The 56,138-nt window shown below is 36.6% G+C and overlaps 3 protein-coding genes across 12 annotated transcripts in view; 2 read left to right on the top strand and 1 right to left on the bottom strand.

Moving 5' to 3' along the window:
• Nucleotides 1-4,427, top strand: part of tchp (trichoplein, keratin filament binding) — a 15,231-nt gene extending 10,804 nt beyond the window's left edge. The window contains exons 6-12 of the mRNA XM_081365956.1: nucleotides 484-596; nucleotides 1,984-2,050; nucleotides 2,151-2,323; nucleotides 2,416-2,497; nucleotides 3,533-3,718; nucleotides 3,833-3,976; nucleotides 4,065-4,427. Of these exons, the coding sequence (XP_081222082.1) occupies nucleotides 484-596; nucleotides 1,984-2,050; nucleotides 2,151-2,323; nucleotides 2,416-2,497; nucleotides 3,533-3,718; nucleotides 3,833-3,976; nucleotides 4,065-4,097 (798 nt within the window). The 3' untranslated portion in view covers nucleotides 4,098-4,427. The remainder of the gene's footprint in view (nucleotides 1-483; nucleotides 597-1,983; nucleotides 2,051-2,150; nucleotides 2,324-2,415; nucleotides 2,498-3,532; nucleotides 3,719-3,832; nucleotides 3,977-4,064) is intronic.
• Nucleotides 4,428-5,640: 1,213 nt separating this feature from the next.
• On the bottom strand, nucleotides 5,641-32,129 carry git2a (G protein-coupled receptor kinase interacting ArfGAP 2a). Of its 7 annotated transcripts, XM_081365950.1 has the most exons (22): nucleotides 31,978-32,072; nucleotides 31,788-31,890; nucleotides 28,359-28,492; nucleotides 26,579-26,691; nucleotides 25,888-25,993; nucleotides 25,491-25,577; nucleotides 25,275-25,405; nucleotides 23,587-23,681; nucleotides 23,321-23,369; nucleotides 22,895-22,946; nucleotides 22,025-22,097; nucleotides 21,825-21,922; nucleotides 20,273-20,384; nucleotides 20,036-20,178; nucleotides 19,436-19,585; nucleotides 17,038-17,310; nucleotides 15,076-15,375; nucleotides 11,167-11,249; nucleotides 10,751-10,942; nucleotides 8,427-8,582; nucleotides 7,611-7,674; nucleotides 5,786-6,147 (listed from the first exon to the last, which is right to left on the bottom strand). In XM_081365950.1, the coding sequence occupies exons 2-22, from the start codon at nucleotides 31,867-31,869 to the stop codon at nucleotides 5,935-5,937; spliced, it is 2,706 nt and encodes a 901-aa protein (XP_081222076.1). In that variant the 5' UTR covers nucleotides 31,870-31,890; nucleotides 31,978-32,072; the 3' UTR covers nucleotides 5,786-5,934. The 7 variants fall into 7 exon arrangements, with proteins under 7 accessions (XP_081222080.1, XP_081222076.1, XP_081222075.1 ...); XM_081365949.1 differs by having other exon boundaries at nucleotides 31,788-32,129; XM_081365952.1 differs by having other exon boundaries at nucleotides 6,008-6,147; nucleotides 8,398-8,582; nucleotides 31,788-32,129.
• A 406-nt stretch (nucleotides 32,130-32,535) lies between these two features.
• On the top strand, nucleotides 32,536-46,120 carry ankrd13a (ankyrin repeat domain 13A). 4 transcript variants are annotated; one of them, XM_081364645.1, is made up of 16 exons: nucleotides 32,589-33,284; nucleotides 34,223-34,358; nucleotides 34,710-34,834; nucleotides 36,635-36,680; nucleotides 36,786-36,929; nucleotides 37,138-37,327; nucleotides 38,721-38,787; nucleotides 38,978-39,059; nucleotides 39,717-39,778; nucleotides 40,642-40,772; nucleotides 41,633-41,790; nucleotides 42,167-42,307; nucleotides 42,765-42,952; nucleotides 43,038-43,099; nucleotides 44,220-44,419; nucleotides 44,502-46,120. In XM_081364645.1, exons 1-15 carry the CDS (start codon nucleotides 33,177-33,179, stop codon nucleotides 44,413-44,415), a joined length of 1,836 nt encoding a protein of 611 aa, XP_081220771.1. In that variant the 5' UTR covers nucleotides 32,589-33,176; the 3' UTR covers nucleotides 44,416-44,419; nucleotides 44,502-46,120. The 4 variants fall into 4 exon arrangements, with proteins under 4 accessions (XP_081220770.1, XP_081220772.1, XP_081220771.1 ...); XM_081364647.1 differs by having other exon boundaries at nucleotides 42,777-42,952; XM_081364644.1 differs by having other exon boundaries at nucleotides 32,536-33,284; nucleotides 44,220-46,120.
• The last annotated feature ends 10,018 nt before the right edge of the window (nucleotides 46,121-56,138 follow it).

The raw sequence follows: 56,138 nt of genomic DNA on the forward strand, positions 1-56,138 counted from the left end.
AGAGCTTGAGCACTTAAAGCGGCAGACTAAACGCTTAGAATAAACTGAACAATATTGTCTGCTGGTGTGAACGCTAATATAGTTATCGTGGTTGCACTTTATTTTACAGTATGTGTACTTATAGTGTTCTTACAGTGTACTTATGCAAGAAACTACTGGTAATATAAGGTAACTACATGGGTTAAAGTTACATTTAGGGGTAGGTTCAGGGTTAATAGTTATAACCCAGTTATTATTGTACATAGTATGTAGATGTGAAAAGGACTGTAAAATAAAGTGTTACCATTATCGTTATACTTATCTGTTAGTTCATGTTAACAAATGTAGTTAATTAATGTTAAGAAATTTGACTTTTTTCATTTTCAATTAAAAAACATTTCCTAAATGAATAAAAGCCGATAGATGCCATGTATTTAAGGTTTAGTTAGTGGCGCTAAAGTGTATTTGAGTTTTTATACATTCCATTTCTTTTATTTGTTCCAGGCTGAGCGTCTTAAGCAGGAACAGGAAGCTCTGATGTCTCAACGCTGGGAGCTTGAGAAGCTAGACGATGAGAGGAAGAGGATGGAGGAAAGCAGGAAGAAAACTGAATTTGGGTAAAATATTGATGTTGAGGGATTTCTTCTGCAACTGCTGTTATTGTAAACTAAATATAAAACTATTAAAACCATTTTTTGTTAAATGAAATATATATGAAATTAAAAAAAATGAATAAATAATGAAATATTAGATGAAAAAGATTAACCAGACAAAAATGAGTAATGTTGCTTTAACAACTAACTGAATAAATTGAAGCTCTAAAATTACTAACTGAAATAAAACCAAAACCAAATTTTATATATATATATATATATATATATATATATATATATATATATATATATATATATATATATATATATATAAATGCAAAGGTAGCTTTTATCTCAAAACTAAAATTAAAATGAAAAATGAATATATAAAAGCTAATTCAAAATATTAATAAAAACTGTAATAGAATGCAACAGTGCCAACTCCCTTTTTAAGCGGCGTTGGTTCTGGAAGTATTTTTTCCAATAATTTTTCCCACTGGGATTTTAAAGTCCTCCTGTAGTCATTAATCGTATTCCTGAAAACTCATCTTTTCCTTGGAAAAAAAAACCTTCATGCTTTAATATAGCTTGAATGTAACTTCACACCCTTGCTTCATTTAATATACGTGGATCAATGAATATGCAAATTAGCCCCGCCTCCACTCACTCACACCAGCTCAGAGATTCACTCGTTGACGTGATGGGTTACAAGGTAGTTTGTGACGTCAGAAACACCAGCGATTTCACACCTTGTTTTTGAGAAAATACTCAGCAATGGTGTTGACTTATGAATTTATACATGGTTTGTCTTAAAGCATATTAAAAACACCACATAGACATATATACAACATTAAAAGCTTGATTTACACCACAGGGGGACTTTAAAAAAGTATATTTTAAAGAATTACTGTATAAGCCATAAACCAAGCCAATCAGCTAAGAGGTAAATCACATTACATAATTTAAAGTTAATTAAAAAACATGCATGTACATACAAACATTTAAGTATTTTGAGAGCGTAGAGGGATCGACTTGATTACGTCATATGCTGTGCTTCATAGGAGTGGGCGGAGCTAAAGAGCTATTATGGCATGTGTTGCTTTTTTCGACTCTCTCATTGGTGTAAATGTCTGTACAGCATCATGGGAAATGTATTCCAGGAATTCCGCTATTAAACACGATTATTTTTAAAAATAAGCTGAAATAATGCAGGCTGATGGCTTCTGCAGAAGCAAGTAGCATTCATTAACAACTTTGTAGCTCACAGTAAGTCTGCCTTTAAAGCTATATAAGTTGTTCCCTATGAATAAAAGGATTTTTTTTTTTTTTTTTGAGTTTTTACTTCTGGAACCCGATTGTTGACTCTAGAGTATATAGATAATACTAAATTAGTAGTTCTCTGCTTCCACAGGCATTTCCTGACTCGTCAGTATCGTGCTCAGCTGAAAAGGAGAGCACAGCAGGTGCAGGAGGAACTGGTATGTTACAGCAGAAACTGATGTTTTTACCACTTTTTGCCTCAGAACTCAACATAGTTTGTCCTGACTGGGTAACTCCAATAACTTTCCTGTCCACCAGGAGGCAGATCGCAAGATCCTGGCAGCACTGCTGGAGGGAGAGGTGGAGGACCAGAGACTGGAGAAAGCCAGGAAAGAGAGAGCTGTCGCTGACGCCGCCTGGATGAAGAGAGTCATAGAGGAGCAGCTCCAGCTGGAGAGGGAGAGGGAGGCAGAGTTTGATATTTTATATCGGTAAGCACAGGCAGGATGCTTTTTTAAGAACTTAAAGATGCGTTTGTACCTGCAAGTCAGACTCATGCTCTGTTTTTGTTTGCTGCCTGCAGGGAGGAAGCTCAGCGTGTTTGGGAGAAGAGAGAGGCAGAGTGGGAGAAAGAGAGGAGAGCCAGAGAGAGACTGATGCGGGAGGTGAGACGAGGCTGACAGCCAATAGATTAGCAGTCACATGCTCGAACGTTGGTTTTCTTTTATGAAACCCCCTAAAATAGTGCTCTTTGCTCACATACTTCATGTGAATATTTTTGTGAATTTTTTTTTCCTTTTTTTTCTAAATGGGTCATATAATGAGGAATTAAACAGTCCTCAATCTTTTTAGATGTAAAAGAAGTATAGAAATAGTAACTTTGAGAAACATCTTCTCCAGACTCATTCTGAATTTGCCAACATCATATAGATTAATGCATTAATATATGACTTTTTAAACCCTAAGTTAGTAAGTAAGTGTTGGATCTCATTTCATATGCAAAGAGGATGTTTATATAGATATCTTAAAGGAACAGCAGCAAAAAAACAGCCTATTTAATTTTAAAAGTTGGAGAGGGTGGAACATAGTCATGGAACATCAAATTTGGTGAAAAACTATAATAATAAACATGTTTTATGATTTTAATGTCTCATGCTCACCAAGGCTGCATTAATGTGATCCAAAATATAGTAAAAACTGTAATATTGTGAAATATTATTATAACTGTTTTCTATTTTAATATTTTTAAAATGCAATTTTTTTTCCTGTGATGACCATTATTCCGGTACTCAGTGTCACATGTTCCTTCAGAAATCATTCTAACATACTAATAAGCTGTATACTACAGTTACAAAGTTAGTATTACTAATTATTACTATTATAAGTGTACCTTAGGGGGAAAAATAAAATCATGTTTGATATTCTAATACATTTAAATGTTATGAAATGTATGATTGCCACTTTTAAGGTGAATGGTCTGTTTATTTATTTATTTTCTTGAAATCACAACTTACTTTATGGGCCACTGTCTGTTCAAATGAATACAATAATTATTTTTGCAGTGGCACTAAAATGACTCACTTGACCTTTAAATTGTATTGTTTTATAATGATAATGTAGTTCATTTTTAAGAACTGTAGTTAAATAGCTGACAGTTAGTGTGTGTTGGATGTTATATATTTTTAAACTATGTTTGGTAGGTCCTGATAGGACGTCAGCAGCAGTTGGATGAACGAATGCAGGAGAACAGGCTGGCCAGGGAGGAGTCTCTGAAGAGGAGAGAGGAGCTCATCCAACAGCTGGAGCAAGAGAGATTCACTCTACGCCAGGAGAGGGAGCAGAAGGAGGGATCCCGCACATCTCGCATGCAGGAGATCGATGCACAGGTGTGTGTATAGTACACTGATCTGTCATTCTATATAGATCAGTGGTATAGTAGCACTGCACTTACTCTAGTATATGAGTTATAGATGTCTTCAATAGATGTGTTCGTCCAACAGGTGGCGCAGAGGCGCAAGGAACAGTGGGAGGAACAGCAAAGACAAGAACAGGAAGAAGTACAAGAGAGGGAGGAGCTTAGGCTGCAGGAGGAGGAGCTTCGTCTTGAGACGGAGAGAATGAATAGACAGGGCTACCAGCAGAGAGTGAGTGAAGATTCAAGTATTTCACCCAGTGTTTATATGACAAGTGCTTTGAAATGTACTAACTGATTCAATTTTTTCATCATGGCAGATTCACGGCAGACCCCGGTCAGCATGGACATGAGAGCGATTTTACTGGAAGAGTTTTTGTGCCACATCCCCTATGCTAGGATGCGTTTTCGGGGATATCTATGTCCATGCTGATCTCGGCCACTTTGTGCATTAATGAGAGCCAGTTTTCCCCTCAGAGATTATTTTAATATATGGCCCATACATTTTTCATAATTTAGATTATGGCTTCCATCAATAGTTATTTAGGTAAGTTCTCAATTAAAAATTTCAATTGCACTAGTCCTGAGGTTTGCATGTAGGGCTGTTTTTATATGTAGATTGTTTTGTATAGATGAATTTCAATGCTGACAAGGTTTTCAATAAAGAAAATGTTATCCATTGTATACCGCATTCATATATTTTGAGGACTTTTAACTGGATAGCAATGTGTGTAGATTGCTTCTATTATAATCAGTGTTGGGGATCAGTGTTTAAACTAATTGCATTACTTTTTATGAAAAGTAATCGACTTTTCTATTCTATATTGGGGGGGCTCCAACCAGATGTAATGAGACCGGTTTTCCTGTTTGTTCATGTGAGGTTCGGCATATAGCCTATAGGTGAGGATTGCCCCCTTGATTCATATGGCTCACTTTCAGATATGAACAAATACTCTGGAGCAACAATTAAAGCTCAAAATTATAAATTAAGTTTATTTAAAAAATAAAGAACTCATTTTTCTTTTTAACCACAGGCATAACAATAATATTAATTAATGAGTGGAAGACCAGTTCATCCAAATAACTACAAACACTCAAACAAGGAGACTTTAACACTGAGCTGTAAGTCACTGACTCTTAGCTCTAATAACACTGAGCATCCAGTCCACTGTACAACGGTTTGCTAAGTCTAACCTGATCAGGTTAGATCAAAATACTTAGTAGAGAGGAAATAAAAAAGATCTGCAAAGATAAGAGCTGCCTAAACACTGAAGTGAATGTATGATATGGATAACCATCTAAAAACGGAAACACATCTAAAGTATCACAAAAACGGCATCAATCTGCTGGAGATTATTTTATCCTGATATACTCATCTGCTGTGAATGTATTGAAAACAATAAGTTGTAATTAAACACTGTACCGTAACATCCAAATCGTTGATGAAATCTATATAAACCAAGGTTAAATAACTTTTTATAATATATTTTTCTTCAATACACCCTATAAATCTGAGTTATAGCTACCTGGCGTATATCAAAGTTTGGAGGGGGAAAAATAAAGCTAACCACAGGGCAATAGGTGGATAGAGCTTTAAAGCTGGACATTTATACGGTCATGGAAAATATGTTTTAATTAAAGCCACCTGGCATATCCAAAAAGATTGATTGTATCTGTACCTAAACTTGGCCTACCTGACCACACTACCTGAATGTTCTGTACAGATAGATTACTACAATATATTTTTTTTTATATATATATTATAGATTTCACTGAGATTATCATTGAAAAAAAAAAAAGCTTAATTTGAACACAATTCAAAAACACCAAAGACATCCACAAATTATGGACCAAATGTTTGATTATGAAAAGGTAAAAGAAACGTAAGTTTTCGGTATAGTGCAAAGAGTCAGGCGTTTACTGAATATTTAGTGACTGGCTTCTCATTTCTGCTCACAACATCTAGTCAAATACAATTTCACGGTTTAACACTTGGATTTATACACAACCCTTGAGAGCATTTCAGGCTTTATCTTATGGCTTCAAGCCAAACAGACACTTTAAATTAGAAAATAAAAACATGCAAATACAGTTTAGATTACAAAACAAATCTCAACTGACATACCTAAAAATGACTAATAAAATAGCACTGAGAAAACCATCAGGGTTGCATTACAGGCGGACGCAGGATCAGTTGTTGTTCTCTTTGGTGGTTATGGTAACAAGTTGCTTAGCGGCCTTGGCGATGTCATAAGCGCACTGGATGACCTGCTGGGTGACCAACTGCATGTCCACTGCGGCGCTGCTGTCCAGAGGAGACGCTTTCTTACACTCGTTCTGCAGGCGGTTTGCGCTGGACGTTAATAAGCGCAAAGAGCTCCTTGCTGTCTCAGAGCGTGGTCTCTGTGGACAAAGGCCAAAATACAGAAATAAATACGCATAAAATACATACAGACTATTTTAATGGTTCAAGACTTGGCTAACTACTAAATATATGTCCAGATGTCCTCAAGAAAGCATTTGGACACTTAAAACATTTAAATGTACACAAATATTTTAATGAATAATATATAACTGGGGGAAAAAACTGCAAAATATAAAATAAAAAAGTAATTAGTTATCAAGCAAGTCTGAGCGGTGTGTGAACTGAACGTCTATCCGACGCACACACATTAAGATTTGGGTGTGCGAGGCATTATATTTTATAGTGAATAATATGTCAAATTAAAACAGACATATTATTTATATAATATTAATAATACTGGAAAAACTTTACAATTAGTTTCCATTTGTTAACATTATTTTACTGCAATAGTTAACATGAAATAACAATGAAAAATTGTGGCATTTATTAATCGTAATGTTAATTTCAACATTTTCTAATATATTATTAAAATCAGATCTGTTAATATTATTTTATGAACTTGAGCTCACTGTTAATGTTAGTTAATGCATTAAATAACAATAACGAATGGGACCTTCCTGTAAAGTGTTACCATAATATCCATTTTTAAATAAATAAATAAATAACATTATCAAAAATGTGACCTACAGTAAGTGTCCAAATACTTTTTGTGGCCACTGTACATCCAAATACAAATCTAACAAACATCCTAAATGTACACTATATTAAAAGCTAGATATAAAGCACATCCTACTTTACCTGCATACATACGTACAGCATATTCACGTAAATTAATATGTACTATAGCAAATCTCGGCTGCATGATTTTTATTTTGTCACAAAATGTAACTACAGTATATTATTGCCCAGCTCTTTATATAAAAGTTCAACATATGTATGTATACATATATTCATAAGTATGTAAAAGTATGTGCAACTTTATTCACATACATACAGTATACTAACATATATATGGGCGATATATACTATAGAGCAAATCTCAACTTCTTGATTGCTTGTATTGTCACAAAATTATATTAACTACAGTATATTATCACCCAGCTCTAATTTGCTGAATGCAACTACAAAGCATGAAGATACTTAAATATATACAAATATTTTAGTGAATAATATATAAATATATATATATATATAAATATATATATATATATATATATATATATATATATATATATATATATATATATATATATATATATATATATATATATATATATATATATATATATATATATATATATATATAAAATAAACATTATTTAAATAATTATTTATATATAAATATTATAAACAATGAATACTATAAACATTAGCATCATGATTTTCTGTAAAGCTCCTTTGAAGCAATATGTATTGTGAAAAGCACTGTACATATACATTTTACTTGACGGTCTATAGCTTTTTTTATTGCATTTATGAAGTGTGGGGAGAAACTGCACACCTTGGGGAAGAGGGCGGCCATCTCATTCACAGCCACATGTATTCTTTCTGCGCAGGGTATAAAGCTATTGGAGGAGAAAATGATACTGTATTAAAATCTCAAAATAAAAACCATCAGAGGATGGAGAGTGAAAAAAAATAAAAATAAAGCTAACCACACAGCAATCGGTGGATAAAGCTTGACATTTATACTGACATGAAAAATACAAAATATTGTGTGGTTTACAGAATTATTATTATTTTTTTGTCTTTTAATACCTTTTGTTGAATAATATAACTGACATATTACAGTTATTCAGAGTTATATTTAGAAAATATATGGAATATATTTGGCTTTAATTTATTTATAAGTGCATTTATAAGTCAACATTTGTGTGCATTAATCCACCAAAAAGAAAAACATGCATTTTTTTTAGTTGTGCAGCAGACAAGATGCAGATATTTTCAATGTAATGTAGTTACATTACAACATTCTTTTTTTTTAACTACTCTTTCAAAATAACTGGGTTTGGCTTTCTTCAGCAACTTGAGAAAAATCACACAGCTTATTTTACAATAAAATTCAAACCAGTGCAAAACAGAAAGATCAAAAGTTAGATGGATGTCAGTACAAAGAGAACCAAGTGCACTGACATGAGTTCCTGCAAATAAAGGGGAAGTTTAGAAGACAATGCAAACTTATACAGGTCTTTGGCATTACCGTAGACATACTAGTAATCATGCGTATTGCATTCATGTTCAGATTAGTGGGTGAGTTCTGAAGAGAGAGATAGAGGTAGACACTGTGCCTGTGAGGCAGGGACAGAGGCCAGAGTACCAGGAGGCAGGGTTGTTGGGGTTGGCTGGGTGGGGAGCTCTGAGGCCGAGGGACTGCATGGGAGACGGGGGCTTGTCTGCCCACGGCACCAGTGTGCTGAAACAACCCAGACTGTGTCTAAGTCTGCGGACACTCTCCCTCTGCTCACATGGTCCACTGGTTGGGAAAGAGACAGATCGGGACCCAAACAGAGCGTGGCCCCCGATGGGACAGACCCCGAATGATGAACACAGACAATTGAGAACAGATGGAAAATGGAAAAGGTATGAATGGAGAAAATGATTCATTGGTTGGGAAACAAGTGAATTACGAAAACAGGCACTTTCCATGAATGGGGTACAATATGCATTCTTTTAACCCTTTCACACGTAAGTTTAAAATATTCTGGCTGACCCCCCAGCGTGAGTTTTTCAAGGCAACCGTTATTTAGAACGTGTCACTTTATGGTTTCCATGGTGACGCGTCATTGCTTGTCACGTGACACACCGCAGCAACAACAGAGCTGAATGAATGATGATCTGCTTTTATGTCATTTTTCCTTTTTTATTCAAAATATTCACAAATTTGTTAGATATGTCATGAATTATCTGATATTCCGATTGTCAAATATATGCAAGTGGAAGTGTTTTGTTGTTTAAAACACCTTTATAACGATCGCGTTAGTTGAGCTGTATGCGCGATGGGCGCCGCCATCTTAGTTTGTGCCGCAGACGCAGTTCAGAGAATCAGATCTGTTGGATTTACAACACGTGAATTCATCCACTTCTCCCGAAGTACATGAAAGTAAGTGGCCGGTGAACTGGGAGAAGAATAGAGTAAACTTTAAAGTTACTTACACAATGTGTATCTTATATGAATAAAACGTGTCTAATTATAATGGAAAGGATTATTATTGCCTCTTCCTTTTACATCAGTGTGTATTTTACAAACTCTAAATGTATTGTTTTTTTAGTACTTATATGTCTGAAACCTAAAATAAACATTATGTGGTTGAAAACACTGAAAAGTTGTGATATATGACAGCTCTGAGCGCGCCTGTCTCTGGCTCAGTGCCAGCCAACGCGCGAAAGCATATTTGAATTTAGCAGTTGATCACGTGATGCACTGACCGTTCTAATCACACCGGTGTGATCGTACGCTCCAGGGACCAGCCTAGACTGATCACACCGGTGTGATCGTACGTGCGAAAGGGTTTTAAAAGGTCTATATAAAAAAGGGTAGCGCTTAACCTTCAGAAAGTGTTCAATGTCAACCTCTAAATTCATTTTCTATTAGTTTTATATGCGTTATATGTAGTTACTTTACTTTTTTTATTTTGCAGAAATAAATATTTAATATACAAATTTATTTTATTGAATAAAGAAATATTAAATATATACACTATCATTCAAAAGTTTGGGTACAGTAAGGTTTTTTTTTCTTGTGTTCATTCTTGACACATTAAATTGATCAAAATTGATAATAAAGATGTGTAATGTAGCAAAATATTTCTTTTTATTCATCAAGGAATTCATAAATAATAAATGATTATAAATCTGTAAATAACTAATGATGGCAAGTTTAGACTAATTTAAACTATCACTCAGTACAGAATACCAAGTTTGAGACAATGCTGGATATAGTGGCTTACATTTCCCAAAAATGTATATATTTGTTTGATCATTTGCTCTTGCATCTCTTTCAACTTAAGGCAAATTTGTGTAAAAAAACAAACAAACTGATAATGCTATAATTTATTTATCCCTCCTTCCATGATGTAGAAAATGTGTAAATATTTAAAAAAAATATTTTTTTTTTTTTTTTTTTTTTTTTACTAAAATGAATAAGATATTAATTCAACACATTGTCAAAATTATGTAATTGTGGTTTGATGTTAATTGCTGGTTATTGCTGGCCAAAACATTTAAATAATTCACTTTTCATGCTTGTGTATTCATTAAGGTGATATTTCATCTGAAATATCTAAAAGTTCTCACAACTAAAAACATTGATTTGTGTCTCTAATGCTTTAAAAAGAAAACTTTTTGGTCACTAATAATCTTCAAAATATATTTTTTTATGTTCCGCATGAAGAAAGTCACACAGTTTGGTAACGACGTGAGGGTGAGTAAATAATGACACGCTTTTCATTACTTGGTTGAACTACCCCTTAAACTAAGTCATGGGGAAACAATTTGTACCCGAGCCCTGAAAATTTTCATGTGAAATTCTTTAATATGTGGCAGAAGTTACCAAAAGGAAGTGACCTCAGATTTTTTTTGCTGCCATATATGATGAAGGAAGAAATCGGAGAAGAGAGCTGTTGACATTGGATGTCCTCTCACCTCTCATGCTTGTTCTCCTGTGCAGCCCTCAGCAGCTCCTGGATGTTCTTGGTGATCTGCTCAGTTTTACGGATGACGTCTTCTGTGCTGGGCAGACTGGGGTCAGGCTCAGATTCGTGATCATCCAGCTCGGGTATCGACCCGCTCTCTCCCATCCAGCCACTGCTGCGCAGACGACATCTACGGCCGAAGCTGCAGGGACGGAGGAAGTCATGTACAGTAAATGGAACCAAGGAGTCAGGAATGAGTAATGCTTGGTGCATGGTTACAGAATCAATCGTTTGTTTTCTCGCTTTGCTTGGCTAAAAGTCGAGGACAGGCCGTTCTTATTTTCAGAGAAAAAGGGCTGGTTTTGTTTGCCAATAGGAGTGAGACCTGAGTTATTTCAGGTCATATGAAAGAAAGCGGACACATACCCAGAGTCGTCCAGATCAGACTCGTTGACCGTGTTATCATAGTCACCGTCAGACACACTGCTCTGCTTGTCAAATTTGGAGGCCTAAAGAGAAAGGAAAGGACACGGCAAGAAAAACATGTGACGTCACTAAATGCCAAAGGTGGCAAGCAATGAAACTGCAGTGATGGAATTGGCCATTTCAGCAGGTTTGCTAGTTCATATGAAATAAAAATAATTAAATTCAACTATCTGCATTAATGGAATGGTCAATAGGGGTAGAAGCAAGTGTTTAGCATTAGATTCATCAGATCTTTCAAGCACTAAACTCTGACAAGTACGGAGCCCCTAAAGGGACATGGTGAAGAAAAAAAAGGAGATGGAAGGAACAATTATTTGGCAATGCTTTTGCGTTCCTTCTAGTATTATTATTTTTTTTCCTTCACTCATTTTTTTTTTCACCAGCATGTTTCTTTAGGGGCTCCGTAGAAAAGCATTACAAGGTGTGAGGTGAGCAAATGGGTTAGTAGAGTCCTTTAAGGTCCCATATTGTCAAAACTGAAATTTCCTGGCTTTTTTCATGATAACTGAGGTCTAGGGGCTATGTAACTTCCATATAATTTTCAAAACAGTCAATCCACAGACAAACGCACACAGCCTGGATAAAGTAGCTGTGCCTTTTCACGGGCCGTTGTGACTTCCGTATAAACGTGATGTCAGAACTACCGTCACCGCCTTCAGTCACCACCTCCACCAATGGTGGGTCACTCAGAAGACAACAGGCCAATCAGAAGAAAGGCTCATGAATATTAAGTAGACAGGCCAAAATCGACCTGTTCTTGGCAGAGCTCTTGTAAAAATATTTGTTTTTTTGTACTTATACCGCAAATGTATATTCTTAAGGACATCAAAACCTAAAATAAAACTTCAGAAAGGCGTACAATATGGGACCTTTAAATGTGGTTACGAGAGCAGGTTAAGATCAATAATGTTAATCAATAATGCACTTCTAGCCAAGCTCAAATCTACCACATTTAACTGGGTGCCAGTCTCCATACCTTGTTTAGCAAGAATGCATTAAATTGATCTTACGTGACAGACAGCAAAGACTATTACATTGTTAAAAAACATTTCCATTTCAAATAAATGCTGTTCTTTTGAAGTTTCCCTTCGTCAAAGAATTGTGTATCACGGTTTCCACAAAAATATTGAGCTATTATTCAACATTGATAATAATAAGAAATGTTTCTTGAGCACTAAATCAGTATATTAGAATGATTTCTGGAGGATCATGTGACTCTGAAGACTGGAGTAATGATGCTGAAAATTCAGCCTTGCTATCACAGGAAAAACATTTTACTGTTAATATTACTGAGACTTCTTTTAATTTTTTTTTTTAAACATTTTTTAATCTTACCGACCCCCAAACATTTAAATGGTAAAGTATCTTGTATGCACTTATAAGTCCAAGTGCAGACCAGCGGATGCGAAAGCTAGCTATGAAACAACTAGTGTTTCCTCGAGGGTAAAACTCAGAGTTACAATTGAATCTAGTTCATGGTCCTGATTAGAGTATTCCTTCACAGAGCCATAAAGCATTTACAGTAAAGCTGTTTGACAGTCTCACTGGAGCATGATTTACTGTGCTCAAGGATATGAGGTAATGGGGTCAGACGCCAGCAGCACTCCGAGTTGGGACATTACTAAATTAGTGTAACAGAATATTATAACAATTCCGTATTGGGCAACATGATGCTTGGAGAACCGCCACATGATGTCTGAATAATCAAGCTAATTAGGGGTGGTTAATCGGTCTGATTTCCCGATTCGATTCGATTACGATTATTGAAGTCCCGATTCGATTACAGTCGATTTTCGATTATTAACGATTTTCGATTAGCGATTATTGATTTTCCAGTTCACAACAGTAAACAAAAATACACTAAGTGATTGCAGTATTAAAAAAAGTCAGCTGCTGAATTACTTAACTCTTTTATTGAGTAACAACTCAAAGCACTTTCTGTGTCGTGTAGTTATAACTTCAGAATTATTTGTATGTAGCTTATGTTCTGTAGAACACAGAAATGAATACATCACATTGTGTTGTGACTCATCAAGTTGAACCAAACTAGCTTTTAATACAATGTTGGTATGAGCCACCACAGTATTTTACAAATATAAAAAATAACACAAAGTGAAAATAAAGTGGCATTTTGGCGTTAATATTGAAACGACAGTTACCATGGTGAATACACAATACTAACAAGAACTGTTAATGAAACATGGAAACTGCTCCTGGTGAATAGAATGAAAATCATGCCTGCATGCAAATCCTTCTCAGCTAACACACGACGTACCAGTAACGTGATTTATTGGTATTTTACTTTTATTTCATGACTTACTAATTTACAACGTAACAACGTTGCATGCTCGTAGTTTCCTTTGCACTTTGCACTATACAGTGAAGCGATACACGGCGCGCCCCTCCGCATTTGCGCGTGCAATTGAAGAGTGTGCGCTACGAGTACAGTATAACGGCTGACAGGACAGGAACGTCCGTTTTTCTGAGGTGAAATACTTTTTATTTCAGCGTACACATACGTCACTGCCTGGTAGTTCCTATACTGTGCTGGGTTTTCTGAAGTAGTTGTGATTCGCCTCTCATAACATAACATGCTCTAAATGCACGCAGAGTGGATTTTTTTTTTATTTTTTTTTAATAAAAAATCGATTTTTGAAAATTTGATAATCGATTCATACTCGTCCATAACATACTCGCGATTAATCAATAATCGATTTTTTTCACCACCCCTAAAGCTAATGTTCCATTGAACAAACAATCACTCTTCTTCTCTACACACATCTCCTCGTACTGTACATAGGGGTGTAAAATGCATCAATGCATTGTGATACATTGACCTGACAATTAAAAAAAATTCAATACAGAAATGAATAATCAATTATGTTTAGATTAATAATACTCAATGTACTGCATTGCAGATTTTATTCTTATACACAACATAATTGTTAACATTCTCAGTTACCATAAAAATCCAGATCCTCAATCGACTTCCAGCGAGGACAGCATTTAAATGTTAGGGTTCACTAAGATTTTTTTGGAACGATTGTTTTTTTTTTTTTTCAGCAAAGATGCATTAAATTGCTCAAAAGTGAGAGTAAAGTCATTTATAATGCTACAAAAGATTTCTATTTTTAATAAATACTGTTCTTTTGAACGTTCTATTTATTAAATCACCTGGGGGGGGGGAGTTTTCAGAAAAATATGAAACTCTTGAGAACTAAATCAGAATATTAGAATGATTTCTGAAGGATCATGTGACACTGAAGACCAGAGTAATGATGCTGAAAATTAAGCTCTCTCATCACAGGAATAAATTAAATTAATAATATTATTATTTTAAAATATATTAAAATATAAAACAGTTTTTTACTGTATTACTGTTTTTTTTTTTATCAAATAAACGCAGTCTTGGTGAGCATAAAAAATTTACACGCTAGTGTATTTAAAAGTTTTTTTGGGGTAAAATGTTTTTTGTTTTGTTTTTTGTTAATTTAATTCTATTGTCAGATCGATACTTTTAAAATTAAAATTGTCAGACCAAATATTTACAGCCAAAACATTGCTTTCCAAGTGCTAAACAGCCATGAACAAGACCCACAATACAGTCTCTGTGACATTAGAAACATGGATCTAAATATGGCTGTAATCTGCACACACAAAAATAATCAAGCTAATCCAGCTCAACTTCATATTGCAGCCCAGAGCATGAGCAGAAGAGCATTCCAAGGCATCCTGAACAGATGCGTGAGCAGCAGTGGACAAGCCCTGAGCAGTGCGCCCTGGGAACGAAGACACAAGCCATGAAATATTTGTGCTATTTATGGGGATGATGAAGGCAGAAATACGTATCAGTTGAAAACAGCAGCCCCTGGAGGGTTGTTGGAGGGACCGCTCATGCATGCTGATGCGTGGAGCACAACAGGAGTAGGAGGAAAAGGGATGGATGGGAGTAGAGGAGGCAGAAGATGAGTTTGTGAAGGATGGTGGAGAGGAGGTAAGGGGTTCTGGGAGCTTTCGGCCGGTCCCACGAGGAACGGAGCTTGCCAGGATGTACTTAACCCTTTGTGCACTCTCATACAGCAAACAGGACGGGGAGGATGAGGAGGAGGGGAGAGATGAGGAGGAGGCCACAAACACACCCTTTCCGGTCTAAAAAAGGGGTGCAAATAAGACTTAAGACAGAATGAAAGATATACCCACCCTCCCCCCACGATAAAGAGCTTGGAATAAAGAACAAGTCGATATAGTAACTTTGACTTTTGTAAAACTGCATGATGTTGTCAATAGAAACTTTTGACAAAATACTACCGTTTAAAAGTTTGGGACTCAAAATCAAAAATACAGAAAAATGGCAATATTGTGAAATGTTATTACAATTTAAAATGACTTTTTTTTAAATTGTATTATATATTTTTTTAAATGTAATTTATTATCATCAAGAATCTTCAGTGTCACATGATCCTTGAGAAATCATTCTAATATGCCGATTTGATGCTCAAGAAATATTTCTTATGATCAATGTTAAAAACAGTTATATATTGTGGAAACCACGATACGTTTGTTTCCAGGATTCTTAGATAAATATAACATTCAAAATAACAGTTTGTTTGAAATATAAATATCTGTAACATTAATATGTCGTTTTTAATCAATTTAATGCACTTTTTCTAGAAGTATTAATTTCTTTCAAAGAAAAACAAAAATGTACTTACCCCAAACTTTTGAATGGTAGTGCATACCAATACATTCCTAACATTTCAAGTTGTTAGTTGTATAAATGAATATTAGTTAATGTATTACGAACAAACAAATTCACAATGAACAGTATTAGATTTTGAAATGAACATTAACCTAGATTAATAAATGCTGTTAACAGCTGCAGCAAACATTACCTTGTGAAAAATGATAGAACCCGGCACAAGTGTTAAATAACGACTGATGAATGGTTTGAACGAAGTTTGAACAGCTCTAACATTTGCATGCTTTTGAAAATAATCAGTAGCATTAATATGCAGTAAAAGCGATGGAAAACCATAGAGTTAAAACATTTTTTTAATACAGACACTCGAAAGGTCAGTAAATAATGAAAAAGGAAATGGAACAGGAACTTACATTGTATAAAAGACAACTGAAAATAAAATACTGGGCATTTTACATCAAGATGAAATTGATGATACTGAAACTTGTGAGCCAGAGTAACTGACATGTACAAAAAAATATTAGTTTTTTAAAACAATATCAACATTTAAAAATGTTTCCACTGTGAAAAAGTAGTACCCCTAAATAATTGCTTAATACTTTTGAGAAAAAGAAAAGGTTTAAAATTATGTACACTGACTTGAGTATGTCAGTCATGTTGAGATTTACACATTTAAAGCCAAATACTACTCATTTATCTAAGAAAACTCTAATTATTAAACACTGGTACAATATCGTATTAGCCAGCGAAACAAAAATTGCTCGGTGCACCTAAACCTGTGACCTGAAATTATATGTACAGTTACATAAAGCAATGACTGTGTGACTTGTGCATTGAGTTGGCAATAAAGACATGCTTTGTGAGTCCCGAATGGCACATGAAATTAAAACAGGAAACAGAAATATGATGAAATAGCTGCTACAGTATGTGAGCCAACAGGACACAAAGTGAAGCAATACGTTGAGTGAACCAAAAATGTTCACAAATGTTTATTTGGAAACTCTCATGAAGCGCTGAGAATTGGAAACATACCATCAGCACACTAGCATGCCACAACATTAGAGAAGGAAGGTGAAGAAGGAAAAGAAGGCGAGAGGCAGGTCTTTACTTACATAGGTTGGGAAGGGTTGCAGGGTGGGGAAGGTCTCCTCGGGGTAAGGGGTCTCTCCCTTGGGGAGAAAGGGCTTCAGACCAGAGCCGGTTTCATACATAGACATGGGGCGGCTCGCCCGTGCAGACAGCTGGCGTTTCAGGGCAGAGGAGGAGGAAGAAGAGGAGGAGGGACTGGAGGGATTGGGGTGGTCAGGGCCGCCGGGGGCCTGATAGGGTTGTTGAGCGGAGACCTGCCGCCTGAGAGAGCTGTTCTCGCTTTGCAGAGACTGCAGCTGAAGAGAAACACGAGTAAGCGAGAGAAACGCATAGAAAAGCAGAAACTGTAGCAAAGCTGAGCGTACAGGAAAAGCTGTCCATCAATAGATGAATAACAATGTTCAGTGTTGCCCGTTTCAGGCCTGCTGAATTTTTACATTACCAACAAAAAGGATTAAACTAACCCTTTGCCTTTTCCATCTCCAAAATTAGTATCAAAACAAAATTACAAATAAAAAAAAATCCTTTTTCTACAATTTAGTTGGTTGAAATGGCTTTAAAAGTTGGCATTTGAAATTGCCAATATTATGAATATTAAATAGAATTATATCCAACTTTTTAGAGGATTTCTAAGCTAATGATAAATTAAAATAATTATCAAATTTAAATTATAACTAATAAATATATATTTATTTATTTTTTCACATTGAAACAAAATGAAGCCATTCTATAAAATTTAAGAACATTTATTTAGATCTTATAAAAAACCAACAGTAGTAATTATTTGAGATAAATTATGAGGAGAATTTATTTTAAATTAAGTTCAAATCTTAGGGGAACTTTGAATGAATAAGGAAAAAAGGGATAGAAAAGCGTTAAATGGAGTTGCTCAATAAATCCAAGTTAGCATGCAGGCATGGGTATATGCAATGTCTAGACATGTTCACAGAACAAGCGTGTTTAAGAATCCACAGATTCACTCTGCAGCTCAGAGAGAAGCCAAATAGCTCGAGCCAGACGCATTGGCCAGGATCAGAAAGGAAATGCAGAGCGCAACAAAAGAGCCTAAGGACTTCGCTCTTGATAACATGATTTGGGCCATCTCTATTTTCAGATTTCCATCCAATGCAAAGCCACACAGTTTTTTCACACAAATGTCACAATGGTATAATTATTCTAATCATTACAGTTATAAAAGTATCTGAAAAACATAATACACAACTTTTGCGTGGGAAATACATAATTCACAACCACTTTCAAATCATCATACATTTTAAGCAAGACCTTTAGCAACACAACAAAACTAGTTACATGTTCTTTTACGAGAGGACAGAGTAGTTTTGGTGAAACAGTGAAAACCTTCTGTTAGGCCTACATTTTAAGTACACTAATCACCATATTCTATTTTAATCATTGAGAAGTGTAACAGGAAACAGGCTGAAACGGTAACTTCCTTAAAGGGATAGTTCACCCAAAAATGAAAGTTATGTTATAATTTTCTCACCCTCAAGGCATTCCAAACATGTGTGAACTTCTTTCCTCTGCTGAACACAGAAGAAGATATTTTGAAGAATGTTGGTGACCAAACAGTGGACGATCGCCATTGACTTCCATAGTATTGTTTTCCATATTTTTAGGTGAACTATCCCTTTAAACGTTGGGCCGTTGAGGGACTGCTCTTATTTTATCACTGAGAAAATATCACTAAAAATACTGTTTGATTTATTCAAGACTGTATTAAACACACTTCAGTGAGTGTGAGCAAATTCACTTCTCTCCTCTCTGTAACTACTTTATAATTTATCGTCTTTAGAGAATATTCCTTGAATGGGGTTCAATGTCTATGTGAAAGAGCTATATTTCTAACTATGTTCACATAGAAATGACAGTAAATGCTTGAAAGGCTCCAAATTCAATTCAGAATTATTGTTTTATATTCAATCTATAATTGTATCTGATTTATATTCTGGAAACGCTTGTCTAATGTACACACATAAAGAAACAGACAATTAAAACGAGTCATGCTGATGCAAGAGCCAACTGCTGAATCAGGTTTGCAGTTAGGGAGGTTAGCAATAGCATGCCAACTTATCTCATCTGCAATCAAATGCCAAAAAAGTCAGTATGTTCTGGGTTTATGTCATTGATAGAGCATCTTTTCGAGTGATTTAGAAGTTAAGGTCATGCTGGTTATTTGAACACTACGGCAGATATCACAGGATTATTTTGACATCAGCATTCCAGAGGATTTTAAGAATCGTAATCGTTCAGTCAGACGGGACTTTTAGGTCACCTGCAATTTTTGCCCCCTCACGTGCGAGAAGAGGTGCAGGTGTAGGGGTTAGACAGTCTTGCTTTGTTTAGGAGCAGAAACGCTGCTCTGACCAGGGCGTTCAGCGCTCACTGCTGAATCTCTGGTACCTTTTTCTGCATCAATCTCAGCTCTTCACTCAGATTACTGTTGGCTTTCATCAGTTCCTGAATTTTGGCCTCGGAAGCGGAAAGTGCGTTTTTCACCTCCAGGAACTCCTGCACTGAAATCGGTCCATCGGACAGATCAGAGTCCAGGCTCTGGGGGGAAAAAGAAGAAAGATGGAAAGATGGCCAACATGTACACATGTACGCTGGGATGGCAAGAACGGCTCAAAACAAAATTCCTAAAGCTCCACCGGCTTACCTTAGCTCTGTCTGCTTTGCCTATTCGTAAATCAGTATCTGTTTTATCACACAAATGTCACAGTGGTCTAATTATTCTAATCATGAACATTTATAAAAGTATCTGAAAAACATAATACACAACTTTTGTGTGGGAATTTAAATACAAATAATTCACCACTTTCAAATCATCATACATTTTAAGCAAGAACTTAAACACAACAAATCTAGTTACACATTCTTTTATGAGGGGACAAAGTAGTTTTGGATCATAAACAGTCAAAACCTTCCATTATGTTTAAAGGACACTAATCACCATCTTCTATTATAACCTGAAACTGTCACTTCTTAAAAGGGCTAGTTCACCTTCGCTCTGTCTGCTTTGCCTATTCGTAAATCAGTGTCTGTGTCCTCATCGGATGCCACGCTGTCATAGTCTGGCTGGTCGATTTCCTGACTTTCACTTCCATGACGACTACCCGCACTTTTGAAGAACACGTCAACATTGTCTATGAAAAAGTAGACAACCCAACAACCATGAAACATCAACAAAATCTATAAAAGAAAATCAAAGACTGGTGTGTGTCTGAATGCAGGCTGTACCTTTAGGACTTGAGACTGAATTCCCCAGCTGGCGTCGCTTTGCATCACTTAGAATATCAATCACAAGTGTGGCAAATTCATGAGCGTTGAACCTTGCCAGCTTTTGTCTTCCCTGGAAAAGAAGTTAAATCATGATTTTATTGCATATTCACCATCTGAACAAACAGCTGGTCTTACGGAAGCCCTGTATAATTAGAGCCCAATTAGGCGTGCTTCTTTTCAGGACACATTCTTGTATTTAAAAACAGCTCAACCAGGGGGCCAGGGCCAACTAGGGGGACTCAGGATGACACAAAAGTATTTAAATTAATAAATGATTATTATGAATATATTAACATAATCTAACTTTAAATTAAAATGCTAAAAATACACATAAAATCAAGATGTAAAATCATATTTCTTTTCATTTTCCCCTCAAAAACTGTTTTATTGAAGAACATACCACTCTGCAATACAGAACATAATTTATAGAATCACAAAATGAATTGGTAATTTTAAACTAGTCACCGGAGTGAATGGGAACATGATTTATTGAAAATATTTTAAAATATATAAGTGGTTCTTAAGTCAATACTTTTTTAATGGCTTGTCAACTTTCCATTCCTCCGCTGCGTGATTCTATTCAGCTCTGGATTCTAGCCACCACCGGATTGTTGTCAGCGCGAAACACATTTTTGTGCACGTGAATGCTGATTTTAGCCACCACTGGATTTATTTAGCGTTTGGGCGCTGGTCTATGACTGGAAAAATAATAGAGTCGTTGCAAAAAGAAACGATACATAGCTTACGTGTCGCATTAAACTGGCAGATTTCAGAATGTTGTAGGCAGTTCTTTTGCAGGTTTTACATGTTTAATCTTGTCTTGCCTGGATCTTTGGAGTACTCTCGTGAACGCCCCCCTTTCAAAAATCTCGCTTCCAATGTTCAGTTGTTCTCTAAACGCCCCCATTGAGAAACACTACTCTATATGGAGCAAATGAGCTGTTCCGCTGGGTCCTAAAGTCAGTTCTCGAATTTTCTCTTCAGAATGCATTCAGATTCAGATACACACACATGTAGACATTATGAAATGTATTCTGAATATTCTTTGTATACTGAAATATTATTGATATTCCATTCATTCCTAAGGGAGTCAAATTGACCCCTGATGGAAGGATGTGTTACTTTTTTAAATTTCAACCACTCCTCAAATCCAGTCAATTCTTTCTCCTTCTGAAGTCTTGGACTACTCTGATGAACACGCAATTTTTTTTACCAATTTTTTATTATTATTTTCGGGTCAAAATGACCAGAGGGAAGGATGAGCACAACTTCTCATAAAATGCATCTTTGTGGTTTGGGTTGTCTAAGCAAACTGTTGGTGCATAGCAGTTTTGATGCCATTTCCTTTTTCATTAATTTTGTGGCATCTCTGTTTGCATGTTCGTCTGGCACATTTCTGTATGGTGCACTTTTAGCTGCAAACACTGCATAAAAGGTGCTATAAAAAGTTCACTTGTCAAAGTGCAATATCTTTATTTCCTGCTAAGATGACTTTCGGTGCAGTACTTGCCTGGTTTCGTGTTGAAGAGTACTCTGGGTTTACAGGAAGGAAAGGCACAACTGTTGTCTCTGTTACCAAAGTGCTGTGGTTCTGAGTGGCCAGCCATACTACACAAATACAAAGACAGCGCGTGTCACGCTTTGCACTTGTATGATGTACATTTCATGAGCCTTTTCTTTCCATTGTTCATCACTTGCTGATTATCTCACCTGCATCTGTCTCTCTTCGATCCACTTCATCGTACACATCCATTGCTAATTCCTCAAACAAATGATCGCTGAGCTGCAATTATATTAGTTACATAAGTCATCTGTGCTTGTCATAAAAGCATGTTTAGAGACAGGTTAAATAGCAAATAAAGATGCTTTCTTATAGATCAATGACTGGCAGATAGAGGGGGGAGGGGAGACTTAACGGCCATCTGCTTTAGAAAAGCCCAATGATTTACTCTGTGCTCGCAGTGTTGGGGAAGCTACTTTAAAATGAGCTATCCAAGTAACAAGCTACTAGTTAAACTTCAGTTAAGCTACCACAGTCTACTAGCAAAATGTAAAGGGTGCAGCTACAAATGGTATAATTTATCTCTGCAATCAAAGTAGCATTTATCTATTACAAAACAATGAGGAAATGGATTTGCATTTGCTAGTAGATTGTATTCAATTATGGTTGACATCATTTGAACAGATAAACTGATACTAAATAAAACTAGTCAAAAACAAAGTGATGACCCTTTAATTGAATATTTCACTTAATATACCAACTTAAATTCATAAAGCAGAGTTTAGCTCAGTATTTTGCTATAAAACATGATTAAAAAAGAATTTGGAAGGACTTCTGTTAATGTTTGAATAAAACAAACCATTAAATTGTTTTGCTGATTTACACTAAGTGTCCAACCGTTCTGATTCACTATTGAACTACTGTAATCGTACTGAAATATGTACCGTAGTTAGATTAGCAGCATTTTACTTTTAGTTAGTTACTCCCCAACATTAGTGCTTAGTCTTGTTCTGTTTGGAGGCTATGCTGATACATTGCTTAAAGTAAATAAAAATAAAAAGTAAAATAGGAGGACTCACAGACTGCAGTTTTCTTTTTGCAGCTTTTGCAAACTCTGATAACTCCAGACTGCTATAAAAAGAATTAAATAGTACAAATATTAGTTTTTTTTTTAATTAAAATAGCTTTATCATCAAATCTGTGATGGTAAAAGCTAAGGTGATATTTACATAACTGCCATGTAAAATACTTACACATTTCTTTTTCATCAAAGACAGCAAAAAAAAGAAAGAAATGGCAAGATATTAACATAAAATAGAGTCAACTTTAAAACCTTGCTCGGATCACTATCACAGCTTTTCAGGGAAGTATTCTGGGATGCAATCAAAAGAATCAAAAGCATGGCCAAGCACATCCCCGAATACTCCTCTACTATAGAAGAAACTTCTATAAGGGTGGCACCAGTATCATTAACAGGGGAACATCAGAATATATCAGATTATTACTACCTGTCCGCCATCTGTGGTATAATGAAATGCTGTCCACTCTTGTGATCTGAAACACAGAATGATGACGGTACTCATTTACAACAAACTGACAATCCACTGACTGTAACATCACTGTGGTATTTTATTGAGGCATCTGGCACTTTGAAGACTATAACCCATCACCCGATCTGACTAAAGTAAAAGCATGCTGTAAAATGGCTTCATTAGCATAAACAGCTGGATATGAAAACATCAGTTCTCATCATGATAACACACTGACTCACCAGGCTTCCGCCCACAGAGATAGAAGGCCAGCCTGTCTGTGAGCTCATACTGTACTTCCACCAGTCTGTCTGCCAGGTCCTGATGGCCAGCCTGCCTGAATACAAACAACACAATGACGTTATGACACATGGCTTTTTATTTTTGAACTTTTAGGTCCTGTGCCAAATGCTGCCCTAAGACCTTCTATGAAATCTGCACCAGTAATAGGGCGCACAGCAGGCCCTCTGAATCAGAAAATAACAAATGGGACAGCATACACACCCATGGACCAGTGTTGTAATTAATTCAATAGAAATAGAAATATAATTGATTTGCTTTATTGGTTGCAACATTTTTAAGTTTTTCATCATGCTTTATTTCAGCTTTATTTCAATTACCAAAAAAGCTGAGATAAAGCATGATGAAAAACTTAAAAATTTGAAATGTTCCCTTGGTAACTAATTGTGATAATATATTTCTGTTTTAATGTGTTAGACCGATTTTACGATTTCAAAAAGCAACGTGTGAAAAAAATCTATATCTCTACTGCTGTGTCAGATTGGTTGCATTTTTAAGACCTTTGAAAGTGGATTTAAAGGGATAGTTCACCCTAAAATGAAAATGTTATGTTTTTTAACTCTCAAAGTGACGGTAACTATTGACTTGCATTATATGAATCACCAAGGACCACGGTTTCCGCTAAAAATCTTTACTGTTCTACAAAAAAAAAAAAAAAAGACACCTCATCACATTAAAAATGACAAAAGCACAAACTTTTTTTAACCTATACTAGCTTTCCTGTAGCTCGAACAGTAGAACGCTGGCGTTTGCAACGCAAAGATCATGGGTTCGATTCCCAGGGAAAGCAAGAACTGATAAGAATTAGGGCTGCACGATATGAGGAAAAGCTGCGATGTGCGATAACATTGTTTAATATTGCAATGACGATATGACTTGCGATAAATATTCAAATGTGAATGTTAGCTATACTGTTCCCATGTCTTAGTGCTTTAATAGGTTATTTGCGTGATAGGTCAAACGTTTATTACCTGCCTGGTTCAGATTACGCGATTTAGCGCGAGTGAGTGAGCGAGGGACAGTGAGTGTGTGTGTGTGTGTGTGTGTGTGTGTGTGTGTGCGCGCGAGTGAGTGAGCGAGGGACAGTGCGTGTGTGTGGTGTGTGTGTGTGTGTGTGTGTGTGTGTGTGTGTGTGTGTGTGTGTGTGCGAGAGTGAATGTGTGCGTGTGACGGCACGCGATGACTGGTCGGAAAGCAAAATGTAGTCTGACATGTTTCTTGTCCATGACACGACAAGATTTTAGGAGTCAAAATCGTGTAATCTGACACCGTGACTATCGTAACAGACACAAAAATCTTGTTATCCGAACCAGCCGTTATTCATCGTGTCAGGCTGTCTGTTGCGATGTGTTCATCGTGCGAGTTCATATCGCAATGACGATGAAAATTCGATGTATCGTTCAGCCCTAATAAGAATGTAAATGTGTAGCTTGAAATGCAAAGTAAGTAACTTTGGATAAAAGCATCTGTAAATAATAGTGTCTAAACAATACTTAAATAACACTACCAGGGACTTAACATGGATATTTGTTAGTGAAGGCAACTGATAAATAAAATATAGTGTGTAATCTATAAATGCAGAGTTATATGCCCAGTGGCGCAGGCCATCAATGCAGTAGCTATTGATTACCTTGCATAGTTGATGGGCGTTTTGCCATTGGAGTCTGGAGCCCCAGGGTCTGCCCCATAAACACAGAGAAGCTCAGCCTGACACACTTGCCCCGCTTTAGCTGCTATGTGCAGCGGGGTGTTCCCTTTCTCCTGTTTAAACCAGAGCAGAAAAGTATAAAATGCATTTTGTATGTAACTGAATATGATAAATTAAGGCGAGAACTGAGGTTTTTACCGGGTGGAAGTAGTTGGCTTGAGCCCCAAGTGACAGTAACCGCAAACAAGTCTCAAGATTGCCGGTTCTAACGCTGGAGTGAAGTTGCTAAAGAATCGAAAACAATGTGCATCAATAGAGACAGTTCAACAAGCCGGATAGCACGCAGACAAAAACCTGATGCGCCTTAGATGTGCTAGGCAGGGTTCCTCAAACTCGGTCCTGGAGGGCCACTGTCCTGCAGAGTTTAGCTCCAACCCTGATCAAACAGGGTTGGAGCTAAACTGTGCAGGACAGTGGCCCTCCAGGACCGAGTTTGAGGAGCCATTTCAATTTATAATTCAACAATAATAATTTAAGTCAAACCTGTCTCATAATGGATGCATCACATATTTGAATTTCGAAACTCTTTCCTTACCTTGCTTAGATCAGCAGCTGCTGTACTGTCGTCATCTCGACAGGGTAAACGATGGACGTAAGCCAGCATTTGATACTTTGCTTTTATAAACTCTGTCTTGTTGGGGCTTTTTGGGTGAGAGAAACAATGAAGGTTTTAGAGCCAATCAACAGTTGAGGGAGTTGCTTTATCTCAGTTACTATCTTTTTTATATAAAAAAGTTCAAACGTTTGTGGTTGGTAAGGTTTTTATGTTTTTGAAAGATGTCTCATGCTCACCAAGGCTGCATTTATTTGATCCAAAATACAGTAACATTGTAAAATATTATTAAATGTTTAAAATAACTGTTTTCTATTTTAACATATTTAAAAAATGATATTATTATTAATTTAATTTATTCTGTCTTCAGTGTCACATGTTCCTTCATAAATCATTCAAATATGCTAATATGGTGCTCAAAAAACATCATGATCCTTATTAACATTGAAAACAGCTTAATATTTTGGTGCAATTTTGTCCCAATTTTTGCAAGTTTGAAATAGAAATCGTTTGTAACATTATACATGGCTTTACTGTGACTTTTAATCAATTTAATGCATCATTGTTGAATAAAAAATATGTATCTCACTGATCCAAAACTTTTGAATGATAGTGTATAGCAAACATACATCATTCTGCTATGTTAGAAAATGTTTCAAAACAAAATACTCACTGGATTTTATCCTGAGGATTGGCTTTGCGTTTCCCGCTCATGATGGATGACGGGTCCAGCAGAGTGTGCTCCCATATTGCATTAGCACCATTGTTGTATAATGTCTGAACCATCTGTGAATGAGAAAGAAATTGAGGGCATACATCACAAGACAAAAATCCACTATGACAACATGCTTCTTTAAATATGCTTTGTGAGTCACAGTCTCTGTTGGAAGAGCCTCCAGTGAGGGTGCACGCCAATAAACCGTTTTCTTAGAACCATTCAAAAGACTCTTTTGATGGATTAAAAAACACAGATCTGTAAATAAGAATGTGGAAAAATGTACTACACAACAAGGACACATTAAATGAAAAGAGACATTATGGGATCAAAGCAATCAGTCGAAGAGAACAGGAACTTGAGAGAGAAGATGCTGCAGGCTGTACAAGAAGAGTACATTAATGAGTCTGTGACTGTTCCTCGTGTTCAAATTAAAAGAAGACAGGGTCGTTTTAGAACAACAGACTAAAACAATGGCTATTTTTATCTCTTTCTATGGAATTTACATTGAAATTGACTTTAAAAATTACAAGAGAAACTAATTAAATCAGAATTTTAAAAAATAATTTGAATTTGGTTACTACTATTGCATTAGCATTACAAATATATTCGTATATGTATTTTTTCTTGTCAATGTCTTGCCTTGTGATAATGAAAAATGTCAAATCATTGCACAAACTGTATTTTTGAAAAAATGTCAAATCATTGCACAAACTGTATTTCTGAAAATTATATTATAGCTGACTAACAGGTTTATGGTCACTGGATATGGTTTTTCTGAGGTAAATGTGACGTTACATGACATTGTTTACAAGCTGTTTTAATGACGTCTTTCCACGGTTGAAACACTGATTGAGCGATTCCATGTGACATGATACGGATTTCGATAAGTTGTACTCTATCTTTTAACACACTTTCAGATGCTCTTTCATTTTTAATTCGGATTGTAACTGGTATTATTAAGGCGGAAGAGAAGATCATGTGCGTTCCGTGCTGATGCTTCTCTTGAGCAGAGCTGCGCCAGAGCGATAACGGCCAAAACGGTATTTATGTTTTTGAATTTGTAAGAAAACGGACGTAATTTGAAATTTGAGACTTTGTTTCATATCAATAGTAACCACAAAGATTATTGCGATTTATTGGATGGGATGCGCGCAACAATGTTCCATTCATTCATCAACTGAAAACAAGATGACTAATCGATTCTTGGGATTTAAGAATCGATATCGGTTCGTAAAAATGAGAATCGATTAAAATTGAGAAATCAATATTTTTTACCCAGCCCTACTAAATAATACCTCTCTGTATCCTTAATTTTGACCGTATGGAGCCTTTCAGCAGCAACTAAGTATTCAACCATTTATAGGACAAGTTGATATATAAAATAAATTTGACAAGTTGATCAATCAGCATTTATTTTTTATTTTAAGATAATCTGTATTAGCCGATTAACCAAAGTTAGTGCTTATCTAGAATCTATCAACAACCATGTGAGTGGATTATTCACATTTCCTTCTTTCAAGTATTTTACCATAAACTCAGAACTCTATATATCAACATCAACTAGACCTATTAAACAAAAACCCATTTCAGTCAACCACTATTTTTAAATATGCCTCAGACTAAAGATGATTACTATAATGTCAAAAAGTCTCAGATGAAGCAGGTTGATCAGTTAAAAACAACAAGTATCAAAAGGAACCCTATAGGGTGGCTATTTGTATATGAGTGGGCTCACCTGTAGCTGGGTGGGCGGCCAGGAGGTGTTTGACAAATGCCGCACTTGCGAGTTGTGGCGGCCCAGGCTGCGGTGAACGCCGCAGCACTCGTCACATATCAGAACTCCTCTGTTCACAGACGCCCAGCGAGGATCTAAGAGACCCCAGGAAAATCAACAGATTCACAGGATGTAAACAACAGCGTGTCTCAGAGTCAGCAGTGTGTTGATCATTGATCAATACACGACAACGCTAATGGAGCTTTTTGGTTGGTGCGTGAGAATGGAAACAGAAACACAACACTTTTAAAAGGCTGATGTATGAGAGATGCTTCTTAGTAGAATGCACTTAAGAAAATGAACTTAGTATGCACAAAGGAATCGTATCATCACAAATGAGAATTAAGAAAGCAAACTTTTTGATTTCATTTTGACTTTAAAATGTATTATTTACACTACAAACATTTTACTTTAAAAATGCATTTGGTGTATACATAGCATGTGTATTAATTTGCTTATGTTCCACTATAAAAGTCTGATAAATCATTACTAGTAGCACAGATGTCTAAAATGTAGCTTTGATATGCATGTGATGTAATATATGACGACAACTAAATGTGGTGCTCAGTTCTTCCTTATAAGGCCACAGTAGCAAAGGGTAAATGTCATCCTTTCATGTATGGCAGTAAACGCGCTAACTTCCTCTTACATACACATGCCTCAAACCACAACAAATGCTGAGCAGCTGAGCTTTACTTCCAGGGTATGAGCAGGTGAACTGGGAAACACTGTGGCTTCTCAAAAGAGCCGTCTACTGCAGCGTGATTCTAAACTGGTTTCACTTCAGATTCAGACACTGAGCATAAAGTGGCAACCGAATACACAAACGAATTTGTTTATCCTACAAAAAAAAAGTAAACAGAGATGTCTCAAAATCATATAGTATTAAAAAAAATATCAAATGAACTACAGAAATACAACACTTTTTACATAAAATATAATAGGCTGAACAGTATTTTTTGTAGCATTTGTAAATGCATAACCAACAGCAGAAGAGTGATATAGCAACAGAAGATACGGAATGTATTATACCTCCCTTTAAACCATTTCTGGGTCACTCACGACCCACCAGCTGAGACCTAGATCACTCAGTCTCACCACAACACTAGACAAACTCTACGACCTAGACTGAGACAGAATCAACACTTGTCACTCAACACTTGTCACATACCAAGGCAGTTTTTAATAGAATTTCATACATAGTCTCCCTCCTTCACTGAGTCATGATGCCAAATAAGTGAAAGTGGGGTCAATCACACTGGACCCATGACTAATGTGTCTGAGCAGTCCCTCCACCCCCCTCAACTTTTCCCAATGACAGATTCAGGCCAACTTGTGATTTCACTTCCTTCAGAAACAACGATTTGAGTCAACGCTTGAGAGTGTCAGAATTCCCCAAGAACAGAGTTTTGAGGATTTTATTTTCAGCCTGATAACAGGCAAACATTTCTTTTCATTCTTATACGGAAGATTCAAATTTAACCCATTTTTTTAACCCTGTTGGGGTCTTTAATCATTTTAGATAAGGCGTTATAAATATACGTTACAAACTTTTGCAATTTTTGTACTTTATTAAAATGAAGGTACTACAAAGGTACAAAACTAGGTAACTTTTGTAACACCTGCTATATGAACACAAAAAGCTAAAATGGTCTTAAATAATAGTTACACTAGAACTTTGTGGTCAAAAACGACAGGCACAAGAAAATGAATGGGAAATACGAAATGTGACAGTGCCGAGCTATTTTTTAAACCTGATAATACACTTATAAGGAACTAGGGAATAAGAATTCCTATATATACAGTGTTATTTTCAACTATTTGTATTATCTTATATAGAAATAAAAGGTGCATCATTCATTTAGAGGTGAATATTGTCTAGTACCATGAAATACCCTAAAAATACAAAATGTTAAGGAATAAATATTATTGAAACAAAATATAGTACATACATTTTAATAATAATAATAAAAAAAAATACGCATATTGTCTTAGGTCTATTTTGACCGCAGAGGATTACAAGTGTTAGGGCCTAAATCCGGACTAAAACGCATGCTTTTACTTCGTCAAGGGAGCAGGTCATTAAAGTCTCTGACACTTATGAAGTTAGTGACCAATTTGGGTTTCACAGCCATGGGATATATGATACCCCAATTGCGTCAGTCTAATAGAAACATGAGTTATCTAAATTAAAAACCGATCCACTGATAAGCAGAGAGCAAAAGTCACTTCCCTTCATGCACAGGAAATATCAAACAACAGCTGCAAAGAGGCCAAGGGCCAGAATCAAGCATCATTCCTCTCTCACCCTCATTCTCCCTCCCTCTTCGAGCCAAGGGCTGATCTCTTCCCCATCAAGTGGTGCAGCAGCGGCTAAAATAAAACCCAGTGCTGAATGACTAAAAATATGCACCCTAATAACAACTGCCCAATGATCCCTCCTGACATGCTGGAGCAGGCCAGGCCAGCTGGGGTCTGAGGCGTAACTAATCAATATGGGGAATGAGGAGAAAACAGAACCACAGAAGAGAACCAAACAAATCACAGGACAGAAAGTTCATATTTTAGAGTTTTAACACTAAAATGGGTCCATCCTAAATACAATACACTACATAAATGAAGGCCAATGAAACTGTTCTCTACACATTTATCAAGTAAATGTTGTTCATGTCATTTATAGTCTTAGGAGGTCAGATCTCTCATGAATTGTAGCTATTCGTAGTCAATGCATTTATCACAAAGACAAATTATTACACACGAACACGTGTAGTTACGACAACAATGCTATGTGACATTTTATTTCTTTTTTTCTATCTGTCAAAAGTCAGGGCACAGCATGTGTTGGTTAGGGTCAGTTGTTAGTAATGAATAAGGCCACGTCGAGCAAACTTGGATGTTGTAACGTTAGATGTTTTCACTTGGAATTCCCCTTGAGGGTCAAGTATGTTTACCCATTTCTCCACAGACAGTGATGCGAAGTGAAGTGAAATACAATGATTGATCACAAGCCTTCACAGCATCATAGGAAGCTGAAAAAAATCCCGCAAAATTTAGATAACACTGCATGCGGTGTCTCGGTCACAAAACCCACTAGCTGGAAAAAGAGCAGAATCTTTGGGCACGCGCAAATGAAGCCTAAAATGCTGTCTAGGTAGACACCACACTAGGGTTTGAGCCACGGCCAATGGCAATACATCATTATGCTCCAAAAAGCACACATTTACCATCCGTTCATTTCCAAATTTGTATAGAAGGTTGATTTATGATCTAAATCATATATTTGTATAGCTAAATGTTATCATTCGGTCACTTAATTCGGTAATATCACCTGGTTGTCCAGTGCAAGTTGAGTCTTTTACTAAAAATTCTATAGTAGCAGAATATACTCACCCGAACTGCTGCAGTCCGCACAAACTTCGCTATTTCGCAGCCGTTTCGACATCCTTGTCTCCGGTAACGTGGGTATTACCATCTATTATCGACTTAGAATCGTCTACGGATAAATTTAAAGCATGCACCGCTTTGACATAATGACGGGATCCGTTTAAAAGTATTGTATCACTGAAAGAGGATCTCATACCCGAAGAAGAGGACGCGCATACGGAGGAGATAGATGTGTGCGAATCGGTGCGAACGCTGACTGTGAAATAATATGTCGGACTGTCTAGATTGAAATTAGGACAGACGAGTCATGCAGTGGAGCCTCTGTCATGATACATTAAAAACTACACTACGGAAATGCTTGCCAGTAACCCATCAGATCGCAGTAGAGTGCCATCTGCCCTCCCAGACCACACATTAGATTTTATAGTGACGATAAATCAGCTTTCTAGCGCTGCCTGGCCTGACACACAGTGGACAGACGCGTCACTGCAACGCGTGAGATGTTTTATTAATTTATCCATTTATTTACAGGCCGTGAGATGATTATATTGAATAAGTAAGTCTGAACACAAATAAATCCTCTTTATGTTTGGAATATATCTACAAACTCAAATGAGCCAAACTACAGTGTCGGAAAATGAAATGCAAGGCATCTAGAACACGATCTTCATAACATACTGCGTTCGTTCCCGCGCATGCGCAGTAGCGGTTCCAGTCGCGAGCCGCTCCGGATGAACTAAAGATCATTTAAAACACAGAGGCGGTGTCGCGCTTACCCTCACAGGCGAACGAATTTCATACAACACCAGTGAGATTAATTATTACGAATATTTACTGATGTTTCTTTTAAAAACATTTTTTATTTACCTTATTTAATCGAACTAAGATCACGCAAAATTCACTCGCTGACAGAATTTAGCCATATTTTATAACACGACCACCCCTCCTTCATATGGATTGGTTTAGTCTGGCGTTGGGCTTGTCAATTTTATTTAGAAAAAATAATAATTTATCCTTTACGATTTTGTGATAGAGCATATGTAGCTAATTAGGCCGTTATCGACCATTTTATGTTGAGAACATTATTTATAAATACAACTAAATGCAAAAAGGTTTGGGGGAACAGTTTTTCAAATGACTGGATACACCCCTACCCAAATAGTTTCAACCTGCCACTTCCTTGTTTTTCAAAAGTTTATTTTGAAAAAAGTTGGTTGCGTTTTCGGCGTCTCCTTTGCTTAGGCGTCTTCATCTGTTTAATAGTCAGAGTCTCTGTATATTTATCATAAATGGATTAAACGCATGAAGAGATTTGATGGTTCATGACAGTTAGCTAGCTCGAAGGCTGGCTCTTGATTTCGGAGGCTGAGACACGGAGAGTTTGCTCGAGCCAGAATGTTATCCGCCACCGCTGCCAGCGTCGAGGATTTCAGCCTCAGGTTTCCACTGCATATCCTGGTGTGGGAGAATGATTACAGGAAGCTGGAAAAAGAGCTACAGACGGTATGTGTGAGATATCCGTAAATGCTGCTGATGTCTGTACACTCTGTGAAGCTAATGGTAAAATGAATCAATGATTTGACCGCTGAGAGATTTCTTCCTCCTGTGGATGTCATGACATACTTGTCATGTATTTAATAATCTAATGAAATTGGACTTGGTGCATTATTGGATCTTACTGCAAAATGCTTCATCAGCTTGCAATCCACTTGTTAGCCACAGCCCTGCTGTTTTGCATTGCACTGGAGAGCTGGTGAGCTCATCTTAATAACAGTAGAGATTCATTTTACTGCACCATGCTATAGTTGTGCTTTTTAAATTGAGTTCCGTGGAAAACTTTAGAGAAATTCAATGTAAAAATAAGATTAAACATTTAATAATAAATAATAACTCTAACAGTACTGCAGTTGGTAGGGAAAAAACGTAAACGAAACTGAATAAAATTTTACACATATTTATAACATTAATTTTCCACAGTATAAATGGGGCTTTATACATTTAAATACATAGATGCCTTTTAAATTTAAGGATAGGTGATTCCTCACATGAGGATGATCATATTTGTGGGTACAGTGGGGAAAATAATTATTTGATCCCCTGCTGATTTTGTGCTGATTTTGTCTCTATCCGTTAAAATAAACCTACCATAAAAATTATAGACCCTTCATTTCTTTGTAAGTGGGCAAACGCACAAAATCAGCAGGGGATCAAATAATTATTTTCCCCACTGTATGTGGCATCTGAAAGATTGAAAACCCCATGCTGCAGGTGATAGATAAATCCGACATCATGACATCGTTTCACAGGAAGAGGGTTTAATATTCCGGTTAATTACAGTTGCGTTCTCCCCACCCACAAGCCATGCAGCAATGCTTATGATTTTTGCCCCTTTTCAGTTTCCTCCATAAGATATGAACCGTCTGTGTTTACACTCCTTTCAGAGTTACATTGAAGAGGTGGATCCCCGGGGCCGGACCCCTCTGCACCTGGCCGTCTCACTTGGGCACTTGGAGTCCGTGAGAGTGCTGCTCAGACACGGCGCGGATGTTTCCAAAGAAAACGCCAAACATTGGACAGGTGAGAATGAAGCCACAGCCGTTTGAAGACATAGCAGTCTTCAAAGTAAACCGCATTGGCTCTCACAAGAATGCCATTAGAACTATTACCACCACCACTTCCTCGGCTTGTGTCATCAGTGGTTTTTCCAGCCAGTGAAAGTGTTTAGTACCTCTGTGTCAGCTTTTCCGAGATGCAGCGAGCATTATATATACTCTAATAATCACCTCCTTTCTGGTCATTAGTCATTTTTGTCATATGTGATTTATAGTGCACTGTATAGTAGTGCTAGACTAGTATGTTTACCTTTCCATTACAAGTCTGTGTCCTTGGGTAAGCATAAATAGGTCATATATCTTGTTGTCTGTACAGTGCTGCAGGAAGCAGTTAGCACAGGAGATCCTGAGATGGTGCAGCTGGTTCTCCAGCGGCGAGATTATGTCAAAGCCTCCACTGCGCTAGGTGGCGTTCCAGAGCTGCTGTGCAAGATCCGAGAGGTGCGTCTGTCATTTGATCCTGTTTATTATTTTTGTGAATTAAGCGATGCATAAGGATGTAGTGTAACAACGAATTATTATTTTTTCCGAAGTGTTGACAACTTAGTGTTAACTAATAATTGTTGAAAACTGGTACTACCAACTAAATATCAGTGCATTCCTGGAACTGGGCGTCATTACGCTACATCCTAATGCATCGCTTTCTGCCAGGACTTATATGTGCTTTTCCCAAATAACGGAAGTGACGTCCGGGTTAGCAGTAGCATGAGCCGTAAGTCAAGTGTTATTAAAATAAACTCCTGATGTACTTACAAACTTTCCAATGCCTTGTTTTTATGAGTACAGAACCTATTTGTACTACTGTAGAAGTTTGGTACCATTCTGGACATTATTAGTGGGGTAATTTACGAGATACATCATAGGATCCATTAGCGCCTGCACTAAGCCATCCGGTTGATATCTCTAAATAAGCTCTAACTTTAATAATGTTCGACCAAGGGAAAAAAGGCTTCTGGGGGGGTGTTTGGCTCGAGGTCATGGTGCAAAGGACCCTAAGTTGATTTTACTCCGAACCATCCCTTTAATATAAGCGGTCAAGTTTTATCAATTTAATGCAATTTCCTAAAACAAATCTTCCTGACTCTGACCCTAAGTTTTTGAATGGTAGTCTGTAAATGATATTATTCTTTTGCCATTGATTTAGCTACATGGCCATTACAAAACCCTTTCTCTTTCTCTTTTTTCATTTGGCACAGGCATTTCCTATTTTAATATTTATCAAATATTGTGCTATTGTTTCTCAAACTTTTGCTTTCACTTTTCACTGTGCACTGCATATGCTTTCATGCTACCGAACAACCTCATAAAATTCCCCTTCTGTGGTGCTATTTGCAACACTTTTTATATGGCAGTCAAAGTGGCACGTGACGCTTGTTGAAGCCAGCCGCGGCTCGTCTGTAAGGACATAGAAACTGACTCAATAATAAATTGTTTAGCATTCTGCATTATCTGCAACAAATGTTTTGGGGATTTTCTAGACTATTTTTAGTCATAAAGTAAACAGGATGTATTAAATGTGAACGTATAGCTTCAGCAGTAATGTATTATGATACTTAGATGCCTGACCTCTGCCCAGCTCTACAGCGCCCCACAATTTTCCAATGTAAATCTGTGCTGAAAAATGGAACTGTGGCGCGCTCTAATAGAGAGCCATCGGAGGGCCCCTTACGTAACCTCGCTCCAGACTAAGACGATATCAATCAGCTTTAGCTATATGTATATTAGTCTGCATCAGGTCAGTAACTAGTTGGCTTTTCTGTTCGTCCTATGTGGAGTAGCATGTCAGATTAATGAAAGTATAAATCCTTTAGTTTAAACATGCTCATATAAATAGCATTTATATAGTTCTGCTGTGTTTGTTTAAGGTTCGTTCTGAGAATAGACATGACTTTGCTTTCCTCACCTCACTTACACTTGTTATATTCTAAAACAACATTCCGAGGAAATTAAACAATACGTTAAGTCAATACTAAGATAGCATTCTATACGTGTGTCGTGTACTTAAAGCTTGTCAATCAACATTAGAACTCCACCCTAAGGCTGAATAACGCCTCTGCCAAGAGTGTTATGCATGTGTTCAGCAATTAGAATATAAATCTTACAAAATGTCTATCATAAACTAGAGCTAAGACCCGGAATCCGCCCTACCTAAATTTAGTCCTAAATTTAGTACATTTAAAAAAGCCCTGATGAAAGTCATGTGAAAGGGCCTGAAGTGTAATGAACCTCTTTTTAACCCAGTCTCCAGATTTCTACATGGAGATGAAGTGGGAGTTTACTAGCTGGAGTAAGTGCTGTTTTCTTTTTTTCTTTTTTCTCCTCTCATGAATCCTTATGACTTTTTTTCTAGGACGTTGAATGATCCTCATCTTGTGCTTGTTTCTCACTCCAGTTCCTCTGGTATCCCGCGTGTGTCCCAGCGACGTGTGCAGAATCTGGAAGAGTGGGGCCTGTCTGAGAGTGGACACCACCCTGCTGGGCTTTGACAACATGACCTGGATCAGAGGAAGAAGAAGCTATATCTTCAGAGAAGAGAGTTAGTTATTCTCTCTGACTGTCTAGTCTAGTTCACCCATCTGTAGTTTACACATTCATTTGGTGGTGGGGCTCTAGCAAATGTGCTGTGAAATCTTCTGAAGCCTACACGAAGTTCACATTTGTATGTTCACCAGTGCACTTTGCATGAGGATGAATAATATGCCTGATGTTTATTTGTGATTGATCAGTAACGTGTGTTCTCACAGACAACTGCACTGAGCTGATGGAAGTTAATCACGAGGACGAGGTGGTGGACACCGAGCGCTTTGATCTCTCCCGCGAGATCGAGGATGTCACTCTGGACTCCATGCAGCCCGCTGAACAGGAAGTTGCCAAGAGGCTGACAACACCTATTGTTAACACATATCTGGACACAAGGGACATTGCATTTGAGAGGTATGGCCATGTATATACTATTTACTTTTAATAAATATACTACTGTTCAAAAGATTAGGGTTAGTTAGACTTTTTAATGTTTTTGAAAGAAGTCTCTTCTGCTCACCAAGGCTGCATTTATTTGAAATACAGTAAAAAACTTTCCTGTGACGGCAAAGCTGAATACTCAAGTCTTGTGTCACATGATCCTTCAGAAATCAATCTAATATGCTGATTTAGAGCTCAGGAAACATTTCTTATTATTATCAATGTTGAAAACAGTTGTGCTGCTTAATATTTTTGTGGAACCCCTGGTTCATGTTTTTTCAAGATTATTTGATGAATCAGATGTTCAGAAGAACAGCTTATATTTGAAATATAATTTTTTTGTAACATTGTTAGTGTCTTAACTGTCATTATTTATCAATTTAATGCATCTTTGCTGGAAAAAAAATCACTCAATAAAAATCTTACCGACCCCAAACTTTTGAACAATAGTGGATATGAAAATAAATGGATTGAATGTTTTTGAACATTGACTTAAAACTGACTTAAAGGGGTGGTTCGGGATTTTTGACATCGGACCTCATTTTTAAGTCAGCCTGGTTGTTATTCATCAGTGGAGACTTTTTTAAAAAAATTATCCAGTCCTTATATTTGGATAGTTAGCCGATGCTAGGCTAGCGCGAGTCAAGGGTAGATGTTAGCCAGCCATTAAAAAACGTTTTACCCACTCCACAGTGCACCAAACGCAAATCAATTATAACACTAGACTATCGATGCAAATGTCCGTTGAGAGAATAATGTTAGAAATCAAACTTACCTTTCATCTCAATGATCCAAAAGGAACTAGTTTCTCAGCAGCTGCGGAAATTTACTTTGCTCCAGTTAGTAATGCGGCAAAAAGTAAACACAGAAAAGAAGCGCACTACAGTGTGTGCAGTACATGTGTGTACCGGCTCACTCGGTTGCCTAGGTAATCAATATCACTCCGCTGCTGCTGTAGACAAGGCTTATGATTACAGGGAACAAATTATAACTAATGCAATGTGATGAAAGGTAAGTTTGATTTCTAACATTATTCTCTCAACGGACATTTGCATCGATAGTCTAGTGTTATAATTGATTTGCGTTTGGTGCACTGTGGAGTGGGTAAAACGTTTTTTAATGGCTGGCTAACATCTACCCTTGACTCGCGCTAGCCTAGCATCGGCTAACTATCCAAATATAAGGACTGGATAATTTTTTTTTAAAAAATGTCTCCACTGATGAATAACAACCAGGCTGACTTAAAAATGAGGTCCGATGTCAAAAATCCCGAACCACCCCTTTAATTGAAATTGAACTCTTAACACCATTTTTGTTGCTGAAGTTTAAATCAAAGATGCTATTAAAACATTAATTCTCTGCTCAGGTCTAAATCCGGTATCTGGGGTTGGAGGTCAGACAGAACAGAAGTAGTAAATGGATTTGAAGCCAAGGTGAGCCATCAACCAGCTGTTTTTGAACTATAATACCATTAAGAATCATTGGAAGGAGAAAATTTGCTCTTTTAGAATTACAGATACTCCAAAGTGTTAATCTTCAGAAACATCAGACTCTCTTTTTAGAGTAGTGAGTTTAAGAATAAGGCAGTCTTTGTCCTGTGGGTGATGATGCTGCTTTTGGCAGGTTTTTTCAGTGAACAATGTGAACGTTGTGATTCGCACCAGGACGGAGCACCTCACAGACGAGGAGAAGGCCAGGATAAAAAGTAATTAACCCACTTTAAGATTTACACTATTTATATCATACCCCTTTTCCACCAAAATGGTGTTGATGCTCGACCGGGAAACTGCTAATCTCTCTCAAAACAGACCTATGTTTCCACTTACTTGAGGGATGAACTGTGACTTAATTGATGTTATTACAGTACATAACCAGCACACAAACAATCTAGCACACCACAGTCTTTGTTTAACCAGTGTAACATAAGTATTTTGATTCAGCGTGTTTATGCAATCACAAGCTGCTTTTGATGGAATGGGCTGAAGTTTTAACAATCGATTTACACATATTGAATAGATGGACAGAGAAAATTAAGTGGAGCAGCTGTGCGGAGTGACAAACATATTAACAAAATGTCTGTCATTTGAACATGCGACTATCACCGCATTTGTGTTTCCGCTGTAAACAGATTTGAGGAACAGTCTAATGTGATGTAGTCCCCTGGCCTCTGACATTATCAGTTTCAGGTTGTAGGGATCAGTTTGAATCCCGTAATTGCTTTTCCTCCAATGAAAGCACATGGAATTGTTCCACATTGGGCTCCAGCACCCTGTCGGTGGTAAAGAGTCAATAGGCTGTTCCCTGCAGTTCTCTGTTATGTTAACTGGTTAATATCTATTTCTGATGCTTTTGATCTCCACAGGTGAAAGGAATGTTCTGGAATCTTTACTCGGCACCGTAGAACAACAGATCGGTGCTCAAGGGGTAAGACGAGCACACGAAACAGACACTGAATTTATTTTCCTCTTAACTGTTTGGACTCTTCAGCCACACTTAAAAATGTATGTCTGTCATTAAATTGGATGCGGAATATCAAACCAAGCGGCATTTTCTCAGAAATAACTTAATCATTCTAAGACATTTTAGAAATTAGTTTTAACCAACAGGTCTAAAGGTGATTTTTAGTAGGTCTATGAATCCTTTCTTTTCTAGTTCATCACATTAACTATGAACATGTTCCAAATACTTTGTGTATATTTTGAATTGTATCTATTGATTTTTAATTTGAAACCTAACAAACTTCCTTTTGTGGATTGTTATGCTTAATGTGTGCTTGTGCCATCTTTCTTTTAAAACATATATCTTGATTTGATACTTTATCTAATTCAGTGACATTCATACTTCCATGTGGCTTAAAGTTGTAATGAAACAGAAGTTCCGATAGTCTTTTCTTCCCTATTTTGATGTATGTCCAAGTAAACAACATGGTTACGACGAAATGTAGAGCGAGACTTGATTTTGTCAATCAGAAATTGATTGGATGGTTGTGGTTTGCTATTGCTAAGATCTCATGTGAGTGACAGGTTATCCCACCCTTGCGACATTAAACACGTCATCAGAGAAGAGATATTGCTGCAAGAGAGGAGTTATTTTGATTAAAGATGATGGGGACACAGGATGTGCATTTGAAAACATTGATAATAAATACTGCAATATTTCATTAAGAAATAAGAATTGTCAGTTTTGATTTCATGATGACTTTAAGTGTCTCCCAGTGTTTTTTGCAACCACTGTATTTTACAAAGCTGGAAGTATTCTGTATTTTATGTTTCTTTGTATGATTACAGGACATGACTATGGAGTTTGCCACTGCCACAAACCCCACAGCTATTACTCCAGAGGAGTACTTTAACCCCAACTTCGACCTGCAGGGTAGAGATATTGGTCGACCCTTTGAGCTCACCATCAGAACACAGAAGTAAGACAGGACATTCACTCACCTCACACAAAAAAAAATTTCAAATAAATAAAATGTGTGTGTATGTAAATGTATATACATACATATTCACTGCCCAGCCAAATATAAGGTTGCTGTTTGGATTTAAATAGGCAAATGATTGGATCGTTATTTCAGTGATTATTATGATTCTACCATATTTTATGTTTGGCAACAGTTCTTCTGACCCTAATTGATGGAGTGTGTAGCTTTTCATTTCTTTAACAAGACATTTTCACACATGAATTGGCACCAATCCAGACCTTAATTTCATTGAAAGTCTTTGGGATATTCTGGAGGAGTCTTTACAGAGTGCTGGACTCTTGCATTATCAATACAAGATCTTGACCAAAATTCGATGTACCTCTTTAAGTAATGAAAAGCTACACACACACCATCAATTAGGGTTAGAAGAAAACATGCTAGAATCATAATAATCACTGAAAAAACGATCCAGGTGCATCTATTTTTGGTCAAGATCTTGTAATGACAATGCAAGAGTCCAGCACACTCCATCAATCAGGGTTAGAAGAACTGTTACCAAACATATAACATGCTAGAAACATGGTAATCACTGCATTTATGATCCAATTATTGACTCTTAAGCATATTTATTTATTTAGCACGTATGCTGACACACAAAATAAATAAATTATATATGCACACTCTGCTGTATAATTTATTTTAGAAAAAGTCTCTAATGCTCAACAAGGCTGCATTTATTTGATGAAAAAGTTACGTTGTGAAATTACAATTTTGCTGACCTCAATCTTTTGAGTTCGTGTGTGTGTGTGTGTTGAAGAATTGAAGCAATGGTTTGAGTTTTTGTGACCCCTTCTCAGGTTTAAAGGCACCCTGTGGATGAGCGAGGAGCATCCTCTGTCTCTGGTGGAGCAGGTCACTCCCATCATTGACCTGATGGCTCGCACCAGCACTCACTTTGCCCGACTCAAGGACTTCATCAACCTCAGGTTTCCCCCTGGCTTTCCTGTGAAGATCGGTGAGTGGAAGAATGAAAAAGAGGAACAAAGCCCTACTCCCCAGTTCTGAAATTAAACCCTGTCCAGCATAAAATTTGCATTTGTAATGTTATGCTTCAGCTTGAATATTAACTTATCTAACCTGCATTAAAACTAAACGTTTGCAAATTATGTATGGAAGATGGTTTAGTATTAACTAATCTAACTGTTTTTCAAGACTGCTTTAACGTTTCAAGCCTGAACCTAGGTGTTGTCTTTAAAGAAAACTTTGTAAAACATTTCTGCCTAAATTTTGGTAGTCAGACAGAGAATACAGATATCAATTTTGTATATTGCTTGTGTGAATGGCTTCAATATAACTAGATCATGGGTTCTATTTCTGTTGTGTTCCTACAGAAATCCCACTGTTCCATGTGTTGAATGCCCGCATCACATTTGGAAACGTCAACAAGTGCAGTACAGATGAGCCTCTGGACACCAACCAATCAGCTTCTACACCCACACCTACAGAAGAGAAGTGTGACAACCAGGCTTCAGGTTTGGAAATAGATTGATTTATTCCTCGTCTGTTTGAATAACTTTTTTCAACCAAACATTCTGTCATCATTTACTCACCCTCAAGTTGGTCCAAACCTATATGAATTTCTTTCTTCTGCTGAACACAAAAGGAGATATTTTGAAGAATATGTTTAACCTAACAGTTGATGGGCCCCATTGACTATGAAAAAATGACTATGGAAGTCAATCAACTGTTTGGTCACTGACATTCTTATCATCTTTTGTGTTCAACAAAAGAACGAAATTCATTCAGGTTTGGAAGAACTTGAGGGGGAGTAAATGATGATGGAATTAATTTTTTGGGTGAACTATCCCTTAAACTGTACCAATCACAAACCATCTCAAGCATTTCACCTCATATTAAGAATGAGTTACCTGGATTGATCCAGCAGGGAAATGTTCTAACATGTTGTATTTTTCACTAAATGTTGTTTAGTTGCTCTTGCAGAACCTGCTCAATTTGAGGTGTGTCCGTCTGTGTTCATGGCACCTTCACACTATCACCACCGAGGAGGCTACCGCCACACCAACACACGCCATTACACCCCAGTGCACCATGATGAAGAGCTGCTCCAGTACGCCATTCACCAGAGCCTGCTTGAGTCCAGTGCACTTAATTCACAGGTCAGAAAGCTTCCTGTGACTGTATTTTGTGCAATTCTTGATGTTGTCTGTCTCTAATATGCAGTCTGGTGGGTCTTTTTTGTAGGAAACTTTGAGTGATTCTGATGGACAGGCGACACAATCCATGATGAACCGGTTGAGTGATGGGTAATTTCTACATTATATGTCCAGTCTTTTGTTCTGGGGCAAATACAGTTACACATACTGGGGTGCATTTCCCAAAAGCATCGTTAGCCAACTATGGTCGCAAGTTCTGTCGTTATCGGCATAGTTCAACGAGTCTGTGTTTCACGAAACCATAGTTCCAATGAACATTCGCAAACAGCATTGCAAAGTTGTGTGGTTGGAACGACAGCTCTCGACCTGAGGTTAGAAGCATAGTTTCTTGTTTGCATGACATGTGGACTCAATAAATCCTTATCTTGAGCAAAATAAACAAGCTAACATTCAGTACAATCTATTATTATTTTATTTAGAATACATACAAATGTAATTTAGCTTTCTTTTAGTTTGTCAAGAGATTTAAAACACCGTTTTTGAAGAGTGCGCATGTGCGGATGTGCACTAGGACTTAAGAACGAGCCTATGATTGAATCTGGAAATAAAGCAATATAAATAGTCCTCAGATGTCATGTCCGTAATTTATAGCAAAACATCTAGCATTAATTCGATATCAAACAGATTCATTAAAAGTAGTTCAACTCCAACACCCGCATTGAACGACTAATTTGCGACAATACGGTTTCAGGAAACAGTCGTGAGTTGACTACCTAGTTGATTTCTTCAATGATGCTTTGTACTATGGTAGTCAAGCAGCAAGTCACGTCGTTGTACGGGAAACGCACCCCTGATCAAGAGTTTTGAGGTTGGTGGGTTTTTTTTTAAGAAATACATAAATCAATACTTTTATGATGTTACAAATATTTTCTATCTAAAAAAAAAAAATTCTGACATCCTGAAATATGTCACACTTTCCACAAAAATGTTTCTTGAGCACCAAATCATCATATTAGAATGATTTCTAAATGATCATGTGACTGTGATCATTAATGATTGAATGAATTGCCATCACAGGAATAAATTGCATTTTAAAAGTAGAAAACAGTTATTTTAAATTGTAATAATATAGCTGTTTATCTGTAAAGAATCTCTTTGACCCCAGCCTTTTGATCAGTAGTCTAGTTAGCAGAAGAAAAGTATAGGTAGGGTGGTTTTTCTGTGTACATTTTCTTAAATTGTGTTGTTATGCTCTGTTACATAACCACAGGTCTGAGTCTGAGGGAGTTTTAGTAGACCTCAGTGACACCACAACCTCCAGCTCTGTCTCCACCTCCAGCCCCGACACTGACCTGCGATTGGCCATGGAGCTTTCGGCCCGGGCGCAGGAGGAGGAAGAAAGGAGAAGGAAAGAAGAAGAAGAGGAATTAGAGAGGATTTTACAACTCTCCTTAATGGAAAAGTGACAGAGTAAGATGAGGGAAGGGAAGACAAAGGGAGTTCCTGTTATTGCCATAACTATTAAAACCTTTTTATTTATACCTTTCTTCAGATTCACGCAGCTCTCTGTTGCCACTGACATACGACTACACTTAGTTATTCAGTTTGGAGCCGACATCTGTAAGGCTCTGCTTCCTTATCCAAAAAATAAGCAACTTTTTTTCATGCTTTCCGCTTTCTTTCCCTCGTTTAAAGAGGTGATCACGCATGTATTTTATAAGAAATCAGTGCTGCTTTTTTAATATTATGTGGTAGAAAGGTTGTGATGTCCTTGACAGTCCGAACATGAACCTATGTGAGTTTGTACATCTTGACAGTAATGACTAGATACATTTTTTGTTTGTTTTGATTGAAAGGAAGGTTTTTTTGCATTAACATTAGCTTTAGGTTTATATTAATACTATATCTCAGGGTTAAACTGATCACCAGTCATTGGTTCCTTTAAAACCATTTTATACACAGCCAAGGAAAGTGAAAGAAATGAATGTTTTACACAAAGCAGTAGGACAGTACCATTCTTAACCCCCCGTGTGCTTTTGTCATTAGACCACTTCTGACTGAAGCATCTGTACTGTAACGGCAATAAATCCACACCACTGTGCCTCGCTGGAGTAAGAGGCACTCATACAGACCGGAATATTCCCGAAAGGGGCTGTCCGACGTAAGCCAATACGCCTCAAGCTTTTAGTCTGCCTAATTTGTAAAACGATACAATAAAACCGCTTGGATCGCCAAAAGTATGTTGTAATGCAAAGCATGAATGCGGCAGTCCTGGGTCACTTTTTCTGGCACCAACCAAACCTCATGCTACACTAAAGGACTAGGGGAATGTGTGACGAGAAAACCAGCTGTTTTTGTTTCGGGAGGTGACGTGGAAATGTGTGCGGTTGGACAGCATTGTTTGCTGACTGAGGTTCTGAGAAATGTGATAATTGATAAATGTGGAAGAACCTGCCCTGCTCTGTTTGGGAATCTTTAGGGAATCTCATGCTGTTCCTTCCTCTTGTAGCTGACAGTGCTATTTATTTTGTTGCAATTTTTTTTTTTTTGACTCCTTCCTGTAAGTGTTTTTAAAGCCTTGTGAGGCTCGAAAGACATTGACTTACAGCTTGCAGTATCTCTCTCACTACTTTTTGTATGAGCCAGTGTGCTTGAACTGATTTTAACTATATTTGTCACCTCATCATTTTTTTACATTTATATTGCTTTATTCTTCCTGTAGCAAACAAGGATCTGAGGCCACAATCTTTCATTTCTAATAGGGATGTTGTAATAACAAGACATTGATTTTAGTTTCCTGATTATATTCTTATTCTGAATTAACAACAGCCTAGAATAAATCAAATGTTCTGGCTACGATTATCCACACATCGTTATTCCTCGACAGAATTTATTTTCGTTCTTTATTTAAAACCTAATTTAACGTTTGGTATTTGGGTATACGTCTTAACTAACTAATTGCCAAAATGTTTAATGGTCTTTACCGGATCAGGGTTAGTGTTGGTTTGATTCTCGGTTAATTGTCATTGCAGCAAAATGCAAGTTTAAAGTATCCTGTTTGAGCATGTTGAAGAAATCCTGAAGGCATTTGTAAACTGTGATGTATGTTTGACACACACACACACACACACACAAAATTTGTTTTTACTTTAATAAAAGCACTTTATTGACTTTATGGCGCTTCATTAACTATGACAGCTGCATGGACGTGGAAAATCAAATAATAAAGGCATAAAAGCTATTAAGTTGATCAGATCCATTTTAATACATTTTCATAAAAACCAAGTGTTTTTTACTTACTAATTTTTTACAAAGTAATTTTTACTTTGGTTATTAGTGAAAAATGTCTGAATCTTTGAACGTATAGTTTTGATGGCAACATATATTAATGAAATGGTTATTTTTAGTTATTGACACGTTTGTCTTGAGATTCATGCTGCTCTGTTTTTTAATACGATCATTTCAAATGACCAATTTATTTAATTTGTATTTCAGGAAAATCTATCCATCTCCTGTCCTCATTAATTTTATTAAACAAACCAACAGATGGCACTGTTCTGATGTGTAACAAAATGTCTTTTTTAGTCTTGAATGCTTTTTTTGAAAAATATATCCATCACGAATATTCTTAAAGGAAAGTGTGTCAATTGTATTTCTGGTTCTGTTTTCCTTCCCACAGTCAACCGTTTAGAACTGTGACAATTACAGTAACATTATTCTAAAAAGAGCATTTGAGATCTTATGCATTCTCCTTTATTAGCCTCATACACGAGGGTAGAGGAGATAAATACATGTGAAATTGGCCATCCAGTGCAGGTATAGGTCGAAGTGAATGAAGAAACTAACATAGGCCTACTGGTTTTTTACACTGATAATTCAATTCTGTTTTTAACCTGTGTCTTGATTTTGTAATTGCAGACACCAAGGGTGAAAAGAAACTTAAAGTTTCTTTCTAGAAACATTGAGCAGCTGAAAAGAAGAAAACAAAGACACATTGTAGGTTACGCTAAGATTTATGTAGTGATCGTCAATCTTTACTGCCATTTGACTTTTCTCCTATAACAAAAGAAAATGAACGAATAATTTTGATTTATTTTAAAGCGTGCAAGTATATGCTTTGTTTACTGTGTTATGTTTGCTAACTTGCAGATCAATACATATTTATTGTCTGCATCCACTAATATCATTGTTGGCTAGTTAAATAATATAATAATTCATAATATCTAGGGCTGCAACTAACGATTCCTTCACATAATCTGATAAAAAGGCTGATTTTATTCTATATTTTTTATAGAAAAAAATGTGTATTCCACATCTGGCTCTAAGCACTGAAAGCTTTTAAAGCAAATAGAACATGTATGTATGTAAGTACGGTATGTGTTTGTATATGTGGTGCTGCATGAAGAAAATTGTCATCATCATCTGCCACTCAATCATGATGTTAAGTTAATTTTTTTATTATTATTATTCTTTATAAAGCTTTCTATTTTTACTATGTTTATTACCTCATGAAGACTAATCTGGATTTTGATGTTTGCCCATTGTCTTTCACTAACAGATATTTTGGGTCTTTTGATTTTTCACACTGCTGCTAATCATAATTAAATTACCTGCTTGTCTTTTTAATCCACTAGCTGTTGTGTAACTCAATCTCTGTGCTGTGATCTTTCACACCAATATACTTTTATTCTACTATAGTGTCAATTGCCAAATTGAATACATATAAAATATGAGAATACACCTGAACAAATCTCTCATCTTGTTAAAAAAGACAAACAGTAGAGGGCGCTGCTCACTCAATGCCAGTGGCTCTCTCAACTTCTACTACTACTTCCTTCTATTACTGATTTCACCAGGTGCAACATGTTCCTGGATCAACATCTTTGTTGATCCTGGAACAACATTCCCATCAACCAAGTTTATTTTATGTGAAGTGTAAGCTTATAACCAGGGTTAGGTGCTATGTTATTCACCTAACGTCATCAGTTCCCTCTGATTTTAGGGATAATTATGGGCAGGTTTAGGTTTAGGGGTATGCATAGGGTTAGGACTAAATTTTCAGACAGAAATTAAGAAAAATCCAGTTTGAGCAGCAAGTCATATGACATCTGAAATGATGAGAGCAATCCAGCAGATTTCCACTTGTGGCAGATTGTTCATCTATTAGAGAAAACTGCACATAACAGAAATACAGCTGTAAGCGCTGGTGTGGTGAGGGTTACTGCATGAACCCAAAAGAAGGAATCACAGCACATCTTTGAGTGTGTCCTCCTCAGCCAAGCCAAGCAGCTTTAACAGGGTGAAATAGGAGAAAAGCCAGGGACGGGAAATATCCTGCGTCTGCTCCAGCCCTTCTGCCGCCACAAAAACACCCCTGTGAAACTTTAACTGCTGCTCCAGTGCTGCCCTCTGCCTGTCGTAGAGAGAAATACACTTTACTTCACATAGAAAAATGTAAGGAGATTTTTAACCAATTGAATTAATGTTGACCATTTTAAAGGCACACTATGCAGTTTCCGTTTTTCTCAAACAGCGACCCCGAGAGTCGTGCAGAGCCGTCTCTGAACTCTTCCGACCGTGCTTTCTTCGTTGACTCTGCCATGATTCACGTCTGAAATGCGTGCTAGTGTCTTACATAGAGGCTGCTTCCATAGACAGTAAAAGAAATGGACACAGCGACCCCATTGGATTCAACGGAGAAAAGTGAAGACAATTAGAAGCACTCACTTCCTGATGGCTGACCGTACTGCGCAGACTCAAACTGAGCTTGACGACGTAGATGTGACGTGAGCAACCTGTCTGTCTTCTAGTAGCTGTGCCAAGAGAAATCTGAATCATTCAGAATGTCGCTGGTATTAAAATTCAGAAAAAAGTGTCAGTAAACCTTGTTTGCACATCATTATATCTGTCACATTCTGTATCTAATCTGAAAGATGAACTTTCCTATTGTGTTTGTTGCTTTTATTACCATTTTTTTATTATAAACTACATGTTTGTTTGTTTTTTACAGCTGATTTGTTTTAAATGTTGGTAATATGGCCCTTTTTGCTTGTGGGATCTGACCAAATCATTATAGAATAAAACAATTTAAGAGATAATTGCAACTTTTTATCTCACAGTTATAAACTTGCAATTACGAGAAATAAAGTCAGAATTGCAAGATATAGCCTAAACTTGCAATTCTGAGAAAAGTCTGAGTTTTATTTATTTTTTAACTTTTATTTTCCATTTCTGACATTATATTTCGCAGCTTCGAGTTTATATCACACAGTTCTAAAATAGTCAGAATTGCGAGATGTAAACTCGCAATTGCATGAAAAAAAGTCTGAATTGTGAGATAATTACCCTAGTCACAATTACCCTTTTTTATTTTTTATAAAATAAAATAGCAATAGCAATAAAGTTGCATGTCGAGGCAGGACATGCCTTGTTCTTAAGCCTTGATTGAATGCTGTTGTTGCAGATAATGTAATGGTTTTACAATATGCACACAAAGTCATTTTATCTTGATCTTTAATATGGTTTTAAGGGAGCAGGGCCATTGTGATGGAATGCCAGTTTGGTCCACGGAGGAAGGGCGTTCAACCTAAAAAAGGGTCAGAGCAAGAAACGAATCAAAACATACTCTACAAAGCCAAGACAGGTATTACACCCAGAGAAAGCCCACCTGTACCATGACGTGGACACTGCAAACCTGCCGCCACTTCCAGAGCAGATCTGCTTTGCAGAGGAAGAACAAAATGAAGATGAAGAGACAGAGGAGCTGGACAGTGAAGCCATGCAGGATGTCACGAAGGAGGATGGGGCGTCCCTACCCTCTCGACTACACGCGCTCGTGGCAGAGAAGATCTGTGAGTTGGTAGCACAAGGTCATAACCAAGTTTACACTGTCCGCAAGCAGCTCAGGTATGACTCAGATGGTTTCAAATCTCCTTTGTTTTATTTGCTGGAAAACTATTTACCGTTGCTTTGTGAACGCCCTGGCAGGAGGTTTGTGGAACATGAGATGTTCAAGTCAGAGGAAGTGCCTGAGAGACACAGTCTGTGTTACTTTCCCACTGTCAATGACATCAAGAACCACATCCATGAGGCTCAGAAAGCTCTTCAGCTGACGGCGGGACCACTGGCTACCTCAGATACAGTGGTGTGAACAGAAAACATGTTTGTAAAGCAAATATGCCAACCATTTTCTGTAGTAAGCATTTCTTTTTATGTTTTTGTTGTTGTTGCAGTGGAAAGCAGAGGCTAATAACCTGCTTCCAGAGACTTTGACCCTGACTCCTGCTACTGTGGATGGTAAAATACTGTTGAAATATTGTTTGAAATCCGACATACATTATTAAAACAATAATGTATCATTCAATACAATTTAGAGAGTAGAGGAAAGGTCCTGCCTCAAAAAGAAATCACATACCTGTAGTCCAAGTATAAGCATTGTCTACCCTGCCACAGAATCTAGTGTAGGCTACTGCTGTTATATTGACAGTGTCCCCTCAGAAGGAAGGACTCTTGGAAGAGAGTGACACTCTTTCTCCAGAGGCTGTGCAGCTCTTCAGCTCTCTCACCTCACTGCAGCCCAAGATCTTTGCACATCTCCAGGTGACCCTGTCCTGAAATGATCATTTTTTATATGGATCTATTCATTTATTAAATGAATGCATTAGTTTTTAAAGTTTTTAATTTCTGAATAAAAGTTTCAGGGTGATCAACTGTTCTGATAGTATAATTGAGGAAAAAATTAAATGCTTGAAAACCTGATTATGTAAACATTTTTTATACATTTTTGTTTTGAACTTTTTGTTAATGTTCCAATTAACTTATGAAAACATTATTTCATGGCTTTCAAAACCTCTAGTTTTAAACATTTTAAAAACTTTTGTTGGTTAATGCAACGTTAAGAGAACATTCAATTTTATAATTTTGCAATCATTATGTGAAGGTTACTTTTGAATGTTCTCTGGACATTCTGAAACAAGTTGTAACATTTAATTACAAATACAAAATACTATGTGAAATTATTTTTTTTAAATACAAATACAGTATTTTGTATTTTGAAAATACACAAAATACATGTGAAATTGGCCATCCAGTGCAGGTATAGGTCACAGCTCACAGTGAATGAAGAAACTACATAGGCCTACTGACTTTTCATTCCTAACCACATCTCTGCCCTCTCTTTCTTTCTTTCTGGCAATTACAAATACATTTATGCCAAATAGCAGCCATTTAAATACTTATTTCTGGTTACAATGTAGTCTTGTGGTGAACACTATTAAAAAATTCATTCTGTATGTAAAACTTTGGAACCTTTTCTGCTATCTAGCAAAGAAAATGGATGGGTGATATGACCAGAATCTCAATTTTCCTTCAAAGTAACAATATCATGGTTTCACAATTCTCAATATCAGTTTTGATTCCACAGCATAAACTGAATTTCATACTCTTTTTTTTTTTTTTTTTTTTTTTTTTGCAGGTAGTCCAATGCTTTTAAGTAATTTTATGTTTATTTTATGTAAAGTTTATTTGTTTCCATAAGTTTATTAAAATTAGAAAGTGCATCTAAAATTTTAAATTAAAATTAATTTAGATTCATTTGACACTATTTACCCCTTTTTGATGATTATTTTTTATGTACAATAAAATTAAAAGCTGAAGATTTTTGTGGAGTATCATTCATCAGTGCTTCTTTTTCCACTCCAATGTTCCAATAATTCCTGCCCACTAAAAGCTGCACGGATATTTGCTTACCCCACAAATAGGCCCATATGCAAACGGTTTAGAAAAAGTTCCATCAATTCAAACTTTATATCATCGCTATGATATGTAGTGTCATATCACCCAGCCCTAACATGCAGTAACATCTGACAAGCTACAAACATTCTTTCTTATATTCGTTCATGTTAACTGAAGTGAATAATGCACTATTTTAACTTTAATCAACAAGTAAAATTGATCATGACATTCTCACCTTATAAAAAAAAAGAAAAGATAAAATCGCTGATCCAATGCTGAGCTAGTGAATGTCTGAACTAGTTGATGCACAGAATCAGTACCCTGATAAAGAGGCTGACTGGCAAAAAGTATTTTATGTATTTTGAAAATACAAAAATACTCATCTTAAATGTATTTAAATACAAATTACATTTGATTTTTTTCCAAAGGCTTTAAAATACAAAATAGTATTTTGTATTTCAAATACGTATTTTAAATAGGCTACATGTATCTGAAATAAATACATGTACTGCCCATCCCTGGTTGCATAGCTGTGTTTTCCGGTATGTTCGTTTTCAAACTCAAAAATTATTTCATTTTTAATTATTAAAAAATGCCATTATTTTATATGAAAAAGTTAATAATTGTATTTTATTGAGAAAATATTTTAGTTTGTCTTGTATATATATATATATATATATTTTTTTTTTATTAGATCAGATAGCATTTTAAGCTGTCATATGGTCATGTTACAATGTGCCCCTCACATGTTACAGTGTACTCCACCAATGGGGCATGTTGTCACATTTCACTACCATTCTTTCGGGTAATGTCAAGAAAAAATTATACACTGTATTAAAAAAACAAAACCACATAATTGTAAACTTGTGGAATTAATGTGGGAAAAAAATAAGTAGATTTACACAAACTGAGAAAGTCAAAAAGCGTTTCCCCTACATCACTCAGGTTTTGTGAGAAATTGTGTAATGTGACATTTTCTGAATAGGTCTCTGCGTTAGATGTGAACGGTTGTCTTGGCACCTCATCTCAACAGAGCTTCGAGTGCCATGTGCGGGCAGAGGAAAGCTGTATGTCAGCAGTGGTTTGAGGCAGTGTGCAGTCTCTGGGAATGAAATCATGATTTCATTGAGATCACATGTGAAAGTGAAGGAAACCGTTTTAAAGAAGCTGCCTTGGAGGAATTTTATGGAGTGTCAAATGCATCCAACTTTACATTAAGGCTGATTATTGATAGATGATAGGGTTTACATAATGATATATAAATGTTTTTTGTTCAGTTATGGACACAGCAAATATCTTCTTAAAGGACTGACAATATCTTCTTTTGTGTTCAGCAGAAGAAAGAAACTCATACAGGTTTGGAACAACTTGAGGGTGAGTGAATTATGACAGAATTAACATTTTTGGGTGTACTATCCCTTTAAATATGGAAAGTGGGATTGATGTAGTACAAAGTGAATGTAGACCAGCAGCTTGGTTGGCATTCATGCAATTTTATATAAATTATAGGCTAATTGTCCTCCAGTGTAGGTGCAAGTTGATCGACTTGTTTACTTCCCAAACCTATTGTAACAATTTCAGTCTCACTGCCAAAAGAATTTTTTATGCATCAAGTCAGAATTCATATCAGTCCTGTTTACTATATAGATAAATCTTGTGCTACATGATGCAAAAGAAGGATCCTGAATGCTACAGCTTGTATTCATTTTTGACTTTAAAAGCCTTTAATTATTTTCACAGGAAATTGTTTTCTTCACTCATTTGGATTGTTTGACTTAATCATCTCAAGTGTCTTGTGCTATGTTGGCAAATTACCCGAAGCAACTTTGTTCGTGACTTCAGCTCAGCAGGTGTTTGGCTTGTGGACCACCTGCTAAAAACGTGATGAAAAACCATTATGCAAATATATACATAAGAATCCATCTGTCATTTAACCTGTGTGAGGGAGAGATAACCTGCTCAGCAGATGATCTTGATGCATGCGACGGGATTATGAGGATGAGCTCTCTATTCCCTAATAAGAAATTCACACAGTGGCTGGTGGGATTGAGGAGACAACACTTAAGCAGAGAAGATAGAGAGAGTAATATTGATGTTTAGAGCAAATGTGATGTAAATATGCTAATTATTCAGTATCATGGTATAACGATCTGATACCAAAAACAACCATAGTACTTTTAAATGCTAATTAACTTTACAGAAGTGTAGTTCAACATAATTTAAACTAGGCCTATAACATTTTAACAAGTTGATTAGGCATTGTTGCATTCGGTTCTTTATTTTGAACACATTCATACAGATTCAGGTTATGAAATTTATTTCAGAAGGCCTATTCAAGAGGTCTGACATGCCAAAGCTGTCAAATGAACATCTTACAATAAATACACCAAAATAAATATTAAATAAAAAAATAAATACGTATAAATCCAGACAGTAAACATTTCAGCAGCTTACAAACAGTGCACATTGAGGAAAACATATGTGGTTGTCAATTTTAACAACTTAAATTTTTTTCTTATACAATCCACATGGAGATTTAACCTCGATTACACTGACATTAAAGTTTTTAGGGAAGACGCTAAAGGTTTCATCCAAATTAATTTGGTCATACTAAATTCGTTCGTGCTGACGTTGCGGTGTTCTGTCCAATGGCGAAGAATTGGCTAATTAATATTCAGAAGCAAGCCTTCGCCATAGTAGTGTCCAGTTCATGGCGTCTTTCTCTTTCATCCTTAGGGATTGTCACCTGCGTCGCAGAGGTTTGTAGACACAAACTGCCATTCCAATCATGATCACCAACAGTGTGGACAGAACACTTAAAAGAAGAACTGCAGGAGAAGATAAAATAAACAAATCAAATAAATCTGCTGATATCTAGTGCAAAATACTATGGTGAAATCCACATGATTTTAAGCTTTTAAGTCCAATTTAGCAATGTACAAACGTCAGCATTTTAAAACTGAATCAGTGATAAACTGGGATGTCATGATGTATAACGTAATGACACTGGACAGGTTCACTCATTGTGAATGTGAAAGGCCTGACACAGGTTCAGTCGCGTGCGTGTTCATGTCTTACCCAAATTTTGCCTCAGCAGGACTTCGTAAGGTCTGTCATTTACTTTAGACTCTCCCAGTTGAGCATTTCCAGATTGGAAAAACGTTACGCAGCAAGCGATGAGAGAGACCAGGCGTGCTGACATTATCGCGAGTCAGTGTGAAGGATGCAACCGAACCCAATCCACTCAGCTCGACGCTGCTGTAAGGTCCTAACGCCGTCGGGTTTGAAGTTTAAACCAACATCAACATCCCAGTGGAGGCCCTTTGGTTTCAACTGATATTGTGCATTTAAAAAACTTGTCCGTAATAAATGTTTTTGAGGCAGACTTTTTACTATAAATCCGAATGATGATGCTCAGGAGAATAATTTTTGCACCCAATGCTGGTCACTCACTCTGCAATGCTTGATTCTGTTTAGTCAGTATTTTTATATAATTGCAAGATATTTGACCTTTCCTTGTTGCAACATGCTGGTGCTATGTCATATTACTCTGCATTCTATTTTCATACAGTATATTTTCGTAGAGTGTGGCCTTGGAGGACATAAGCATTCATTTTTATTTAGTCTTGTTGGTAAATTCATAGTTTTCTATGTTGTAATTTAGTTGTTTTTTGTACTAATAAGTTAGAACTTTTACACTACTCTGCAAGTTAGATAATAATTTCATTTAAGATCTATATTTCATGTTTATGTGTCCAGGTCATTATCACAAAATAAATCCCTTAACCAAGTTTTTTGCTGTAAGTGTGCAAAGATTGTTTTGCATGAGGCATTGTATGGTTGTTTTACCATAGAAATAGTTTACTTTTAGAATTACATTAATGTTAAATCTATATATTTTTTAAATAATAAAATAAATTCTGAATGATAGACCCATAGTGAAATGCTCCATGCTTTAGAACAGAGATTCCCAAATTTTTCTTGTCAGCAAAAACCTTTTGACCTAAATTATTTATTTGAAGGAGGCTACCCCTTTAGAAATGTAAGTAAAATATTGAAATCATTTAATAACGTATTTGCATTTTCACGGTTAGCTGATGTCGGTTAATAATCACAAACATGCTGGGGAAAAAAACAAATAAAATATTTCCATTATATACTGTGAGTGTCACTGGCCACTTTATTAGGTACACCTTGCTAGTACTAGATTGGACCTTTTGCCTTCAGAACTGCCTTAATTCTTCATGGCATAGATTCAACAAGGTGCTGCAAACATTCCTCAGAGATTTTGGTCCATATTGACATGATAGCATCTCGCAGTTGCTGTAGATTTGTCGGCTGCACATCCATGATGCAGATCTCCCATTCATTCCACCACATCCCAAACTCTATTGGATTGAGACCTGGTGACTGTGGAAGCAATCTGAGTATAGTCAACTCATTGTCATGTTCAAGA

This window comes from Scardinius erythrophthalmus (assembly GCF_964197995.2).
Source record: "Scardinius erythrophthalmus genome assembly, chromosome: 5".
Classification (NCBI taxonomy): domain Eukaryota; kingdom Metazoa; phylum Chordata; class Actinopteri; order Cypriniformes; family Leuciscidae; genus Scardinius; species Scardinius erythrophthalmus.

Excerpts from the sequence above, each read along its gene's own strand:
- git2a (XM_081365949.1), bottom strand. The coding sequence starts at position 31,869 with ATGGTAATACCCACGTTACCGGAGACAAGGATGTCGAAACGGCTGCGA. Across the intron at positions 26,692-28,358 it reads GGCCGCCCACCCAGCTACAG|ATGGTTCAGACATTATACAA; the intron begins GTGAGCCCACTC and ends TCTCATTCACAG. Across the intron at positions 22,947-23,320 it reads CCACAGATGGCGGACAGGTA|CAGTCTGGAGTTATCAGAGT; the intron begins GTAATAATCTGA and ends TTCTTTTTATAG.
- ankrd13a (XM_081364644.1), top strand. The coding sequence starts at position 33,177 with ATGTTATCCGCCACCGCTGCCAGCGTCGAGGATTTCAGCCTCAGGTTT. Across the intron at positions 33,285-34,222 it reads TGGAAAAAGAGCTACAGACG|AGTTACATTGAAGAGGTGGA; the intron begins GTATGTGTGAGA and ends CACTCCTTTCAG. Across the intron at positions 40,773-41,632 it reads CTCACCATCAGAACACAGAA|GTTTAAAGGCACCCTGTGGA; the intron begins GTAAGACAGGAC and ends ACCCCTTCTCAG.